General features: G+C 36.6%; 4 protein-coding genes across 4 annotated transcripts; 3 read left to right on the forward strand and 1 right to left on the reverse strand.

Annotated features, from left to right (window-relative positions):
- Nucleotides 1-12071: 12071 nt before the first annotated feature.
- Nucleotides 12072-13731, reverse strand: LOC110793167 (MYB-like transcription factor EOBI). The gene is made up of 3 exons (XM_021998007.2): nucleotides 13390-13731; nucleotides 12959-13088; nucleotides 12072-12832 (listed from the first exon to the last, which is right to left on the reverse strand). Exons 1-3 carry the CDS (start codon nucleotides 13535-13537, stop codon nucleotides 12331-12333), a joined length of 780 nt encoding a protein of 259 aa, XP_021853699.2. The 5' UTR covers nucleotides 13538-13731; the 3' UTR covers nucleotides 12072-12330.
- A 3917-nt stretch (nucleotides 13732-17648) lies between these two features.
- Nucleotides 17649-19200, forward strand: LOC110793172 (uncharacterized). The gene is made up of 2 exons (XM_056834315.1): nucleotides 17649-17947; nucleotides 18006-19200. Exons 1-2 carry the CDS (start codon nucleotides 17649-17651, stop codon nucleotides 19198-19200), a joined length of 1494 nt encoding a protein of 497 aa, XP_056690293.1.
- A 62-nt stretch (nucleotides 19201-19262) lies between these two features.
- Nucleotides 19263-19766, forward strand: LOC110793173 (uncharacterized). The gene has a single exon (XM_021998014.1). It carries the CDS (start codon nucleotides 19263-19265, stop codon nucleotides 19764-19766), a length of 504 nt encoding a protein of 167 aa, XP_021853706.1.
- An 81-nt stretch (nucleotides 19767-19847) lies between these two features.
- LOC110793174 (uncharacterized) lies at nucleotides 19848-21345 on the forward strand. The gene is made up of 2 exons (XM_021998015.1): nucleotides 19848-20715; nucleotides 20780-21345. Exons 1-2 carry the CDS (start codon nucleotides 19848-19850, stop codon nucleotides 21343-21345), a joined length of 1434 nt encoding a protein of 477 aa, XP_021853707.1.
- Nucleotides 21346-72089: the final 50744 nt, after the last annotated feature.

Below are 72089 nucleotides of genomic sequence, written 5' to 3' on the forward strand. Positions count from 1 at the left end.
TTCTTCGTGTGTAAAATTTGGGGGGTTTTTTAAATTTGAAGTTTTAAACTACGAAGAATCCTAATTTCAAAATTTTACAAATTTACCCGCTTAACTATCCGCACCATGCTGATAAATGGGAGAAATTCCCGAATTTTGTTAGCTAATTAAAATCACTTGGAAAATTCAAAGACAAATTGATTAAATTGGGGGAATTTGGGAAAAGATTTTTTAAACAAGCATATACCTAGGTAAGTACATGTTGGCCGAAGAAACCAGAGCCCTTTTAGAAGGAGAGATTTCATCAGTCCACAGAAAGACTCTGTAGTAGCTTTGTACTTCCTTGATCACTTTGTTTGGAAGAACAAAGATCGGACACCAATAAGACTGAAGACTAAGAAGTATAATCTTAACTAACTGCAGTCTTTCAGCATAAATATTTTTAGTAGACTGAGGAACTCCCAAGTACCTAAAAGGGAAAACACCAACAGGGATCCCAAGGCATGTAAGAATCTGAGTCTGAACCACCCCAGGAACACCACTAATATAAATATTGCTCTTGTCTAAGTTAGTTTCGAGGTCTGAAGCTTGGGAAAACAATTGAAATATCTGAAATATCATAGCTGCAAAACCAAAATCAAGGTCATCAGCAAACATCATATGAGTGATGTCCCACCTCTCACACTTTGGATGAAAATTAAAATCATGATCCATTTTCAACTGCTACATATGTCTAGATAAGTACTCCAACCCCAAAGAAAATAAGAAAGGAGAAAGGGATCACACTTCTTCTCAATATTATTAATGATCTATTTTTTCAAAAGGTCTTGTGCGCACAAGGTGTACAATAAATTTATTGTACAACGAGATAACTTTTACCCAATTTTTTGTAACTTTTACCAAGTCTTTTGTACCTTTTAATACATTTTTATTAACTTTTATATTATGAAAATAATTGATGGATAAACATTTTCAAGGGCTAAATGGTTACCTATATACATTATTAGTGATTTTTAAGGATAATTTTTATTAAATGAAAACATTTATATTAAAAAACATACTCCGAATAACTATTACATATATCGGGGTATTAAGTATTTTGAGTTAACTTTTATTCAGGTGTACAATATTGATTGTATACCACTTGTAAATAAGAATTTGTGTTTACTTTTTGCGTAATTAGTGTCATGTAAGTCTCATATATAGCATCCACAATAATTTTATACGGATTTTAATCATCCTAAATAAAGTGAATTGTTAAATCAAGCCCTGTATTTACACAAAAGTGCCATAAAATATTTCTTTTTTTGTATTATACCCTTACTTATCCCCCTCCCTAATTTACCCATTTACCTACCTCTCGCTCCTCTTCCTCCCACCTCTCCCCATGATTCCAGCAACAACTCCAACTGCCGGTCGTTGTCCACTGCAACACCTTAGCTTCCAACCATCACTACAACAAATAAGATCAAAGAGGGCGACATATTTGTCGCCCTCTTTGATTCAAATATCGCCCTCTTAGGCTATAAGGGCGACATAAAATCGCCCTCAAGGTCGCCCTGTTATAGTCGTTGTATTAGCTTTGCAGGGCAATTGTTAAATGTCGCCCTCTTTGGTTGAGATCAAATAGGGCAATTCGTTTCGTCCTCTTTGATTAAATCAAAGAGGGCAATCCATAATTTCCGCCCTCTTTGCTCGAACCCAGACATGGCAACTATACCGCCCTCTTTGTTCAATACCAAACACAACAACAGACTATAGTCGCCCTGCTTGATCAATACCAAGAAGGGCAATATCAAAACATCGCCCTCTTTGTTCTTTTTTTTATTTTTAAAAAAATAACAATTAGGGAACAGGGGTGAGGAGGAGACCAGAAAAACAAATTTACTCTGTTTTTTTGCTCACATACTGTAATTACACTAAAAGTTATTACAAGGGAATAAAGATAAGTACTAATAAATGACCAAAGATAAAATGTGGTTAGCCTAATTTAGTGCAAATCAAGAATCCAAAACTGCTCAAGCTTCATTTTTGGAGTAGAATAATTTCCTGATTGTATCCTTGTTGCTACAAGATGATTAGAAGCTTCAGCTTAATGAACTTCACTCCAAACTACACCCTTTCGTTTATCAGTCGTAGTGTCTGCGTGAAATAAGAAGCAGCAGTGCTTCAGCAAAAGCAAAAAACCATGCAGAACGCATAACAAACAACAAGTCCACAAATAGAAAGAAGCTTACCATTCATTTTTAACAAATAAACTTAAATCTTCTAAATTTCAAGAATCGCAATGTAAAGTTGTCATTTACGCCTAGTGATAACTAAAGAATAAAAATACACAGATATCACATGCAGGAAGTTCTGAGATGCTTTAGAGTGAAAGAAAAAATGAATCACAATAATTGTATTGGAAATACATTTGGATTATCATATATCAGTAGGCAACTACTGTGGTCATACTATTCTACTCATAACCTTAACTCATAATCACTTGGTACTCACAAATATCGTAGGGAAGAAGTGAATTTGTCCTTAGTACATCCACAGTTGAATTTGTCAGCTCAACCAGACAACATAAATTAAAAATGTAAGCATAAATGACCAAACTAGGAGAAGTTTTATCCTAGGCCTGCATGCTTATCCTAAAACAACAAGCAGAATACAAGTTTTATCCACATGCAACACATAGCATCATCCAAAATCATGTTAACTGAGCCAATAGACTACAAAGACAGAAAATGGATCTACTACTATCATGACAACATCTAAATTACTCAATGTTCTCACTGACACGTGTAGCTAGATGTTCATTTAATCCCAATTCATCTTCCACAAACAATAGGTGTTCTGCATATTCTGAAAGTAAAGATCTTTGATTGCACGGAAAACAAACAAAGAATCTGAGCCTATATATAAAGTGGCAGGATGACAATAATATAGGAAAATATTTTATGGTAAGATAGTTAATGTAAACTATGAAACTATCTAACACATGATTTTGACTGCAATTATAAACTTATGGTTTGGTCACATTTGTATGATGGATCTAAACCAGGCTACTACCTAACACTACTTGAGTTCCTCAAACTATCTGATTCATTTCAAGTTTCTAATTCGGTACAAAATGGATAGAAATTTCCAAGTTTAGTAAACATCGTCCACATTGCTTTATAATGATGCAACCGAACGTACAAAACCCAAGTCTCTTGTACTACCCAATTACCAAGTTTGTGAACATCTTCAACATAGCTTGATGATATGACAATATTTCGAAACAATAAGGCGCAATAATCAAAGTACTGGTAGCAGCCTTGAACTAGTAAGCCATACCTTAATCCTACTATACAGTCGATCTATTTAAGTGCTTTGCTTGGACCTCGAAAAGGACCTGAAAACAAAAGAGTATAAACAAAACAAGTAAGGTTGTGTGTAGTATGTATTAGTTATGCCTTGATGTCTTGACGTATTTCTACCTTGTCTTTTTTTCTTTGGTTGTTGAGTGGTAATTAATGTAGCTGTGAAATCAAGTTTTACCAGTTTCTGAGGATAGTCAAGAACAACATCACTAAAATCAGCACCTTGAATAAGAGCACCAGTAAGGTCACTTCGAGTAAGGACTGATCTTACAAGAACAGCATTAGTAAGATTTGCTTCATTTAAGACCTGAAATTTGAGGATAACATGCTTAGCAACAAGCCTTTTCCTTACCAAAACTAATCTCTAATCAATGAAACTGAGAACTGGATGTCCAATAGTTGACAAGATTTGCTTATATAATCAACAATATTTCTGAAACAGAACAATCTGACTAAATAAACTACCACCTGGAAATCATAAGTAAGAGTGTAAAACAGTACCTTACTAGACGATCCATCAGGGTATCACTACAATCAGCACCTGGAAATTGGTAGAGTTACATCAGTTTATCAAAATCCATCAACTAATAATGTAATGAAGTAGTAATGTAGGCATATATACCAGAGAAATCTGATTCCCTCATATCCACTGATGTTAAATTTTCCCTTCTGCAAAGTTAACAGTATAACACCATCTTATGTTACACGAATGATGAAAAGCTCCAATTTTTTCAACATTACATCAACGAAACACATACTATCCATTATAAATAGTAATGATAGATAATAGTGTAATTTGAACTAGTAATGTAATGGTAGTTCATATATACAGAATTTGTGAAACAGTAAGATTAAATTTTTACCTGAAATTTTCATTGACATGAACAGCTTTCCTGCATCCAACCAAAAAGAAGAGAGAAGACCCAAATCAAAATTAAAACAACTCAGAAATTGTTTAATAAACAGTAATTAAACAATGGAAGAAATGAAGACTTAAATCAGCAGAACCATATTGAGCAGCAGAGCCAATCCCGAATTCGCCTCGCATTTCAGCTTCAAACTGATATGAGTTGATTATTTCCTGAAATCTTGCAGTTCAAAGAGCAACCTTTTGGACCCTAGCATATCAAAACAGTCTAATGCCTTAGCCTAAAACAGCTTTCGTGTTTCTCCACTAATCTAACATGTGGTTTGGTAGTATACCACTGTTCCAGTGGCTTCAATCTTTAGATCCTGAACCTAACAATTAGGTAATCTAAAAGTGTAAAGCTATTGTAGCTAGTTGATTATTTTGTAATTTCAAGTGTGTTGTCAAAGTAGTGTGATGTCTGGGATTCATTCACAACAACACTTCCAATCAACCTCCTTTCATGTCATTTGCTATTGACTATCAAGGCTACTATACAGAGTCTTGTTGATCAACTTCAATTACAATCACGAGTAATATCAGCCTTCAATTAAATTTACATGTAACAGCAATCAATACAAATCAGGATGATAATTATGAGCATGCGACAGATCTCTACGCGAAGCAAAGACTGCAAACCAAACTTCTGGTTCTTATTTAAGTTGACTACTTACACAGCAGAAAATGAGTAACTGATTCCCCGAGTACATCAGGAACTAATTAGGGTTTCTTCTCCTCAACATGCTCAAATTAACTTTAACAAATTCAGCATCGGAAGTAACAACAATTAGTAGAAACAAATTTCAGTAATCGCCATAAGAAAATCAAAAACAATATGACATCAGTTACTTGTACATCTCCTAATTCGTCATCAAAATTCAAATACCAGCTCGCAAAAAAAACGCAAAGAGAAAAGAGGCGGAGCAAAAACGATACCAGGCGAACTTCAGGGGAGCTTCAGATATGAGAAAATACGTGCAATTGGACCTAATTCTCAGGCGAACTCAGGCAAATTTCGGCGATTAAGAGAGAAGAGAAGTTTAATTGAAATTTAGGGAGAGAGAAAGCTACATTGAAGATTTGGGGGTTTTTGCATTTTGGGAGTTTGAAAGAGAAATTGGGGACGATGAAGTTTACAACAATATTTGGGCGTTTTTTTCATTTCATTGTTTGGGGATTATACGGATCAAATAGGGCGAAATATGAAAGTTGCCCTCTTTACTAGTATCAAAGAAGGCAACATATAATTTTCGCCCTCTTTGTTATTTTCAAAGGAGGCGCCATATTTTTGCCCTGTTTGATGTGTTCTACTAGGACGATTTTTCAGTTGCCCTTGCTGTTACAAAAAAATCGCCCTCCTTGGTACTTATTCTTGTAGTGCATTCACCTTCCTTTCTCTCACTCCTTTCCCTACCACCTCCCAACATAAACTCCGACAAGGCGACAACCAACCCCAATTGCCCACTCGTCGTCTACGTACTGCACTCACAACCCTCTGACCACCACCCAACATACATCTATCAATGGTCAACCTACCATGTCACCGCCAACCATACATCCATCTCTTCTCTCGGTCCAGAACTTACCACGATCCCATCACAACAACTCCCGCTTGATAGCAACGCCATTTGAGAGTGAATGGATATGATTTACGGGGAGGCTACCCATCTAGTTGAGACTGATCCATGGGGGTGACTACATAATATTGAGTCTAAACCGTAGGGGAGACTACATCAAAATGAGCCTTCCCCATGGGTCGAACTGAATTAAATCTAGATTAGGCCATTAGAGCGGAGACATGTTAGATTAGTTCAAATCCAAAACCAAGCTAATTAGTATTCCCTCCGTTCCTAAATATATGTTCTTCCCATTTCTATTTTTGGCGTTCCTAAATGTTCTTTTCAGTTGGAATCTATACTATTTTTGGCCATATTTTTTCTCCAAAATACCATCATTCTACAATTTAATTTCCTATCATATCTTACCTTTATTACATCCACCTATCCAATTATACCCATTGATTTCCCAACCCACATTATTTAATTCATTCACAACCCCCAATTCATCTCCCACCTTATTTTATGATTATTTTAATAAAATATATCTCTTTCCTTTCTTTCTTTATTATTTTCTATCCCTTTCATTTATTCCAAAAAGTAGAATCTCTTACGTCCAATCATTACTCTTAGACTCAAATATACCAAGATTCCATTTTTCTTAATCCCCTACCGGATTCCAACCGGGAAGAACTTTAAGGAATGAAGGGAGTAATAACTAGCTTTTGAGACCCGTTCAATGAATGGTTAATTGTATAGTGGTTGTTAAACTGTTTATTATGTGCTAATTTTGGGGGTTTGTGATTTTAGTGGGAATATATGATTTATATAGATGTGAAATTTAAAAGTTGACAAAATATATAAATTAGATGGTGAATTAATATTGAGTGTTAAAAAGCGAGATTGAGTGGAGGAGCTTGAATGAATATATGAATTAAATAGTGAATTGATGTTGAATGAGTAAGATGAAGTGGAAGAGAGGTTGAAGCTGTAAATTATACTACCTCCGTTCCTAAATGATCTTTACGGTTACTATTTACACGGTAATTAAGGAATTTTGGTGAACATGTGATGATGGGGTAACAAATGAAAAATGAGTGGCTATAAATTGTCCAACAATGTGAGTGGGTGGAAACTAATATTAAAGTATTGTGAGTTGTAATTTATGGTGGGCCAAATAGGAGTAAAAAAGGAATAAAGTAGGAGTGTAAAGAACTTTCAGGAACGGACTAAAACGGAAAGCGTAAAGAACTTTTAGGAACGGAGGTAGTATATACTTCGTATAGCAAATAACAAAAGAAAAATTGGAAAAAAAAAAACAAAATTGTGGATGAATATGAGTGACACTTGCCACCTAACCATATATGATTTTTCTTTTTAAATACTATATATATATATATTTTTCTTTTTAAATACTATATATGTGTGTGTGTGTGTGTATAGATAGATGATATTATCCTTAAAAAAGGTAATAATGATATTAATTAATTGCTCTATCTTGATATTTAGTTGTGGAGATTAAATAACTACAATACAAAGTACGAAGAATTGAAGTTTCTAATTGAACCGTTTGAATCCAATATGTAGTGGAGTCTTTCGTATGTTCTCTTTTAGTTGTAATACTAGGTTAATACCCGTGCGATGCACGGTTTATAAAGATCACATATTAATCTTACACTAATCTAAATATTAAGAGGGGTGATATTAACTTATCCATCCATAATTTACCTATCATAAAAAAATTATAATAGAGGTGATGATTCAACTTTAACGATTTAATATTGACCTACTCGCCAGTTGTCACAATAATAAATTTGCATCATAAATTTATTTTAATGTTTCGTGTAATTTAAATTGCGGAATTAATTATTACTCTGTAAAACGTATTTATTTTCGTGACATATTGTACACCCTTAGAAGAATGTTATTGCGTATGAATTCAATCTTTGTTTAGTATTTATTATTATACTTCTAATTTGTACTATGGTAATATATATTTTTAACTGTAGAATGAAACAAACTTTTAAAAATGATAAATTTATTATAAAAATATAATTTTTTTTAAAAATTGATAAATTTATTATTAAAATATAAAAAGTAAGCAAAAGTCTTAATATATTGATGTGTCACATGGATTTTTTTAATTCAATGAATTAATTTGATTATAAATATATATATATATATATATATATATATATATATATATATATATATATATATATATATATATATATATAGTTTTACAATATTAACCTTTAACTTAGTGAAATACGTGCCAAGATGATAAATAAGGTTTCTTTTTAACCATTAACTTGATATCTCGGGGTTTCTTTTTTTTGTTTTTGTTCTTCTCAATTTTTATAATTAAAATAGATATAAGAACAATAAAATTGATTATAGACTAGTAAGCGCATAAACATACAAAGAAATACTTAAAATATATATAAGAACAATCATGTTGAATTTTAACCATTAACTTCCTTCATCTTCCTTCCAATCGTTGTAAATCAAATTGATTAGAGCCGAGTAAGCGCATAAAGATACAATCATACAAAGAAATACTTATTTCGTTCGTTTTTATTCGCAATGTTTAGACTTTTTACATTTTTCACATAGTCTACTTGACTATTGTTGGTGATCTATAGGAAAGATAAAACATATACATGTGGGATTTTGTTAGATTCGTCTTATTAATCAACATTTAAATTTCTTTTTTTTATTAAAAAATGAATAAATTGTGTTAGTAAAGTATGTACTACGTATATAAGAAGTATAATGTTATCCCCATCCATCACCATGCACGAGTATAGATGGTAATGAAACCTGAACCATATCTAGATTTGGTGATCTCCAAAATATAATTAGACCCTGCATATATGGATCCAAATCCGGATATGTTTCTAGCAAATAGGATTTGAATTCTGTTTTTGGGATTCATATTCGATTCAGATCCTGCCCATTGATCTATTTGAAAATGACTTTTTAAAAAAAAAATATGTATAAAATAATTTGAATTTGAATTTTTTTCATAATTTTGAAATTTATTTTCTTTATTTCGTTGGAATGTATTTTGCATCATAGGGTGAATGCATAATTTTATTTTATTTATGAAAAAATAGCATAAAAATAATATTTTTGAAGGAAAAAAATTACACGTGGATCTAGATCCTACATACAGATCCGTTGGATCTGGATTCGAATTATTTGGACCCGCGGATCTGGATATGGATCCATGTGTGAAAAACGGAACCTAGAGTATATTAGATGTACACCCTGGTGCACCGTGCACCCTTGTGAGGAGAAAATGTGGTAGGTACCACCAATGGACATAAAAGTACCCTTGAATGCACCAAATAACTTTGACGCTTACCACCCACTTTATTTTGCCTAATATAGTTTTGTATGCTAAATGAAAATCACCATATAGCATCTCAATTTTTTTTTTGTATTTTTTTATTTCCATTGATTTTTTTTATTGAACCTAATTTTATATATCACCTATAACAGCTTGTAGTTAGAGAGTATCTATTTTTACCCCCTTAAATATTGTACCATCCTCTTTACCGCCAATATAACTTTTTTATCCCTAACCCCATCTATCAGGACCATTCAACACCCATCTCCTTATTGTAAAAGAAAATCTCCAACCACCATCATACTCCACTCGATTGGAGCTCGTATTAGCCAATACATGGTCAATTGGTCATGCACCCCCAAACAAATTCATACATGTTGTATATCTTAGCTAGATTATTTTACATGATTAGACAAATAGGTCTATTAATATATGATTAAAGATTTGGCCTAAAATCTTATGAATCGGTTACAATTTTGTCTTAACTTTCATCATCGAGTTTCGGATATTTAAATAAATACTTTATAGATCAAATGATTGTGACTTAACGATTTTCTGATATTTATTGTGCCATAATTGTATCATGAGTAACGACGTATATAATTTTCTTATGATATGTAATGTTACAAATGGTTTTGTATTATTATACGTTAAAAAATCTCCAAAAAAAAACTTTGTAATCCAACAAACATTCAAACTGCCGAATGACTTCTCTAAATATACAATAAAAAGTAGTACTCGTATATGTTAAGACAAATGACTAATTGACTATAGAGAGAGAATATATATAACTTCTTTAAATACCAAATCATTTATGTTAAGAAAAATTATTTGAGCATATATCATATATATGATTCGTTATTGTTACCATAAATACAATAACTTAAATATGATAAATTAAATTATCTATTAATTTATTTATATTAAAAGAGAGGCCAATCAATGAGTGACACTTGTCATCACCACATTGATTTCCTCTCTTTTAGTATATTATATAGATTTTAATTTTACAGTTATTAATGCACATATTTGAGCATTTTTTACCAAACTAGTTATTTTTACTATTTTATTTACCAAAATGAATACTTTTAAAACATATTTCCCAAACTAGATAAAATTTATTTTGTAGCAAAAAATTAAATTGTTTTGGTTTGGTTCATTTTTTTATATACCGAATCGGTGTTTTTTGGGTTTTTTTTAATCTTTTTTTTTGTCTACTTAATTTATACGCCGATCGAATTGATTTTCCTTTTGAAATTTCCAACATATAATTTAAAATGTTGCTCATGATGTTGTAATTTCGACACTTACATGATACACCATAATAATTATTTTAGTTCGTTTATTTACCCAATTTAATATTTTAATTACGTTTAGTTTTTGGCAACCTAAACTTCAATGGTGGAAACATTTGTATATTATGCTTGTTATGACACATCATATTCTCAAGTTACACAATCGCTAGGTATTTTTTGCTCCTATGATAAGCTAATTATTAATTAATTATTTTAACTAATTTTTATTTTATTCTTATTTCATACTTACTTGATAATGAGAAATTAGAGTAATTTAGAAAAAAAAATACAACTGACTGTAGTAAGATAGTGGTTTCACACACTAAGTTTTAGAGTATGTTAAATTCTTGGTTGATCGAGTTTGCCGAGCAAATTCGTTTAACACAACGATTCGCTTATCTAAGCGAATTAACAATATCCGCAGATCTAGTTTGTATTATTAATAGAGGCGTATGCCCACAAATAATGAGATAACACAATACAACAAAACACAACATTATATTTCCCCATCAATAATATTTTATCATGGTATCAAGAGCAGGCTAGATCTTGGGATTGTTTACACAAATTTACCCCCTGCCGGTGGGTTAGAAAATTAAGCTCACCGGCGGGATTTACAAAACGTTTGTCGATTTTTCTTTCTCTTTCAATTATCTCTGTTGCGCAATTTCTTTATTTTATTTTTTCTCTTGTTGCTCTTTGAGATTATTACTCGTTTTGATGTTCGTGGCTGGAGTGGTTTGCTCGATTGTTGGTTATGTTCGTCCAATTATGCCTAACAATTTGGCTAGTGGATGATTTGGGTATTAGTAAGGTTTTTGCCTTCATGTTTGAATACTACTAAAACTCCACGAAAGTTGTCATGATTCATCGGTTCTCCATGTGTCGTAAGACATGGACGGTTAAGCTAATTTCTTTATATTTGTAATATTTGCGAGCAAGTCTCTGTAAAATTTTTTGAAGTTGCGGCTAAGGGGCTAAAAGTATAAGCAGATCGCCAAATGGTTCACTATTAAAAAAATTCAAACCGGTTCACTATTTAAAAAAAAAATTAAACCGGTTCATTGTTTTAAAAAAACAAAACTCAAAATGGTTCATTGGTTTTAAATTTAAAGTCAAAAGAGTAGCTACTTTGGGAAATACAATTTAAAAATAGTCATTTTGGTAATTTTTTTTTGAAAAGTAGCTAGTTTGGTATAAGATCTCATATTTGAACACTAGCTAATTTCTCTATTTTCCGATAGGTAAAAATTATAAAATTATTGTTAAATTATACATTAAGAAAAATCTAAAAAATATTACGCATGACTATGTTTTAACTTACGAATAAATCATAAGGTAGGTAGTTAAAATTGTCGAGGGCCTTAGTAAAAACCTTGCAGTAGCGAATTTTCTATGGCCTCAGTATATCCTAATAACTTAACAATGGGCAGTAACATAACAATAAACATAAAACTAATTATGTAATCAAGAACATGCAATTTGAAGCTAATTACTACATAGTTACACACTACTCCGTACCTATTAGCTAAGAAAATGAATTACTACGTACGTACTGATTATAAAAATACTACTCTAGCTAAAAATACTACTCTAAGATTAAGATTAATAAGAACAAGTACATTACAACTTTCGATAATTAGATATAATTATTACATGTATAGCAGTGCAAAGCCAAAGTGAAGCCTGAATAACCAACATCATATATACAGCGCAAACCCTTTGTTTTGCTTTATTATCAAACATTAACCAATAATCATCATATATTCATATACGTGCATTGCAACGATTGGTGGAAAAAGGAAAAAAAATATAGTACAAAACCAATAATATACTAAATTACTAATGATGAAGAAAAATATTACTTCGTATATGATAATGCTCTCTAAAAAATGTAGCCTCCGTAAAAAAGATTGTTTAGATCCCCTTCCCAAGATAATCCATTATTATTAGTAGGATTGTTAGAACTATTAGATTGGTTTTGTAGCGATGATAGTGCCATCTTGCTACAATAATATTGATTATTAGTATTATCAGCTTGTTCACCGAAATTCCCCCACCACGGACCGTCTTGATCGTTACACGTGTTGTCCATCCAAGATGACGTCGCCGGGATCATCATCAGGCTCGGTTCATCTATTGTGGTGGTGGTGTTTGGGTTCATGATTATTGGTTCATTTTTGGTTCCTGGAATAAGTTGTTGACTTTGGACTAGTTGTTGCGGTTGTGGCTGTGGTCGCAATACTGGCTTTGGTTTAAGGTTTTGGTTGGATTTTTGTCTTTCGGATGCTTTACGAGATCTTTCCTTCTTCTTGAAATGGGTTCGCCAATAATTCTTGATCTCGTTGTCTGTTCTTCCTGGTAGATATCTTGCAATTGTCGACCATCTGTGTATACAAATACGTAATAATAATTATGACAAATAGCTAAGGTTTAAATTAATTTCTTGCTAATTAATTTAAATTTTATTTACATACTATAAATACGATCGAACAAGTATAAGTATATCTTACTTGTTACCCCAAATGGAATGTAACTCAATAATGATGGCTTCTTCTTGAGGGGTAATTTGACCTCTCTTCAGTCCTGGCCTTAGGTAGTTCACCCACCTTAGCCTGCAACTCTTGCCACTCCTATTCAATCCTGTAAAAACCCCTCGAGTGTTAAATATCATTAATCAAATGGAACATTAATTTCTGAGAACAATATGTAATTTTTTTGTTACGTGCTGGTTAGAGGTAAGATTGCATATATCTGAACTGACCAATCTAGTTCTACCTTTAATTTCTGAGAACAATATGTAATTTTTTTGTTACGTGCTGGTTAGAGGTAAGATTGCATATATCTGAACTGGTTAGAGTACTTGATAACATGAAAATATGTTTGTTATGCGAACAATAAATTGAAGAATGTGCATTGGATAAGATAGATTATTAAGCTTTACCTGCAGAACGGGAAACGGAACTCCATCTTCCTTCGCCGTGCAAGTTGACATATTCAATGAGAAGTTTATCTTCTTCAGGTGTCCAAGGACCTTTCCTCCAACCTTGGTGTTGAACACACGACCAAGCTGCCATGAAGCCGCCTACCATCTTTATACTTTGACTCAAATGATTACTTAAGTTTGAGAGATACACTCGATCACAATTAAGCTCACGTTACTCGATCTAAGGCCTTCCAAACACTAGTCCATATTTATAGGTGTACAGATAAACACTTTGCTACTCATTTCAAGCCTATGAATGAAAATATGAATAAATCTTAATTGTGTGGCACTCAATATGGTGACCTCATAGATCACTTATTCTTAAACTATAATACAAGTATGATATTTGTTATGTTGTACTCCCTTCAATTTATCCATTCTCTTATTATAGTATTATTTGTCTATGACACTTTTTTTTTTGAGATTAAAGTTAGGCCGGTATAATGTTTGTTTCTGACGAATTGTGGTCAGTTTAATTTCTAATAACAAATTATAATTTAAATGAAGCCCTTTCTTGTACTCATATAACAAATTCTTGTAGTAGATCGATATTCTGATACTATAGAGATCGGAACCAACAATCATACTAAAAGTTGCCACAAAAAATATACATGGATAAACTTTCTCCATTTTGAAATAGTTGCACCATTTTAACTTTTACGTTTTCAACGCATAACTTTGACCATTAATACTATTTGTGTATTTAATAACAATTATAAAAAATAATATATTTTGAAAAATGATTGGTTGAAATCTTAATAATATGATTGATTACGTGTGATGAATCGTATTGCTAGATATTTAAAGCATGGAGGGGGCATGTGCTTTGCCATAATTAATGAAACTTAAAAAGTTATAAACTTAATTATGCTGAGTTTATGTTAACCACATTCTCTTATAACCTTAACCAACGAACGAACTAGAGCCACCAACATATGACTCACTTCCTATAAAGTTGTAGATACAAAGCTATCACTTTCTAGAAAGGGAAGGCTTATTATTTAAAGAATAGAAGGGCATATATACGTAGCACTTGATACTCAAGGTAAAAATAATCCACCTTATAAGAATAAGGACGGGTTCTTTTTAAACCCATATGAGTATATATATATGAAGATAAAAGGATTAAACCTTCAGCTTTATAATTGTAAGATACTTACATGTGATTTTTCACATAGGATAAACGAGTTTTAACATCAATAATGTCTTGGCCTAGTGATTAAGACTGAGGGTCTGTGTACGATTGTAATTTGTATTGCTCTTGTGGCTCATTCAAAATAAAATAAAATTAATTAACAAGCTTTAACGATTTATATCCCGTACAATATGAGTGCAATTATGCAAATATGATCACTAATTCACTATATTAACATATCTAAAATTCCAATGCATACTAAGCTAGCAAGGGCCAGCTAGCATAGCCGTAAATCAGATCACAAATTTGATACACCCGGGACAAAAGGCTAAGTGGGTTGTTGGTGTTTCCTACGAAAGGGGCTTCTTATCCTATAGTTTCCTCACATTTGTTCACCTCATTAACCTAAATTATATGCTTTGGAATTTAATAATTCCCCCAATAATCTTACTTATAAATGGCATACGATTGATACGAACTATAAAGAAGTTTCTAGGATACCATATGTAATCCATGAGTTTCATTTGGACACGTGGTCGGCGATATATGAGTCATCAGATTGACACATGGCGCCATATGACTAGTATATAATTCAGGAAAGTATATCATTGTTTAATTGAGGTAAAGTACTAAAGTGATTAAATTAATCACATAATAATGCCATTAATAGGTAATGACATTGAAGAATGAAGATTTAAGGATTCTAAAAGACAAAATTTAGTAGTTTAGTACTATAAATTTAGAAAGATTATACGGAGTGCTACGTAATACGTACAAAGTATTATGTAGTGTAAAAATGATACGGATTATGATGTTATTAAGCATTCATTCTTGTTCCAATCCTTTTGAATTATTATATTCAAAGAAAATCTATGGTAGATCTAGAGCCAACCAAGTGTACATTAAGCTTCTTAGTGACCTTACTATTATTGAGTTATTGATGATTTGATGATAGTGATGGATCATGGCTGGTTCGATTCAACCTATTTTAAATGAGATAAAATAGGTTCAAGTCAGATAAAATAAATTTTTTTAACAATAAGCTTTTTTTCAAACAATTTTAGAGAAAATAAGTTTATTTTAGGCGATTTAACAGTGGAGTAAGACAATTATCTATACAACCTAAATTTTTTAGACAAAAACGTTTAAGTAAGATAAGTTTAAACAAATTAAGTTGAACATACATTTGGTCTTTGAAATGAATATGAGAACACTTGAGAAATTAAAGATGGATTTGTAACAAATTACAAAAGGCTTCTAAATGGAGTTAGTTAAATCCAAGGGAAATTTTCACTTTAGGCTAGGGTTAAGAGACAAGAATGAGATTTGAGATCCTCTGTGAATGTTAACTAGCTTAGTTGGTAAAGTCTTGAAATATCCAATACCTGAGATCAAATCACGTTTACAATTTTGTTTTTTTTGGGATAGGACGTTTACAAAATTTGTAACCTTGCACTTTGTGCCTCTCTCTATCAATTTTTTTTTTTTATTGAAATCCTTTTTGTTACTTAATATCCCGAGGGGTTTAAAAGTTGGATATTTGTAAAGTTAGATAATCTAAATCAGATTCTAAATTCACATCTTGTCATCTTAGGGCGTATGTATCTAAACTATAAAATCAATTTAGTCTACGTACGTATGATACAAATAATATACTTCCTCCTTTTTTTTAGTCCATTTACGTTCCAATTAAAAAAAGGGGGGAGGGGGTTTAACAATCTAAGTACTTGTCAGGAAAATCTTTCCCACTCGCCACAATATAAAAATATCGTCTTACTTAATTATATTGTTGAGTTCAACCACAATCAACATGTACTTACAATTAAGTGTACCTTACTTCTTTGGGAACTGGAAGTTACACCGTGCTTTAGCGCAAAACTATCACTAATGATTGAAAGTAGAAAGTAAATGTTATTTTGGAACGACACATTTTAATTAACTCATCAACTAGTGTGTGTGGTTCTCGGCATAACTACTTTTCTCAATATCCTAAAGTTCAATAAAGCTGAGAGACTTTCTCCCCAAGTTTTCTCTCGGTGCACGTTAGCTTAACGTGCACCGTAGCCATGGCAAGGAAATCTGGTTCGAAATCTCAAAGCAGCAAGCATGGAAATGGCAAAGGCAAACCTCGAGGACCATCATCGGATTCTCAAGCTTTGAAAACACGCAGTATTGAGGAGGTTAAATTATGGGGGTAGAAGCATTGGATTTTGGAGTAGAAAATGAAATTTTCACGCCAAAATCAGGGTTGCATCATCTTCAAGCTCGCTCAGAAATGAGGCATTCGTTTAATGAGTTTATGGAGGTGATTCATGACTCGGCAAATCAGATGAAACAAGGTAATGCTCGATCTAATATGGCAGTGGGTACGATTTCAATTCCTATATTGCATCAATTTGATGAAGCTGCTGACACTGATATTGCACCTATTATTGATAATAATGTTGAAATACCTATGTATCCAGAACAGTCTGATTCAGATAATATTGATGTTAGTGAATTTCACAATGATGAGAGTAACCCTGTTGAAATTGATTTTGATGATATTCAAGAGGAGATTGATTTTTGGAGTTCAGCTGTGGTGTGCTACATTGTGGGGGCTAATCCTCCTATCAATGTCATGGAAGGTTTCATTCGAAGGATATGGAAACAGCTGAATGTTGACAAGGTTGTAATGGTGAGAAAGGGGGTTTTTCTGGTGAGATTTCTTACTATGGATTCGAGAGATAAGGTGTTGAAAGGACATTATTTCTTTGATAGCAAACCCCTTATTCTGAAACCTTGGAACCCTGATATGAACATGGATAAACCAGAGCTTCAATCTGTGCCAATATGGGTGCAATTGAAGTTAAAATTTAAATATTGGGGGGGAAAGGCACTGTTTAAGATTGTGGCACAATTAGGCAAGCCACTTAGGAGAGACCAGGCCACAATCTGTTAGAGATAAATTGCAGTTTGCTAGGGTCATGGTGGATGTGCCATTGTCTCAAGAATTACATGATTTTATCTCTTTTAGAGATGAGAATGGAATTATGGTGAGAGTTTCTCTATTCTATGAGTGGAGGCCAACAAGGTGCACTAAATGCAAGATGTTTGGTCATCTACGACTGAATGTAGACAAGGTCAGAAGAGAGTTTGGGTTAGAAAGGCTCCACAACCTGTAACAGTTCCAATTCAAACAACTGCACATGGTGACAATGTGGTTAGCCCTATTGTGGATCAAGAAGGGTTTCAGAGATCTTTGAGGCCAATCAGGGTGAGAGTTGGTCTAGAGACTCCAGTTATAACATCTAATGCTTTTCAGGTGTTGGAGGCTCCATTAATTGATAATGAAGGATTGGTAGGAGGACAATGTCAGGGGGATGAACAAAGGATAGTGATGTCTGGAGGAGGGAACTCTTCCAATTCTAATGGATAGAGTGTTAGCTTGGAATGTCAGGGGTCTAAACTCAGTACAGAAACAGAATGAGGTTAAGCACTTCATTCAGAAGTATGCAGTGGGTTTGGTGGGACTCCTGGAGCATAAGGTGAAGATCTCTAATATAGGGAAGCTTTACCAGAATGTCTTTGCAAACTGGTGTTTTACTAGAAATTCTAGCTATCACTCTGGTGGTAGAATTGTTGTAGGTTGGAAGGCTGGACGCTTCACAGTTAATATTGCTGCTGCATCTAGTCAGTTTGTTCACTTCCATGTTACTCCTGTAAGTGGTAGGCAAGCTTTCTGCACTTTTGTTTATGCTTTTAATGATGCTGGTATGAGAAAAGATCTATGGAGGGATTTGTTGCTGCTTAATACTCAAGATCCTTGGATTGTGTGTGGGGATCTCAACTGTGTTATGGCTTTAGATAATAGAATTGGAGCCCCTGTAAGACATAGTGATATTGTAGATGTGAGCAATTGTATGCATGCTTGTGGTATGGAAGACATTAAATGTGTGGGTAATCTTTTTACCTGGAACAACAAGCAGCAAGGTAATAACAGGGTTTTTTCAAAAATTGATAGATTTATGGCTAATCATGCTTGGCAATCTTGTTTTCTAGTTGCTGAAGTGTGTTTTATGCCAGAAGGTCATTTTGATCACTCTCCTGGGCTTTTTTCTGTGTACCCCAGAGATGATGGAGGGAAGAAACCCTTTAAATACTTTACTATGTGGAAGTCTTCAACTGTGTTTTCAGATACTGTTAAGCAGGCTTGGAACACACAGATAATTGGGACTAAAATGTTCATCTTGATTAATAAGCTGAAAAGAGTAAAACAGGCTCTTAAGGAGTTGAATAAAGTAGGTTTTATTGATATCCATGGTGCGGATTTAAGAGCCTATCAGAATATGGTGAATGCACAAAGTGCAATGCATAATAATCTTACTGATCAAGGTGTTGCAGATGCAGAGTTGACTGCAATTCAAGAATATAAGGAGAAACATAAAGCTTATCTGGCTTTTCTCAGTCAGAAAGCAAAGTTGTCATGGCTTAAAGATGGGGATGAAAATACTTCCTTTTTTCCTCAGAGTATCAAGACCAGGAAGATGCAGAACCAAGTTTATAGCATCTATGATATGAAAGGAGAATGGAAAGATACAGCTGATGGGGTGTCTCAAGCTTTCCTGGAATATTATAAATTAAAGTGCTACTAGGTAGTACTTCTGATAATAGACCTCAAGTAAACAGGGAGGTGGTTCAGCAGGGACCAGTTTGTATGGATCATCATAAAGCTATTCTAAATGCTCCTTATACAACAGATGAAGTTAAGAAGGCTCTTTTCTCTATTCTAGGTATTAAAGCTCCTGGTCCAGATGGCATTGGTCCCTATTTTTATAAAGATGCTTGGCATATTGTTGGGGATGAAGTCATTGCAGCTATCCTTGATATGTTGCAGCAAGGCAAAATCTTGAAAGAGGTGAATCACACTGTGATTACTCTCATTCCTAAGACTAAATGTCCAAAAGATGTGAGTGAGTTCAAGCCAATCTCTTGCTGCAATACCATTTATAAGTGCATAACAAAAGTCTTGTTTGGGAGATTAAGACAAGTTCTTCCTGATCTTATTTTGGAGAATCAAGGAGGATTTGTTCATGGAAGGTACATAGTGCATAATATTATGGTTGTTCAAGATTTAGTCAGGCATTATGGGAGGAAAGGAGTTAAGCCTAGTTGCCTTATGAAGACTGATCTTCAAAAAGCCTATGATACTGTTGATTGACAATTCTTATAAGAGATGCTGGAATTGTTGGATTTCCCTAAGCAATTTGTAGACATGGTCATGTAATGTGTTTCTACTCCCATGTTCTCCCTGATGCTGAATGGTTCTATGCATGGCTTATTTAAATCCCAGAGAGGTTTGAGGCAAGGAGACCCTATCTCTCCTTTGTTGTTTGTCATCTGCATGGAATATCTGTCTAGAATCCTGAATAGAGTGAGTGCTATGCCTCAGTTTCAGTTTCACCCAAGATGTAAGGGGATTGGTCTTACCCATTTATGTTTTGCTGATGATCTGATCATCTGTAGCAGGGGTGATTATCATTCTATCTATCTACTGCTTCAAGCTTTCAAACTGTTTTCTTATTCATCTGGTTTAAAGGCAAATCAACAAAAATCCTCTATCTATTGTCATGGTATGCAGGAAGCTGATATTCAGAGGGTAGTGGATGTTTCTGGATTTTCTAGAAGTATTCTGCCTTTTAGATACTTGGGAGTTCCTATCTGTTCTAAGAAGATTTCTGTGGCTCAGTGTGCTCATCTGGTGGACAAAATGATAACCAAAATCAAAGTTTGGAGTTCTAGGAACTTATCCTACACAACAAGAATGCAACTTGTTAATTCAGTGTTGTTAAGTTTGCATATGTATTGGGCTCAGATTTATGTGCTTCTAAAAAGTGTTCTACAGGATATAGTGAAGATATGCAGAGCTTTCCTATGGAGTGGTCATGCTTTCAGTCATAAACCAAGCAAAATAGCTTGGGATAAGGTCTGTAATGACAAGCAAAATGGAGGTCTGGGTTTTAGAGATGTTCAGATATGGAATACTGCCTTTATGGGAAAATATGTATGGGCTTTAGTCAAGAAGCAGGATAATGTCTGGATCAGGTGGATCAACTCAGTTTACTTAAAGGATGGGGATTGGTGGGAGTATCAGGCTGGCTCTTTTGCTAGTTGGTACTGGAAGCAAGTTTGTAATACAAAGGAGAAGCTAAAACAATTTTTTTACTCTTGCAGAGTTTGAGAACATGCCTCAGTATTCAGTAAAACAAGTGTATGAGAAATTAGTTGGGAATAAGCCAAGGGTGCATTGGGATAAAATGGTGTGGAATAGACTGAATGTTCCTAAGCATAGATTCATTTGTTGGTTAGCTGTTCGATCCAGACTTCAGACTACAGACAATCTAGCAAAGATAGGCATTAGTCAATCGGCTAAATGCTTGATTTGTGGGCTGGATGATGAGACTCATCAGCACTTATTCTTTCAGTGCCAGTATAGTAGGCAAATTATTATAGCAGTTCATCAATGGGTTGGATTCTCTATCAATGGCAATTTGGTTCAGTTACTTAGGAAAGCTGGACAAAGTAGAGCTTCTAGGTTCAGGAAGCAAGTATATTTTGCAGCTATTGGTGCTGCTGTCTATCTGATCTGGAAATGTAGAAACACTAGTTTTTGGGATAGTACCCTTCCCACTGTCAGTCATAGTGTGAAGACTTTGAAGCAGATGGTAAAGAGCAGAATTCAAGTAGTTTTTCCAAAACATGTAAGCAAGAGGGATAGTGACTGGTTTACAACTTTGTAATAGCCTTTCAGGCAATCTGGCTGTTTTTTTAGAGCTTGTTCTAACTGTGTTTTCTGCTGAGTCCAAGGGCATAGAGTCCAACCTAGTTGGTTTGTATGGCTTGGATTTGGCTTAAGTTGTAATTGTTGATTCAATTAATATTATTACTCTCTTGCTTAGCAAAAAAAAAAAAAACTAGTGTGTGGCCCGGGCGATGCCCCGGTTGTTACATTGAATAATTAAAATTTTTGATTTTTCTTTAGCTCAATATTGCCAAAATACTTGTATTCTATAGAATGAAAAACATCCGTTAAGTTCGTCAACTACATATACACGCTACGTCATTTATCATGGCAAATAATTTTTCAATCATATCATCTTACAATTTGTATAATTTGTTATCTCATGGAACTAAGTGTGCTAAATTAATTAATAAACACCAAATTAGATATATATGCAGCTATGTAGGGCAATCCTATAGTTAATTCTTATATATAAGACTTGTGACAGCATGTTTCTTCATGGTTGTCATAATGCTTTAATTTTTTCCCCCAAGATAGTCCATAGAAATCAAAAAGTCACATAAAAATTTAGTTGTTTTAGAATTCATGTCAACATTTATTTATAAATTAATGTGAAGAGATAAATCACAATTGGTGGTTGGTTAAGATGGTAATGAGAGTTATCATCCATACTTGAGGTCTAGTGTTCAAACCTCATTGTATTGATTTTTGGTTGTCCATTACATAACACTTGGTGAGTGGATGATTTGGCGTAATGAGGAGAGTATTATGTGACACATATACATTTTTCACAACGCCTTTTAATATATTAGTATAGATTTTTCAGTTTTGAATTAAAGGTTTACTATGTTATTTTTGATTTTAAATGAATTAAAATCTTTAACCATGCATTTACATTAAATAAATCAATTTTAAAGCATTTAGATATTTAAAGCAATAGATAAATTGTGAACCTAATTAATATGGCCTCTAGACTTCATTTGAAGTTTCGAACTTCAAAGTCCGTCTTGAAATACCATCATTTTCGTCTTCAAACATTAAGGGAGTCGCCATTTTCATCAAATAGAAGCAACTTTTACATAATGAAATAACTAATCTAATTATTATTAAAAGAAACACTAACGCTATGTTGACCTTATTTTAAAAATTGATAGCCAAAATAATGATATGCATACCATAATTTCTATCATATTTGAGTCATACTAGTCACCGCCTGAAAACATTTAAAGAATTTTTATATTCTATATACCATCACCCGTTCATTCAACCAATATGTATGGCCTAAACAAATTCAGATAAACATGATTTAAAGTCATAAAAACTCAAATCACCAAAGCACCAATCTAATTAAGTACTACTACAAAAACACCTTTATAAGTCGCCCTTTTAGAGTAGCCTCAAATTTATGCGCGACGCCTAAACATTTGGAGTCCCATTTTACAAAACATGCGACACATAAAGTGGCTAGTTAGCAGATATTTCAAAGAGATTAGTGTGTCACCTTAGATATAAAATTGGACTTTTAAAAGTTTTGGTGTCGCACATTATTAATAGGCGACACCTATATATTTTTAAGAAAAATTAAATTAAATACTTTCATTATTGCCTGTGTTAAAACATGAGACTCTAAAATTTTTGGTGTCCCACATTGATAACATGCGACACCTTTTTAAAAAAAAATAAAAAATCAAATGAAACACTTTTAGTAGCGTCTGTGAAATAAAATGAGACTCTAAAAGTTTTGGAGTCGCACATTAAAGCAGGCGACACATATTGTTAGGTTATGATTCATATGACAGTTCATAAATCATGCGGAAAAACCATAAAGCCAGGAAACATATTATTTACACATAATCATTTAGCATAGTTTAGATGCATACTCTTTGTTGCGTGCCTTCCCTAGCTGCGCCCGAACCGAACAAGAACAAGTCTTTAGGACTCCAAGTGTCGTCCCTCCGTAGATAGTCCACAGCACGTCCGAATCCGCCTTAAGATTGACCAACTAGAATCGCCCTTAAGGTTCTAATATTTTCGGTTAGGTAGGCAAGAATATTGGCTGATTTTTCTGCTTAAAAATCTTAGTTTTGAATACTTAAAACTTGTGTATAAATAATGACCCCTAGGCCTTTATTTATAGAGTTATGGAAAAGGAATCGTAATCCTAGTAGGATACGAATTAATTGAAATTAGAATCCTACATGAATTCTATTTAATTAATTTATCCAATTAGGAATAGGAATTTAATCATACACTAACTCTTGTAGATTTAGGAATCACGTATGAGCACAAACTCACACACACACGGCAGCCACAAGGGCTGCCCATGCGCGTGCGAGCAGCAGCCCACGCAGCGCGGGCCACGCATCCGTGGCCTTGGCGCGCGCTGGGCCTGCCTTGCGGTAGGCCTGGGCGCTGCCTTGGCTGGGCTTGTGGCGCGCGTGCTTGCTGGGCGATGGCCCGGCTTCGTGCTGGGCCTTCGTCCGGCAGGCCTCGTCCGATGCTAATTCGTACGATACGCTTCCGATTAAATTTCCAGTTCCGGAATTTATTTCCGATACGAACAATATTTAATATTTCCGATTCCGGAATTAATTTCCGTTTCGAACAAATATTTAATATTTCCGTTTCCGGAATTATTTTCCGATTCCGGTAATATTTCCGATTCTGACAATATTTCCGTTTCCGGCAATATTTCCGATTCTGGTAATATTTCCATTTCCAATAATATTTTCCGATACGTACCATGTTTCCGTTTCCGGCAACATCTACGACTTGGATAATATTCATATTTCCGATACGATCCATATTTCCGTTTCCGGCAATATCATCGTTTCCGGAGTATTCATTTCTTGCCTGTGACGATCTTAGCTCCCACTGAAACCAAGATCCGTCGGTTCCGAATATTCATAGATGGAGTATTTAATGCCATTAAATACTTGATCCGTTTACGTACTATTTGTGTGACCCTACGGGTTCAGTCAAGAGTAAGCTGTGGATTAATATCATTAATTCCACTTGAACTGAAGCGGCCTCTAGCTAGGCATTCAGCTCACTTGATCTCACTGAATTATTAACTTGTTAATTAATACTGAACCGCATTTATTAGACTTAACATAGAATGCATACTTGGACCAAGGGCATTATTTCCTTCAGTCTCCCACTTGTCCTTAGGGACAAGTGTGCATTTCCTAATTCCTTTGTCGCTCGATGCTTGCTCTTGAACATAAGGTAAGAGTTGTCATCCTTATTATGTCCAGAGGTGTTCCTCGGTTTCAGAGTTCAACTGATCAAATAAACAGATAATCATAGCCTATGATTCATCCGAGCACGGCCATGCATTTCACAGTTTCTAGCTCTCCGAGTGGCCTTGTACAACTTTTAAGCATCTCATCCCGATTTATGGGAGGACAATCCCAATCTTGCGATCTTGAGATTAGACTTCGTTTGATAGGTGATTACCTGAGCGTTGCCTTTATAGCCTCCTTTTACGGTGCGACGGTTGGTCAACGTCAAAGCAACCAGTTCTCAAACAAGTAATCTCAAATCACTCAGGTATTGAGGATTTAGTGTCTAATAATTTAATGAAATTTACTTATGACAGATTTTCATCTCTTACAGTAAAGTTTCATAGGTCTTGTCCGATACTAGTCTTCCCAAAGTAAGTATCTATGCAAATGATTATGACATTGCCATGTCCACATAGTTCAAGAAACAGAACTACTAGTCATCTTGCATTCTAATCGTCTAACGTTTTCTATGCGTCCAATTTTATAGAAAACTTCGACTAGGGACCATTTTCAACCTTTGACATTCAAGTTCACTTGATAGACATTTCTTAGTCACAGGACTGGTCCTGACAGTCTATCTTGAATATATCGTCAAATTTGAAGGGACTCATCATTTAATACTAAACCAAGATTAAATGGAATATGAAAATACATTTCATATATGATAAATGTTCAACCCCAATGTTTTATAACCATGGGCCTCAAACCCATCTTCTAAAACAATTCATGGAATTCAAAGCTATGCTTGATTTCCAGTGCTACAATGTGAGTGTTGCTTCTCACTTGTTGCATGGGTTTAGTTATCATGCTTTGCCAATCTTAACATCCTTTTCATCGAATGTTCTTTGAGATATGATGATAAGATCTTTTCGAGTTTGTTTATTATGTGATCTAGTCTTTCTTACTACATTAGTGGTTCTACGCATTTTGCAATGAAGAACCATTAAGTTAGCAGACGTTTTTCTTGCTTCAAGAGTGGTTCCACGCATTTTTCAATGAAGAACCATCAAGCCAGCAGATAGGTGATCTACCCAAGTTCAGTGAAGAACTTTAAACAACCCTGTTTTATTGCTTCTTAGGCAATAATTACTTTTACTTCAACTGCATAGGTTGCTAGTGATGCTTTATTTGGATTTACCTATCCAAGCAGTTCATAGATATGTGGAAGACTCTCCAACTATATCTTAGAACATAGAAATTAATATTTTAATTTCCCACGCAACAACTCATGGTCTCCAATCCATGTTGCCATTTCAAAACACGATGCTCTATAGCTCGTCCTTATCAATGGTTAACTCCAAAGGGTCTTGCTTGATCCTTTGCCAGTGTTTATGCGTGTAGCATCAATATTTAGCGTATCTTTATTTCCTTGAATCAAGAACTATTCCTATGTACCTTTTCAAGTACCATAAGTATTCTTGGTCTCAATCTAGTTGATCTTCACTTAGATCAATAGAGATTGGTATATGTTCGTCATGCCTAAAGTCATACGATACGTTTTTGGCGATCCTCATATTATATCATACATGATAAATTCTTTTGCAGAATAATTCCCAATTGAATTCTATTCATGTAACTTTAGCTCATTCAATTTTAGTAGATACTGAATCCAGCTAAATTCTTTGACATATAATATAGGTTAAGAATCTCATTTAGACTCTTTGATGTTTAACTTAGTAAATGCTTATACATAGTTCAAACATTCTTTACTTAGATTTATTCACATGGGTCGAATATCTCCAATGGAGACTTTCGTGTTTGATTTAGTAAATGCCATTACTTAATCCAAAATAATATCATAAGATCTTTGTAAATAGATCTTAATACCCAGTATGTACTAAGTTTCGCCATGGTCCATTATTGATGAATAATTTCAAATCTAAGTAATTAGCATTTGAATGTTATTTCACAATAGAGAGATATGTGTGTGATACACATAGGACCAAATAAGTTTTTATGTACTCCCACTAAACTTCTTATATATCTATAAGAATCATGTACATTTTTATGAAACTAAAATACTTATTAGCTTCATTAAAATACATTTCTAATTCCCAATTGCTTGCTTAAATCTGTACTTAGATTTCATAAGCTAGCTTTCCTTTTTAAGCATTTATTTGGATCCACAAATTCTATGACATACCATGTACATATTATATTCCAACATTTGATTGAGGAATACGTTTTGTCATCCAATTGCCATATGTACCAATATGCAATCATTGCTTGAATTATAGACTTAAGCATTACGATTTTGCATGAGGTTTCAACACAATCCACGCCGTGAATTTGCTTGTAACCTTTAGCAACTAATCTAGCTTTGTGTGTGAACACAATTTCATGTTTGATGGTTTTTATCCTTAAAACAAAAAACTTGCAACCAATAGGTGTGAAACTATTCTTGCAAATCAACAAAATTTCAATTTTGTCATCAAAACATTGAGTATGTTTTATGGCCTTTAACCAATTAAACATATAGTCTATATATGGCCTCTAACCATTTTAGGAAATCTGGGTTTCGTCATAGCTTTCTTACAAGTCACTTCTTTTAGTTTGACTGCAAGTTGTAGGTTTCTTTACTATTTAATAGAAGAATCTCATAGTTTCATTGACCTGATCTCTTATGTTTCTTCACTATCTAATAGAAGAATCTCATAGTTTCAGTGACTTGAATTCTATGCCTACTTGGGTATAGAACATCAAACAATAGAATATCAATAGCCACTTGAAGGTCCTTTGAATATTCTGTTCTCTTTGAAGCACTTGTAAAGTCTTCTAAGAGATGTCTATTCTTTAAAGCCACTTCTAAAGTCCTTAAAGAATAAGTTCGGATTTTCTGAAGCACTTCGAAAAGCCTCCGGAATGTCCGTTTATGTTTGTTGTTCGCCTCGAAAACTTTCGAGGTCTATTTTCTCCCACTTGTCATTTTGGAAACGAATCTCCAAAAGGACATCATTTCGAGCAAACAAACATTATGTTCTCAAAAATTCGTGGTAGAAACAATACCCTTGTGTCTCATTTGAATAAATCACAATGAAATATATATCTATACTTGGGCCTTAGTTTGTCGAATGACAAACACTAAGCTCCCACTGAGTTTTGCAACTCTCTAGATATATTTTATGAAAAGTTATTCTGAATTTACTTTTCAATAGCTTTGACGAATTTTGGTTTAGTTTGGTGGTAGTTGAGCATTTTGTTTTAGAAATTATAGGAAAAGTCTTTATGATTCATCATTAATCGAATCAAGTACTAATTGACTTCGATTATTCCAACTAAGATATGCCATATCTTATGGACCTAGATTGTGAAATTACACCACACAATCATTGATGATCATATTTGGTCTCAAGTAATCATCAACATGATCTAACCTAGATCTTTATGATTTCTTGCCAAGTGGATTTTATACTTCTGAATCTTTGAACTAGCCAAACAGATTCAACTTATATCACATTTGAGTAAATAAACCTATATTCACTCAAATCCATGTGAAATAATAAAGTCATAAAACCTTTCTTTAGCTTTGAACTCTATCGTCTAGGCGTTCTAACAATAGTTCATATTCTTTGTTACTTTCAACAAGTAAGACTAGCTTGTCTTAAGTTGATCTAGAAATCAACCAACTTTCAAAAATCCATTTAAAATAGAGCTTGTGAATGTTAACTTGTTGATATGGTCTAAGCAACAATGCCAAAGATTAGTGGAACTCAAATCAAGGGTTTGATTTGAACCTAGTAAACTTCTTTAAAGAGTTGTTTGTTTTAATCAAGCATATTGACTCAACCTGTAATTGACCATTTCATTCAAATAAACAAATAAACTGTTTTTGTTTTTCTTGAATGTGAGTCTTTCTGTGTTTGAAGCAGAAAATTTAGGTATGCTGATTATGGAACAAAATAGCCATTAAGTTCCAGCCTTTGAAAGGACTTAAAACAAACTTAGATGACCCTACAATTAATGTAGCATTGCCATGCTTCATTTCCCACTTGTAGGTCATTAGTGTATCCTAGCTTCCATTGTTTGAGTTATTACCGAAGTAAGAATCTCAAGCGGTATATGATACCAAGGAAGTTTGAATGCTAGGTCACTTCTCTTTAAACATAAACTTATAGGTAGAAACGGAATCGTAAATTCCTTTCATTTGTTCCTCGTTTTCCTATTTCTTGTACCCTTTCTTATAGTCTTAAGAATTGAATTCTTCAGTGTTGACTTTTATACTTTGTTAGACATGTCGAATGTCACCCCAACAAGGTTCTTAACATTTAATTTATGTTGAATATTAAGTTTCAACTAGATGATCTTACCAGAAGCTTCTAAAGTTCTCTAAGCATCGATCTATTCGAATGTCTAGTGACTAGACTCATTCGAGAATTAAATGGACAAAGATATTAGGTTGTTAACCATTGGTAAAGCTGAGCGTTTAAGCTCAATACTTTATGATCTCAAAACTACAGTGTATTTTGAATTCACAAGCACCAATTGGTTTGCCATTCGATTTTGATATTCGAAAACAACCATAAAAGTCGCTATAAGAAACGTACATTTTAAATTGCTCACTTTCTCTCTTTTCCGTGAATCGTTCTTGGATTCACTACCAATCGAGGAAATTTACTGTTACCTTTCTAAAAGGATTTATTGCAGTGCAAGATATTTAATTATAAACAATAATTAAAACATACATTGAAGCATGCAAAGTCTAAACATTTATCATGAATAATAACTTGAAATTAAAGCAATCATGAAATTTCAACAAGTTATTAGCATTTTATTTGAATTTATTGTTCCGGCAGGTGTGAATAAAATGATTCCAAGATCCTAAAATCATTGAAGAACTAAGCACAGTTTGTCGACTTAATCCTAAAACATCTTAGGTAAGCAAAAGCCTTTTGCTAATAGTCTAGAAACTATTCTTGGTTGATAGGTACGTCTAAGAACTTATTAGGTAAACCTATCGATTTTGCCACGACATAAAAGGACTCCTTACTTATATCGTTGAGTTTCACCAAAACTAACATGTACTCACAATTATTTGTGTACCTTGCCCCTTTAGGACCAATAAGTAACACCTCGCTGAGCGAAAACTATTACTAGATTGATGTAAAGGATATCCAAGCATGTGTATATTTTGGCATGGCACCTTTTAACTCAATTTTTAAGTTTGGAACTTAAGGCTCTTACTATGTTGGTTAGATTTTAAGTGAACTAAAATCCTTAATCATGCAACATAATCAAGCTTTTGATCTCATGCATTTTAAGACATATTTAAAACAATAAATAACTTAAAACATGCATAAGATATTTGTGATCTAGTATGGCCCGACTTCATCTTGAAGCTTTGACTTCAAAGTCCGTCTTGAAAATCTCCGTGGGAGGCACCATTTTCTTCAAATAGGATAAGCTATAACTAATTACAACTATTTGATGGTTCGCAGACCATATTTGAATTGAAAAATAACTTTGGTACTTTAAACCAATTACATTCAAATTAATGGTACGCAGACCATATTTTCTATCCTATTTGGGCCATACTAGTCACTTCATAACCTGCAAAACAGTACATATACAATATATACCATTCACCCATTCATTATCATGAATGGCCCACATAGCTGGTTAGTAAAACACATTATGCATCACGTAAACATTTGCAGCAATTAATCAAGGGCACCAATAATCTACCAATTATTCAGTCCTTATTAATTCTAATCAAGTTGTTTTAACCTTAAGGATTTGTAGACCTAATCAAGAGTTTATGACTAAAAAGCGCTCCCACTTAAACCAATAAATTCATATGCTTTACCAATTTTAAACATAAAAATGTATTTCTAGTCCAACCGGAAACATACAAATTTAATTAAAATTTAAAGCTCATATCAATTTATAATTGAATCCAAAAATTTAATTTAATTTCAGTCGTATTTAAATTAATTCATGATTTTAATTTTAGTAAAATAATTAGAATAAATAACATTTATTATAATTATAATATTCAAAATTAAAATCCAAGAAAATAATTCAAATTATTAATTTTAAAATTAATTAAAATTACGTGAACTGAAATTTTCAAATTAAACATTCAAAACGATCTAATCGTAACACAAACACCCTACGCGTTGCATGCCCATGGGCCGTACGCACACAGCCATTGCTGGCCATGTGCGCGCAGCCCATGCGCTCGTCGCATAGCTGCTGCTTCCCTATCGCAAGCCTCCGCACGCATTGGTGCTCGCTGCGCGCGCCAGCGCTCATCGCACGCGAGCTATCGCTCGCAGTGCGCGCGCGCGACATCGCTCGCTGGGCGCGCGACATCGCTCGCTGGGCGCGCGAGCCATCGCTCGCTGGGCGCGCGACATCGCTCGCTGGGCGCGCGACATCGCTCGCTGTGCGCGCGAGCCATCGCTCGCTGGGGCGCGACATCGCTCGCTGGGGCGCGACATCGCTCGCTGGGCGGGCAACATCGCGCGCTGTGCGCGCGAGTAATGCTGGGCGCAGCGCTCGTGGCACGCGAGCTTGCGCTCGCTGCGCGCGAGGCTGCGCGCTCTTGTGCGAGGCAGCGCGCGTTGTGGCGCAGCTCGCTTGCTGCCCACACGCGACTGCCTTGGCTCGCCCTTCGCCCATGCCCATTCGTTCATTGCTCGTGGCACACGACACAAGGCAGGGCTGCTGCCTTGTGCTCGTGCACTACGCCCTTGCTCATTGCATTCGTGCCGCACGGGCGACGAGCTCCCTTGCTCGTCGTCGCATGCCCGCATTATACAACACCCCTTAAGGGTAACACGAAGCGTCCATTGCTTCGTGCGTGCAAGTTTTATGAACGAATCGCATAAAAATTTAAAATTTATATTTAAAATTAATGACAAATTAATAAATAATATTAATTTCATAATTTTAGGGCGAAAAATCGAAAATTTATTATCCAATTGATTTCCGATTGTTATGGATTCAAGTCTAGGTCATAAAAATTTAAAATTTATCGTAAATTTACAATTTTTATGGTGGTTTTTAATCATAGGTTTCTAATTAAATTACAATTAATTATGAAAATCAAATTAATTCTAAATTATTCTAATTTTCAACAAATTAATCATAATTAATAATTAGATTGCATAATTAACAAGACTAGGCATTCAAACTTGTTAAACATATGCAGTAGGTCAATCAAAAATTCAAGATTTATCAACAAGAATCGCAAATATTTAATTTAACATCTTAAATTTACGAAATTTTGCATTCGAAAAACTAAAACCTTCGAAAAGTCATAGTTAGGCTTCGAATTTGAGAATTCTGGGTTCGGCAGAAAAATACTGTTTTTGTCAAAATTTTTAGAATGCCTTTTACATGCGGAATTGACACAAAAATCACTCAATTCGGATGAGTAACGAAGAAACTGCCGAAAAACTGCGTACTTATAATTAAATAAACGCAATTTGCAATTAATTAACAATTACGAAAATTAATCACCCCTTTTAATTCTTGCAAATTTGTAATATTTAACCATGTTCATGCAATTTAGATTATGAAAATAATAAGGGGCTCGTGATACCACTGTTAGGTTATGATTCATATGACAGTTCATAAATCATGCGGAAAAACCATAAAGCCAGGAAACATATTATTTACACATAATCATTTAGCATAGTTTAGATGCATACTCTTTGTTGCGTGCTCTCCCTAGCTGCGCCCGAACCGAACAAGAACAAGTCTTTAGGACTCCAAGTGTCGTCCCTCCGTAGATAGTCCACAGCACGTCCGAATCCGCCTTAAGATTGACCAACTAGAATCGCCCTTAAGGTTCTAATATTTTCGGTTAGGTAGGCAAGAATATTGGCTGATTTTTCTGCTTAAAAATCTTAGTTTTGAATACTTAAAACTTGTGTATAAATAATGACCCCTAGGCCTTTATTTATAGAGTTATGGAAAAGGAATCGTAATCCTAGTAGGATACGAATTAATTGAAATTAGAATCCTACACGAATTCTATTTAATTAATTTATCCAATTAGGAATAGGAATTTAATCATACACTAACTCTTGTAGATTTAGGAATCACGTATGAGCACAAACTCACACACACACGGCAGCCACAAGGGCTGCCCATGCGCGTGCGAGCAGCAGCCCACGCAGCGCGGCCCACGCATCCGTGGCCTTGGCGCGCGCTGGGCCTGCCTTGCGGTAGGCCTGGGCGCTGCCTTGGCTGGGCTTGTGGCGCGCGTGCTTGCTGGGCGATGGCCCGGCTTCGTGCTGGGCCTTCGTCCGGCAGGCCTCGTCCGATGCTAATTCGTACGATACGCTTCCGATTAAATTTCCAGTTCCGGAATTTATTTCCGATACGAACAATATTTAATATTTCCGATTCCGGAATTAATTTCCGTTTCGAACAAATATTTAATATTTCCGTTTCCGGAATTATTTTCCGATTCCGGTAATATTTCCGATTCTGACAATATTTCCGTTTCCGGCAATATTTCCGATTCTGGTAATATTTCCATTTTCAATAATATTTTCCGATACGTACCATGTTTCCGTTTCCGGCAACATCTACGACTTGGATAATATTCATATTTCCGATACGATCCATATTTCCGTTTCCGACAATATCATCGTTTCCGGAGTATTCATTTCTTGCCTGTGACGATCTTAGCTCCCACTGAAACCAAGATCCGTCGGTTCCGAATATTCATAGATGGAGTATTTAATGCCATTAAATACTTGATCCGTTTACGTACTATTTGTGTGACCCTACGGGTTCAGTCAAGAGTAAGCTGTGGATTAATATCATTAATTCCACTTGAACTGAAGCGGCCTCTAGCTAGGCATTCAGCTCACTTGATCTCACTGAATTATTAACTTGTTAATTAATACTGAACCGCATTTATTAGACTTAACATAGAATGCATACTTGGACCAAGGGCATTATTTCCTTCACATATCCCTCATTTTTTTTCTTAAAATCATGAAATAGTTTAAGTGTCGCCTGTTAATTATTTTACGAAATAATAAGCGACACTATATTAGAATTACTAGCATACATTACATCAGAAAAATCAATTACAAAATAAAATTACGGGATTAAACCCGGAAAACTAATTAAAAAATAAAATTTGCGGGACGAATATTTCCTAAAGTTTTTCCCATCAAAAAAACTAAAAAATTTCCTAATGATTTCAAAGGAATTGAACCCGGTCTTAACCTACTATCAATCTCTCAAGCCTCTCGCAATCCCGCGGTTCTCGCACTACCCCAGTCATCATCTTCCTCCCCCCAACAATCTTCCTCTCGTGATTCATCATCTCACAACAATTTTCCTCCCCCAAAACCTCTCGCAAACTCGAGGTTCTCACAAGTCACAACCAGTCCTCCTCTCTCAAGATCAATTCGAGCAGTACATTCATCATCTCTAGCAATTCATCATCTCACAAGGCGCAATAACTGTTGGTTTTCTATGCAAAGCGAAAACAACAAAAAGGTAAGAGATTTCTTTGATTTTTGAAACTTTTGCAAAATTAAAGTACTCATCTTAATTTTTTGTATTTATATTATTATTATTTTTATCTCTTATCATATTAGGCGTTTTTTATGTAAATGTTTTTGAATTGATATGATTGAATTGGGCATTTTTTTCATCAAAAAATTATTGAGTTGATATAACTAAATTTGGCGTTTTTTTCATTAAAGAATTATTGAATTGATGTTATTATTTTGTAGTGTTTTAAATTGTGAATTTTTTTTCATAAAAACATTGTTGAATTGGAGTATTTTCAATTTGCCTCTGTTTTTGTTTAATTCATAAAGTCAAGAATCAGTCTATCTAGTACACGTTCTTAGTGTGTGTGTGTGTGGGGGGGGGGGGGGGGGGGGGTGGGGGTGGGGGGGGGGGGGGGGGCGTTTATGGGACATCAAGACCTCTGTTGGCTCTTGTTGGATGCTTAGTTTTGGGTGGGTTACTGTAGCTTTAGGGGAATAGTGGGGTTTCCAGCAAGGTTAGGGGTGGAACTAGCATAGACTAAGGGTATGGACCTGCATACCCTGATTGCCCGAGGTTGGTTCTAGACTGTTGTAGTTTCTCGATGATGTTACTAAGCCATCTGCTGATTCTATCTATCATGTTGAAGTTTTCTTAGTTGTGTGTTATTTTCTAGCTGAGCTATGAGCTTCTCTAGTGAGCTTATAGAATATAATTCTCCAATTTCCAATTATTTGACCTTAATTAATTCTAATCAAGATATCAGTTAAACTTAATTAGTGGTCTAGTGCATACTAAATGAAATTAACCTAATCATGTAGAAATAAACTCCCGCTTGAAACTACATCGTGTGCTTTACAAATAAATATTAATTATTGCACCTTTCATGTCTGATAGAAACTATGGAAATTCAAATAAAATTTAAAGCTCATACATGTTTTTAATTTTAAACTCTTAATTAAGTCAAAACGTGCATTTACATAAATTATATTAATATTAGAATCATCGTAAACGATAAATCGCAGCATGATTTATTTGTACTCCCTTTAGAAAATTAAATTATACGTGGATTATACTACTACGGAGATTCGTTTATTAACGCAAGACCACAAATAAAAATTTAGTCGTTGAACCAACTTAATATATACGAGGCATCGCAGTACTCCCCGAAGCCACCACATTGCCCGCACCATTGCTGGAGCACATCAACATCCCTCGAGGCCACCGCACTACTCGAACACACGCACATGCCACATCTCATGGGTGTTGACGTCGTTGCTTGCCCATTGCTTTCCATCAAAAGTGTCCTTCTAGCTTGTGCGCACATGCACAACGCTCCAATGGGCGTGTTGGCACGTTGGGTTGCGTAGCAGCCTGCTCGCTCGCACTCCCGCGCTAACCCTTCTCCCCCACTCTCCTTGTCTTGCACATGCTTATACTACAAGTCATGAGGCTTGGTGTCTCGTCCTCGTCTATCACACAACACTCGGAATTTCTCTCACTCTCACTCACTCGCACTCACTCGCACGCTTCCTTGCATGCTAGCTGGCTCGACGTTCGCTCTTAATATCTCTCTCGCTGATATATGCATTATTTATAGTACATTTTACCCCCATCCCTTGGTACTATTCTGTGTTAAATGATCTCTTAGGAGCCATTTTTAGTACGAATATGTGTTGTGTAGTGTGCCTTGAGTTTTCAAGTGGTTTGAAGATAAATTAGCCTTTTTAGGCTCGTTTCGTGATATTACGGGCCACTACACGATCCCGAGTAGGTTCTGGATGATCATTGTCAACTCTTGGGAGCCTAGGATATTCATATTTGAGCCTTAAGAATTAGACTCGGTGTTTAAGATTAAGAATGACGCATCGAGCCGGTCGCCCTACAATCTGTGGGCGAAGGGAGACTAACCAGGCGAGCAAAGAAGAGAAATATTCAATTTAGCACACCGCTGATCGGGCCTAGGCTCGTTAACGTTTCCAAGGGCAGTTGTTCACCCGTCGGGCGAGAATTAATGTTTTGGCACGCACCCGATCGAGCGCCCGTCGCCCGGTGCCCATCGGGCGCCTGCGCTGCTGCGTACAAGGAAGAATTTCTATCGAGTTGTTCGCCCGATTGGGCGACCCATTGCCCGATTTGGTGACGAGAACCCCTGGGCCGCGGATTTTAGTTTATTTTCGGTTTTTTCTTTGTTTTTGACTATAAATACCAAGCCCTTATTATTTATTTTCTTATCTAATTTCAGCATACTTAGTTTATTTGCACTGATTTATTCTCGTAAACTTATTCAAAACACTTTTATTATTTCAATCGAAAATAGAAACTTTCATTCAATCTTCCGTTCTTCAATTAGGTATTAATTCATTCCTTATTTTTTTATTCTAGTTTATTCATGTTGCCTTTAGATATTTGTGCTTTGTTTATTTCAATTATGCGTGAGTAGTATTAATCTAGGGTTTTGAGAATCCATGAACTAATATGAAGGGATGATTGGTTATTGTTAATTGTTGGCATTGTTGGTTAATTTCCTATTGATTGATTTCGTTACTATGCAATTAGATTTGCGCAGGTTTAGTTGTATTAGTCCAGTAATATCAAGTTAAAATTCGAGAGATGCAATTTGATGTTTAGGCTTATTTCAATAGGTAGAATTGGAGTTAATAAATTGCGAGAGCCTGTAAATCCCAAGTCTATGATTAGTATCGATTGGAGAGATCATGTTAGTCTGATTGATTGCTTAATTGACAATTAGCGATTGTTTATCATCCAAAATTATGGTTCATTAATGAACCTATACCCTAGGCCGTTATTATTGATTTGTCCCATTGTTTAATTATTGTTGTAGTTTAATTACTCAACCCAAACTAATTCCTTGTTACCAATAGTCTAGACATGTCGATTAATAGTGGAAAGAACATTGTTTCCCTATGGATACGATCCCTACTTCCCTTGCTATATTTTTAGTTGGTGAACGTTCGATTTATCTTTGATATGAGTGAGATTTAGCCTATCAAATTTTGGCGCCGTTGCCGGGGAAACAGCTTTATTTTCTGTTATTAATTTCCCGTTCTAGATTATTTTTTACATCGCAAGGGACTCTCGTTCCTTGAGATCGGATCTCACAACTGTTTGTTAGTTTTGGTTGTATATTCCCAGGACCATAAATACTAGTGATCTTACTCCATTTGATCCTGAACTTGAACGGATTTTCCGTAGACGTCACAACTTTTTCTAACAGTTGGGAGACTATTCTGACTCTGAACCTGATCATCTTGTTGGCGATTTTTTTCATACACATTCAGAGATGGATGACGAAACAGACCCGAGGCTTACGGACTACTCCAAGCCAAGTCTGTATGTGCTACCTAAGGCAATCATGCCTACTATTGCTGCTTGTAGTTTCAAAATTGAGCCTTCTTTGATAAATATAATTGAGAGGCATCTGTTCGTTGGGGAGAAGCGTGAAGAACCTAATCTCCATATTCAGTCTTTCATAGAAATACAATATTGTTCTACTACCAAGCAGAAGAATGTGATTGCGGAGCAGAATATGGAGATGCTTTTCCCACTTTCTCTAAATGGAAAAGAAAAGTTGTGGATTAATGGGCTCAATCGAGCAGCAATGAAAATAATTGACTGGGAATCTTTGGCTCTTGCTTTTTATGGAAAGTACTACCCACCTGAGAAGACAACCCGTTTGAGGAGTCAAATTATTTCCATCACACAATTGGCAGACGATAGCTTATTTGAAGTCTAGGAAAGGTTCAAGGATCTGCAGCGAGAGTGCCCACAATATGGGCTACAACTGTGGTTCTTGATTCAATTGTTTTTATAACGGTCCAGGTAACAATTATAGGCTAATTCTGGATTCTGCTGCTAATGGGAGGTTCATGCAACTTGTTGTGTCTAAAGCTATGGAGGTGATAGAGGAGATGGCCATCCATAATGCCAAGTATGGAAATCCTATGGGCCTTCCCAACAAGGGTGGTAAGCATGAGATAAATTCTATTGAACAACTTACTTCTCAAATGACTGCTTTACATTACAAGTTTGATAATATGCAAGCAACATCATCTCCATCTGCCCAACCTGTTAGTGTAGCTGCAATGAATTCCCAAACTATGAATTCTGTGATAGTTGTGGGGTGTCTAACCATTATGAACATGAATGTAGAAGCTCCATCAAGTAAGGTAATGCATTTAAGGCCTACAAGCAGAACAACCCATACTCTAATTCCTATAATCATGGTTACAAAAATAACCCCCTACTGTCCTACAGGAGTACTAATGTTCAAAACCCACACCAGATTCAACTTCCTCCACCACCACAACAACAATACCAGTCTAGGGGCAACTATAACCAACAACAGTCTGGGGACCACCTAAGTTCTCTAGATCATCTTATACCCCTACACAGACACAGACCAGGCCCCTCAGCCTGACCCTATGTTAGTGGAGATGCGTAATATGATGCTCCAAATACAGAAGTCTCTCAACAAAAAGGATGCAAAAATTGATGCTCTTGCTGCTCACAACAAGATCATTGATATTAGTTGGCACATATGGCCACTAGTCTTGCAGGGAGAAACTAAGGGAAACTATTTTCACAGCCTGACCATAAAGAGACTGCAAATGATATTATCTTGCGGAGTGGCCATGGGTATGAAGGCCCTTTTATGGCTGTTGATGTTAATTCTAGAGTGTCTACAAGTGGTTCGGTTTGGAAAGTAGCTGAAAAGGTAGTCACAAGAAGATAGATGTTGAAAAGGTAGTCTGTGAGAAAGAGGCTACACCTGAGGTTAAGAAGGGGACTGATATTCAAGTACCACCTACTGTACTCCCTTTCCCAAACCGTCAACTTAAGAATAAGCTAGACAAACAGCTTGGTAAGTTCTTGTATGTGGTCAAAAATTTGCACGTAACTGTTCCTTTTACTAAGTTAATTTTACAAGTTCTTGCTTATGCAAAATTTGTGAAAGATATTTTGACCAGGAAACGTGCTTTTTGTGAGGTAGAGATTGTGTCTTTTACTGAAGAGTGTAGTTCCTTATTGCAAAATAAGTCTACACCTAAGCTCAAGGAGCCCGGAGTTTCTCTATCCCATGTAACATTGGCACTGTGTTTATTGATAAAGCCTATGTGATCTAGGTGCTAGTGTGTCTGTTATGCCTTTGTCTGTCTGCACTAAATTGAACATGGGTGATTTGAAGGTTACTAATATTACCTTGTAAATGGATGACCTTTCTATAAAATACCCATTAGGTGTTTTAGAAGATGTTCCCGTTAGAGTAGGTAAATTTTACATACCCGTGGACGTTTTTGTACTGGACATGCAAGAGGATACTCAAATTCCCATTATTGTAGGTAGACCCTTCCTTCGTACGACGGGAGAAATTATTGATGTGAAAAGTGGGAAATTGACTTTGTCTGTGGGGAATGATAAGGTGACTTTTAATCTGAATAGTGCCTTAAAAATTCCCATGCTAGAAGAACAATGTCGTCGAATTGATGTAGTTGATCTTATTATGCGAGATAACATCTCCCAAGTCCTTGAAAGGGATCCTTTGGAGGCAGTGCTTTGTTGTGAATCTTCTGCAGATGATTGTAGTTCTTGGAGCGCTGAGGTAGATGCTCTAGAGTTGGCTCTTGAAAGTGTAGAGATTGAACCCAAAGAGGGCACCAAGGTGAAGAGGTTAGTTCGACCCGTTTGTTCTGTGAAAGAGGTAAAGAAACCCAAAATTAAACCCCTTCCCTCTAATCTGAAATATGCATATCTGGATGATGAGGAGCTTTGCCGTGTGATTGTTAGTACTGCACTCAACTATGGCCAATTATCTCAGCTTCTAACTGTGTTGAAAAAACACAAGAAGGCCATTGGGTATAGTATTGATGATCTAAAGGGTATTAGCCCGGACTTTTGCATGCATAGGACACATTTAGATGAAAATAAAAAACCATGCATTCAACCCCAACGTCGTCTGAACCCCATTATGAAAGATGTTGTAAAAGCTGAAGTTATGAAATTGCTTGATGCGGGTATTGTGTATGTTGTGTCTGACTCTAAGTGGGTGAGTCCTGTTCAGGTAGTCCCAAAGAAATGGGGGACAACTGTGATGAGAAATTATAAAAATGAGTTGATCCCAACTAGGGTAGTTACAGGATGGTGTATGTGTATTGACTATAGACGTCTGAATGTTGATACTAAGAAAGACCATTTCCCCCTCCCTTTTATTGATCAAATGTTAGAAAGAATGGCCTACCAAAAGTATTTTTGCTATCTGGATGGTTATTCCGTCCTTTTCCAAATCCCCAAACATCCAGATGATCAAGAGAAGACCACCTTTACTTGTACCTATGGTACTTTTGTTAGGTTATGATACATATGACAAAACATAAATCATGCGGAAAAATTTAATGTCAGGAAACATATTATTTACACATAATCATTTATCATAATTCAGATGCATACACTTTGTAGCGTGCCCTCCCTAGCTGCGCCCGAACCGAACAAGAACAAGTCTTTAGGACTCCAAGTGTCGTCCCTCCGTAGATAGTCCACAGCACGTCCGGATCCGCCTTAAGCTTGACCAACTAGAATCGCCCTTAAGGTTCTAATAATTTCGGCTAAATAGGTTGCAAGTGTTTGGCTGATTTTTGCTTCAAAATCTTACCTTTGAATACTTCAATGTTGTATATAAATTTGTGACCCTAGGCCCCTATTTATAGAGTTATGGAAAAGGACTTATAATCCTATTAGAATACTAATTTAGTTTAATTAGAATCCTGCTAGGACTCTATTAAATAAATTTTATCTATTAGGATTAGAATTTAATCATATGTCGAATCCCGATAGCTTTAGGATTCGTATAGCTTGCACACGAGCATCGCACGAGAACCGTACACCCGCGCGCAGGCCTTGCGGCCCACGCTGAGCGCACATCGCCTCGGCCCAGCTCGATGCCTATGATCCGCGCGCATGCCAAGGCCTTGGCTGGGCCTGGCCTTGCGCTGGGCCTGGTCGAGGCTTGGCGTGTGGTTTGTTGCGTGGGGCTTGCTGAGCGACGGCCTGGATTCGTGCTGGGCCTTCGTCTAGCGAGCCTCGTCCGATGCTAATTCGTACGATACGCTTCCGATTAAATTCACGATCCCGGAATTCATTTCCGATACGAACAATATTTAATATTTCCGATTCCGGAATTAATTTCCGTTTCGAACATATATTTAATATTTCCGTTTCCTGAATTATTTTCCGATTTCGATAATATTTCCGATTCTGACAATATTTCCGTTTCCGGCAATATTTCCGATTCCGGCAATATTTCCATTTCCAATAATATTTTCCGATACGTACCATGTTTCCGTTTCCGGGAGCATCTACGACTTGGATAATATTTATATTTCCGATACGATCCATATTTCCGTTTCCGGCAATATCATCGTTTCCGGAGTATTCATTTCTTGCCTTTGACGATCTCAGCTCCCACTGAAACCAAGATCCGTCGATTCCGAATATCCATAGATGGAGTATTTAATGCCATTAAGTACTTGATCCGTTTACGTACTATTTGTGTGACCCTACGGGTTCAGTCAAGAGTAAGCCGTGGATTAATACCATTAATTCCACTTGAACTGAAGCGGCCTCTAGCTAGGCATTCAGCTCACTTGATCTCACTAAATTATTAACTTGTCAATTAATACTGAACCGCATTTATTAGACTTATCAATAAATGCATACCTGGACCAAGGGAATTCTTTACTTCAACTTTTGCATATCGTAGGATGCCCTTTGGTCTTTGCAATGCACCTGCTACATTTTATCGTTGCATGATGAGCATCTTTTCTGAGTTTTTATAGTCTATCATGGAAGTGTTTATGGATGATTTTAGTGTATGGTACTTCATTTGATTCTTGTTTGGTTAATTTGACTAAATTTCTGAAAAGATGTGAAGAATGTAATCTGGTCTTGAATTGGGAAAAATGTCATTTAATGGTTACCGAGTGGGTAGTCTTGGGGCATTTAATTTCTGAAAATGACATTCAAGTGGATCGAACTAAGGTCCAAGTGATTGAACAATTACCCCCTCTAGTTAATGTCAAGGGTGTTAGAAGTTTTCATGGTCATGCGGGGTTTTATCGCCGCTTTAGGATTTTTTTTCTAAAATTGTTATACCACTGACCCAGTTTCTCCTCAAGTATGCTCCATTTGTGTTTGCTGATGCTTTTGAGGTTTTTGACGGGATTAAACAGGCATTGTTCTCTGCTCCTATCATCCGTTCTCCCGAGTGGGATCTCCCGTTCGAGATTATGTGTGATGCAAGTGATTATACGGTTGGGGCAGTTTTGGGTCAACGAAAAGACAAGGTCTTGCACGCTATTTACTATACTAGTAAGACCTTGGATGAAGCTCAGGTCTATTATTCCACTATTGAGAAGGAGCTTCTGGCTATAGTCTATGCCTTGGACAAGTTTCGTACTTATCTAATTGGTTCCAAGGTGATAGTCTACACAGACCATGCACCCTTAAGTATATGCTCTCTAAGACGGAATCCAAGCCTAGGCTTATTCAACGGATACTATTGCTACAGGAACCTGATCTAGAGATCCGTGATAAGAAAGGGGCTGAGAATGTGGTTGCAGACCAACTGTCTAGATTGAGGTATGATGATGGTAAAGCTTGTAATGCCTCGTATTTTTCGTAATTTATAATTTTTTTTATTATATTTATAAAGATTTTTATGAATTTAATTGCATTTAATGCGATTTAAATGTATTGTATTTTTAAATAATTTAATTATTAATTATTTACAAAAACCGGATTTTTATTAAATAAATGAAACGAATTTATTTATTCGGGAATTGTTGGGTCATATTTCGAAAACTATTTTAATTATAATCCAAGCCCAATCCAAGGTAAGAGTTGTCATCCTTATTACGTCCAGAGGTGTTTCTCGGTTTCAGAGTTTAACTGATCAAATAAATAGATAATCATAGCCAATGATTCATCTGAGCACGGCCATGCATTTTACAGTTTCTAGCTCTCCGAGTGGCCTTGTACAACTTTCAGCATCTCATCCCGATTTATGGGAGGACAATCCCTATCTTGCGATCTTGAGATTATACTTCGTTTGATAGGTGATTACCTGAGCGTTGCTTTTATAGCCTCCTTTTACGGTGCGACGGTTGGTCAACGTCAAAATAAACAGTTCTCAAACAAGTAATCTCAAATCACTCAGGTATTGAGGATTTAGTGTCTAATAATTTTAATGAAACTTACTTATGACAGATTTTCATCTCTTACAGTAAAGTTTCTTAGGTCTGTCCGATACTAGTCTTCCCAAAGTAAGTATCTATGCAAATGATTACGACATTGCCATGTCCACATAGTTCAAGAAACAGAACTACTAGTCATCTTGCATTCTAGTCGTCTAACGTTTTCTATGCGTCCATCTTTATAGAAAACTCCGACCAGGGACCATTTTCAACTTTTGACATTCAAGTTCACTTGAAAGACATTTCTTAGTCACAGGACTGGTCCTGACAGTCTATCTTGAATATATCGTCAAATTGAAGGGACTCATCATTTAATACTAAACCAAGATTAAATGGAATATGAAAATACATTTCATATATGATAAATGTTCAACCCCTAATGTTTTACAACCATGGGCCTCGAACCCATCTTTAAAACAACTAGTGGAATTCAAAACTATGCTTTGATTTCCAGTGCTACAATGTGAGTGTTGCTTCTCACTTGTTGCATAGGTTTAGTTATCATGCTTTGCCAATCTTAATATCCTTTTCATCGAATGTTCTTCGAGATAGATGATAAGATCTTTTGAGTATGTTTATTTTGTGATCTAGTCTTTTCTTGCTTCAAGAGTGGTTCTACGCATTTTTCAATGAAGAACTATCAAGCCAGCAGACATGTGATCTACCCAAGTTCATTGAAGAACTCTTTAACATAAACAACCATGTTTTATTGCTTCTTAGGAAATAAGTACTTTTACTTCAACTTTATAGGTTGCTAGTGATGCTTTGTTTGGAATTACTTATCCAAGCAGTTCACAGATATGTGGAATACTTTCCAGCTGTATCTTAGAACATAGAAATTAATATTTTAATTTCCCACGCAACAACTCATGGTCTCTAATCCATGTTGCCATTTCAAAAAACGATACTCTATAGCTCGTCCTTGCAAATGGTTAACTCCAAAGGGTCTTGCTTGATCCTTTGCCAGTGTTTATGCGTGTAGCATCAATATTTAGCATATATTTATTTCCTTGAATCAAGAACTATTCTTATGTACCTTTTCAAGTACCATAAGTTTTTCTTGATCTCAATCTAGTTGATCTTCAGTTAGATCAATAGAGATTGGTATATGTTCGTTATGCCTAAAATCATACGATACGTTTTTGGCGATCCTCATATTATATCATACATGATAAATTCTTTGCAGAATAATTCCTAATTGAATTTTATATATGTAGCTTTAGCTCATCTAGTTTCAGTAGATACTAAATCCAGCTAAATTCTTTGACATATAATATAGGTTAAGAATCTTACTTAGATCCTTTGATGTTTAACTTAGTAAATGCTTATACTGAAGGAAATAATGCCCTTGGTCCAAGTATGCATTCTATGTTAAGTCTAATAAATGCGGTTCAGTATTAATTAACAAGTTAATAATTCAGTGAGATCAAGTGAGCTGAATGCCTAGCTAGAGGCCGCTTCAGTTCAAGTGGAATTAATGATATTAATCCACAGCTTACTCTTGACTGAACCCGTAGGGTCACACAAATAGTACGTAAACGGATCAAGTATTTAATGGCATTAAATACTCCATCTATGAATATTCGGAACCGACGGATCTTGGTTTCAGTGGGAGCTAAGATCGTCACAGGCAAGAAATGAATACTCCGGAAACGATGATATTGCCGGAAACGGAAATATGGATCGTATCGGAAATATGAATATTATCCAAGTCGTAGATGTTGCCGGAAACGGAAACATGGTACGTATCGGGAAATATTATTGGAAATGGAAATATTACCAGAATCGGAAATATTACCGGAAACGGAAATATTGTCAGAATCGGAAATATTGCCGGAATCGGAAAATAATTCCGGAAACGGAAATATTAAATATTTGTTCGAAACGGAAATTAATTCCGGAATCGGAAATGTTAAATATTGTTCGTATCGGAAATAGATTCCGGAAATGGAAATTTAATCGGAAGCGTATCGTACGAATTAGCATCGGACGAGGCTTGCCGGACGAAGGCCCAGCACGAAGCCGGGGCCATCGCCCAGCAAGCGTGCGCGCCACAAGCCCAGCCAAGGCAGCGCCCAGGCCTACCGCAAGGCAGGCCCAGCGCGCGCCAAGGGCCACGGCTGCGTGGGCCGTGCTGCGCGGGCTGCTGCTCGCACGCATGGGCAGCCCTTGTGGCTGCCGTGTGTGTGTGAGTTTGTGCTCATGCATGATTCCTGAATCTGCAAGAGTCAGTGTATGATTAAATGTCTATTCCTAATTGGATAAATTAATTAAATAGAATTCATGTAGGATTCTAATTCCAATTAATTCGCATCCTACTAGGATTACGATTCCTTTTCCATAACTCTATAAATAAAGGCCTAGGGGTCATAATTTATACACAAGTTTCAAAGTATTCAAAAGTGAGTTTTTGAGAGAAAATTAAAACACATCTTGCTCATAAAAGTGCCGAATTTTCTAGTACCTTAAGGGCGGTTCTAGTTGGTCAATCTTAAGGCGGATCCGGACGTGCTGTGGACTATCTACGGAGGGACGACATTTGGAGTCCTAAAAGACTTGTTCTTGTTCGGTTCGGGCGCAGCTAGGGAAGGCACGCAACAAAGAGTATGCATCTAATTATGCTATATGATTATGTGTAAATAATATGTTTCCTGGGTTAATGGTTGTTTCCGCATGATCTATGTAAATGTCATATGTATCATAACCTAACAGTGGTATCACGAGCCCCTTATTATTTTCATAATCTAAATTGCATGAACATGGTTAAATATTACAAAATTTGCAAGAATTAAAAGGGGTGATTAATTTTCGTAATTGTTAATTAATTGCAAATTGCGTTTATTTAATTATATGTACGCAGTTTTTCGGCAGTTTCTTCATTACTCATCCGAATTGAGTGATTTTTGTGTCAATTCCGCATGTAAAAGGCATTCTAAAATTTTGACAAAAATAGTATTTTTCTGCCGAACCCAGAATTCTCAAATTCGAAGCCTAACTATGACTTTTCGAAGGTTTTAGTTTTTCGGATGCAAAATTTCGTAAATTTAAGATGTTAAATTAAATATTTGCGATTCCTGTTGATAAATCTTGAATTTTTGATTGACCTACTGCATATGTTTAACAAGTTTGAATGCCTAGTCTTGTTAATTATGCAATCTAATTTGTAATTATGATTAATTTGTTGAAAATTAGAATAATTTAGAATTAATTTGATTTTCATAATTAATTGTAATTTAATTAGAAACCTATGATTAAAAACCACCATAAAAATTGTAAATTTACGATAAATTTTAAATTTTTATGACCTAGACTTGAATCCATAACAATCGGAAATCAATTGGTTAATAAATTTTCGATTTTTCGCCCTAAAATTATGAAATTAATAATATTTATTAATTTGTCATTAATTTTAAATATAAATTTTAAAATTTTATGCGATTCGTTCAAATAACTTGCACGCACGAAGCAATGGACGCTTCGTGTTACCCTTAAGGGGTGTTGTATAATGCGGGCATGCGACGACGAGCAAGGGAGCTCGTCGCCCGTGCGGCACGAATGCAATGAGCAAGGGCGTAGTGCACGAGCACAAGGCAGCAGCCCTGCCTTGTGTCGTGTGCCACGAGCAATGAACGAATGGGCATGGGCGAAGGGCGAGCCAAGGCAGTCGCGTGTGGGCAGCAAGCGAGCTGCGCCACAACGCGCGCTGCCTCGCACAAGTGCGCGCAGCCTCGCGCGCAGCGAGCGCAAGCTCGCGTGCCACGAGCGCTGCGCCCAGCACTGCTCGCGCGCGCAGCGCGCGATGTCGCTCGCCCAGCGAGCGATGTCGCGCACCAGCGAGCGATGGCTCGCGCCAGCGAGCGATGGCTCGCGCGCGCAGCGCGCGATGTCGCTCGCCCAGCGAGCGATGTCGCGCCCCAGCGAGCGATGGCTCGCGCGCGCAGCGAGCGAGCCAGCGCGCCCAGCGAGCGATCTCGCGCGCGCACTGCGAGCGATAGCTCGCGTGCGATGGGGCGCTGTGCGGAGGCTTGCGATGAGACAGCAGCAGCTATGCGACGAGCGCATGGGCTGCGCGCACATGGCCAGCAATGGCTGTGTGCGTACGGCCCATGGGCGTGCAACGCGTAGGGTGTTTGCGTTACGATTAGATCGTTTTGAATGTTTAATTTGAAAATTTCAGTTCACGTAATTTTAATTAATTTTAAAATTAATAATTTGAATTAATTTCTTGGATTTTAATTTTGAATATTATAATTATAATAAATGGAATTTATTCTAATTATTTTACTAAAATTAAAATCATGAATTAATTTAAATGCGACTGAAATTAAATTAAATTTTTGGATTCAATTATAAATTTATATGAGCTTTAAATTTTAATTAAATTTGTATGTTTCCGGTTAGACTAGAAATACAATTTTATGTTTAAAATTAGTAAAGCATATGAATTTATTGGTTTGAGTGGGAGCGCTTTTTAGTCATAAACTCTTGATTAGGTCTACAAATCCTTAAGGTTAAAACAACTCGATTAGAATTAATAAGGACTGAATAATTGGTAGATTATTGGTGCCCTTGATTAATTGCTGCAAATGTTTACGTGATGCATAATGTGTTTTACTAACCAGCTATGTGGGCCATTCATGATAATGAATGGGTGAATGGTATATATTGTATATGTACTGTTTTGCAGGTTATGAAGTGACTAGTATGGCCCAAATAGGATAGAAAATATGGTCTGCGTACCATTAATTTGAATGTAATTGGTCTAAAGCACCAAAGTTATTTTTTAATTCAAAATGGTCTGCGAACCATCAAATAGTTGTAATTAGTTATAGCTTATCCTATTTGAAGAAAATGGTGCCTCCCACGGAGATTTTCAAGACGGACTTTGAAGTCAAAGCTTCAAGATGAAGTCGGGCCATACTAGATCACAAATATCTTATGCATGTTTTAAGTTATTTATTGCTTTAAATATGTCTTAAAATGCATGAGATCAAAAGCTTGATTATGTTGCATGATTAAGGATTTTAGTTCACTTAAAATCTAACCAACATAGTAAGAGCCTTAAGTTCCAAACTTAAAAAAAAATTGAGTTAAAAGGTGCCATGCCAAAATATACACTTGCTTGGATATCCTTTACATCAATCTAGTAATAGTTTTCGCTCAGCGAGGTGTTACTTATTGGTCCTAAAGGGGCAAGGTACACAAATAATTGTGAGTACATGTTAGTTTTGGTGAAACTCAACGATATAAGTAAGGAGTCCTTTTATGTCGTGGCAAATTCGATAGGTTTACCTAATAAGTTCTTAGACGTACCTATCAACCAAGAATAGTTTCTAGACTATTAGCAAAAGGCTTTTGCTTACCTAAGATGTTCTAGGATTAAGTCGACAAACTGTGCTTAGTTCTTCAATGATTTTAGGATCTTGGAATCATTTTATTCACACCTGCCGGAACACATAACTTGAATAAAATGCTTAATAAACATTGAATTATGCATGTATGCTAGAATTTAAGTTTATTAAGAGAAACTGTGAATGGTTATTTATTTGTTTATTCTTTTCAATTGTAGTTTTAATATGGCAAACAACAATTCATTCAACATTCGATCAATTCTCGAAAAGGAGAAGTTGAACGGGAAAAACTTCCTTGACTGGCAAAGGAACTTGCAAATAGTTCTTATGCAGGAAGAAAAGGAGTATGTCCTAGATGAGGCGATGCCCGAAGCTCCAGGCGACGGGATCACTCAGGCAGCCCTCAATCGTTGGATTGATGCCAACAAGGATGTGAAATGTCTAATGCTCGCCACTATGAGTGCGGATCTGCAGAAAACGTTCATCAACTCAGATGCTTTCACAATCATCAGTGAGTTGAAGAACATGTTCCAAGATCTGGCTCGAGTCGAAAGATTCGAGACTCATAGGCAAATTCTTGAGACCAAGCTTAAGAAAGGCGAGCCCGTAAGTCCACATGTTCTCAAAATGATTGGACTCATTGAGAATATGAGTCGGCTGGATCAGCAATTTTCTAAGGAAATGGCTATAGACACCATCCTCCATTCTCTTCATAGCGGGTATGATCAGTTCAAACTGAACTACAGTATGAATAGTCTGGACAAAACGCTCACTGAGCTTCACGGTATGCTGAAGACCGCTGAAAAGACGCTCAAAAGTGATAAGCAGGATGTGCTTATGGTGCGTGGGGGCAAGTTCAAGAAATCTGGAAAGAAGAGGAATGCTAAGAAAGGTGGCAACAAGGCCAGCCCAACTAAGCAAACTGGCGCCAAATCTGCAAAGAGGAAGGTCAGTCAACCCACTTCTGAATCCGAATGCTTCTACTGCAAAAAGAAGGGGCATTGGAAGAGAGATTGCTTGAAGCTAAAGGAAGATCAGAAGAACGGAACAGTCGTTCCATCTTCAGGTATTTTCGTTATAGACTGTATACTTGCTAATTCAACTTCTTGGGTATTAGATACAGGTTGTGGCTCACACTTATGTTCCAATCCACAGGGACTAAGAAGAAGTAGAAAGTTAAGCAAGGGAGAAGTCGACCTACGAGTGGGAAATGGAGCACGGATTGCTGCATTAGCCGTAGGAACTTACTATTTGTCGTTGCCCTCCGGGCTAGTTTTGGAACTGGAAGAATGTTTCCATGTTCCAAGTCTTACTAAAAACATCATTTCAGTTTCTTGCTTAGATGCTAAGGGATTTTCCTTTATAATAAAAGACAATAGTTGTTCGTTTTATTTTAAAGAGATGTTTTATGGATCTGCTAGATTAGTCAATGGACTTTATTTATTAGATCACGACAAACAAGTATATAACATAAATACCAAAAAGGCCAAAAAGGATGATTCAGATCTCACCTATCTGTGGCATTGTCGATTAGGCCATATAAACTTGAAACGCTTAGAAAGACTTCAAAGAGAAGGAATTCTAGAACCATTTGACTTAGAGGATTATGGTAAATGCGAATCATGTTTACTTGGCAAAATGACAAAGCAACCTTTCTCTAAAGTCGGAGAAAGAGCAAATGAACTATTGGGTTTAATCCATACAGATGTATGTGGACCAATGAGTACAAATGCTAGAGGTGGTTTCAGCTACTTTATCACTTTCACTGATGACTTCAGTAGGTATGGTTATGTCTACCTAATGAAGCATAAGTCTGAATCCTTTGACAAATTCAAGGAATTTCAGAGTGAAGTAGAGAATCAATTAGGCAAGAAGATTAAGGCACTGCGGTCTGATAGAGGCGGTGAATATCTGAGCTATGAATTTGATGACCATCTGAAAGAATGTGGAATTCTATCAGAATTAACTCCTCCTGGAACACCACAATGGAACGGTGTGTCAGAACGGAGGAACAGAACCTTGCTAGACATGGTCAGGTCAATGATGGGTCAGGCCGAACTTCCATTAGAATTTTGGGGACATGCACTAAATACAGCTGCACTCACTATAAATAGAGCTCCGTCTAAAGCTGTCGAAAAGACTCCATACGAATTATGGTTTGGAAAGCCTCCAAATGTGTCTTTTCTTAAGATTTGGGGATGTGAAGTATACGTCAAACGATTAATTTCAGACAAACTTCATCCAAAATCTGACAAATGTATCCTTGTGGGCTATCCAAAGGAAACAAAGGGGTATTACTTCTACAATACATCTGAGAACAAAGTGTTTGTTGCTCGAGATGGTGTCTTTTTGGAGAAGGATCACATTTCCAAAATGACAAGTGGGAGAAAAGTAGACCTCGAAGAAATTCGAGTCGAACAAACAAACTCTAGAGAATGCTCAAGATGACATTCAGGATGAAACTCAGAGATCTTTAGAAGAATCTGGTGAGAATCATGGTCAATCTAGAAATGTTACCCCGCGTAGATCGCAAAGATATAGATCTCAACCGGAAAGGTACTTAGGTATTTTGACGAACGAGAGCTATGACGTTCTATTACTTGAAAGTGATGAACCTGCGACTTACAAGCAAGCTATGACGAGCCCTAGCTCCAAGCGATGGCAAGAAGCCATGCAATCTGAATTAGACTCCATGTCTGAAAACCAAGTATGGGATTTGGTCGATTTGCCAGATGGCTACCAAGCCATTGGAAGCAAATGGGTTTTCAAACTGAAAAAGGACAAGGATGGGAAACTTGAAGTTTTCAAAGCTAGATTGGTTGCAAAAGGTTACAGGCAAGTCCACGGTGTGGATTACGATGAAACCTTTTCACCAGTTGCAATGCTAAAGTCTATTCGAATAATGTTAGCAATCGCTGCATATTACGATTACGAAATATGGCAGATGGATGTCAAAACTGCTTTCTTAAACGGCGTTTTAACAGAAACTGTGTTTATGACACAGCCTGAAGGTTTTGAGGATCCAAAGAATGCTAAAAAGGTATGCAAGCTAAAGAAGTCAATCTACGGATTGAAGCAGGCATCCAGGAGCTGGAATATACGTTTTGATGAAGCAGTCAGTGACTTTGGTTTCATCAAGAACGCGGACGAATCTTGTGTATACAAGAAGGTCAGTGGGAGCAAAATTGCTTTCCTAGTATTATATGTCGACGACATATTGCTTATCGGAAATGACATTCCTATGTTGAACTCTGTCAAGATTTGGCTTGGGAAATGTTTTTCGATGAAGGATCTAGGAGAAGCACAGTACATATTGGGCATCAAGATTTACAGAGATAGATCTAAAAAGATGATTGGACTTAGTCAAAGCACTTATATCAATAAGGTGCTTGATAGGTTCAAGATGGCGGACTCCAAGCGAGGCTACCTACCCATGTCTCATGGAATGACTCTAAGCAAGACTCAGTGCCCAAAAACACTTGATGAGCGTAGACGAATGAATGGGATTCCATATGCATCATTGATTGGTTCAATAATGTATGCTATGATATGTACACGCCCGGATGTTGCGTACGCACTCAGTGCTACGAGCAGATACCAGTCAGACCCAGGAGAGGCGCATTGGACTGCTGCCAAGAACATTCTGAAGTACCTGAAAAGGCACAAAGATGACTTCCTGGTCTATGGTGGAGATGATGAATTAATTGTTAAAGGCTATACGGACGCAAGTTTCCAAACCGACAAAGATGATTTCAGATCACAGTCTGGGTTTGTCTTCTGCCTCAACGGAGGAGCAGTAAGCTGGAAAAGTGCTAAGCAAAGCACCATTGCGGATTCTACAACTGAAGCGGAGTACATTGCTGCACATGAAGCAGCAAAGGAAGCTATATGGCTAAGGAAGTTCATAGGAGAACTTGGTGTAGTCCCCTCCATTAAAGGACCAATAGCCCTGTATTGTGATAATAACGGAGCTATTGCACAGGCAAAAGAGCCTAGACACCACCAGAGAGTCAAGCATGTACTTCGTAGATTTCACCTTCTACGAGAGTTCGTTGAAAGAAAAGAAGTCGAGATAAGAAAAATTGGAACTGATGACAACATATCAGATCCATTAACTAAACCTCTGCCGCAAGCGAAGCACAACTCGCACACTGCAGCTATGGGAATCAAGCATATTGGAGAATGGCTTTGATGTCTCTGTTTAATGTTTTAAAGTTTTAGAGTTTAAATCTTTGTAAAACATTATTGGTTAATCATTCACAATAAATGAAAGGAATTCATTTTTCCATTTAATTCGTGGTTTATTAAATGATGAGTCCCTTCAACTTGACGATATATTCAAGATAGACTGTCAGGACCAGTCCTGTGACTAAGAAATGTCTATCAAGTGAACTTGAATGTCAAAGGTTGAAAATGGTCCCTAATCGGAGTTTTCTATAAAATTGGACGCATAGAAAACGTTAGACGATTAGAGTGCAAGATGACTAGTAGTTCTGTTTCTTGAACTATGTGGACATGGCAATGTCATAATCATTTGCATAGATACTTACTTTGGGAAGACTAGTATCGGACAAGACCTATGAAACTTTACTGTAAGAGATGAAAGTCTGTCATAAGTAAATTTCATTAAATTATTAGACACTAAATCCTCAATACCTGAGTGATTTGAGATTACTTGTTTGAGAACTGGTTGCTTTGACGTTGACCAACCGTCGCACCGTAAAAGGAGGCTATAAAGGCAACGCTCAGGTAATCACCTATCAAACGAAGTCTAATCTCAAGATCGCAAGATTGGGATTGTCCTCCCATAAATCGGGATGAGATGCTTAAAAGTTGTACAAGGCCACTCGGAGAGCTAGAAACTGTGAAATGCATGGCCGTGCTCGGATGAATCATAGGCTATGATTATCTGTTTATTTGATCAGTTGAACTCTGAAACCGAGGAACACCTCTGGACATAATAAGGATGACAACTCTTACCTTATGTTCAAGAGCAAGCATCGAGCGACAAAGGAATTAGGAAATGCACACTTGTCCCTAAGGACAAGTGGGAGACTGAAGGAAATAATGCCCTTGGTCCAAGTATGCATTCTATGTTAAGTCTAATAAATGCGGTTCAGTATTAATTAACAAGTTAATAATTCAGTGAGATCAAGTGAGCTGAATGCCTAGCTAGAGGCCGCTTCAGTTCAAGTGGAATTAATGATATTAATCCACAGCTTACTCTTGACTGAACCCGTAGGGTCACACAAATAGTACGTAAACGGATCAAGTATTTAATGGCATTAAATACTCCATCTATGAATATTCGGAACCGACGGATCTTGGTTTCAGTGGGAGCTAAGATCGTCACAGGCAAGAAATGAATACTCCGGAAACGATGATATTGCCGGAAACGGAAATATGGATCGTATCGGAAATATGAATATTATCCAAGTCGTAGATGTTGCCGGAAACGGAAACATGGTACGTATCGGGAAATATTATTGGAAATGGAAATATTACCAGAATCGGAAATATTACCGGAAACGGAAATATTGTCAGAATCGGAAATATTGCCGGAATCGGAAAATAATTCCGGAAACGGAAATATTAAATATTTGTTCGAAACGGAAATTAATTCCGGAATCGGAAATGTTAAATATTGTTCGTATCGGAAATAGATTCCGGAAATGGAAATTTAATCGGAAGCGTATCGTACGAATTAGCATCGGACGAGGCTTGCCGGACGAAGGCCCAGCACGAAGCCGGGGCCATCGCCCAGCAAGCGTGCGCGCCACAAGCCCAGCCAAGGCAGCGCCCAGGCCTACCGCAAGGCAGGCCCAGCGCGCGCCAAGGGCCACGGCTGCGTGGGCCGTGCTGCGCGGGCTGCTGCTCGCACGCATGGGCAGCCCTTGTGGCTGCCGTGTGTGTGTGAGTTTGTGCTCATGCATGATTCCTGAATCTGCAAGAGTCAGTGTATGATTAAATGTCTATTCCTAATTGGATAAATTAATTAAATAGAATTCATGTAGGATTCTAATTCCAATTAATTCGCATCCTACTAGGATTACGATTCCTTTTCCATAACTCTATAAATAAAGGCCTAGGGGTCATAATTTATACACAAGTTTCAAAGTATTCAAAAGTGAGTTTTTGAGAGAAAATTAAAACACATCTTGCTCATAAAAGTGCCGAATTTTCTAGTACCTTAAGGGCGGTTCTAGTTGGTCAATCTTAAGGCGGATCCGGACGTGCTGTGGACTATCTACGGAGGGACGACATTTGGAGTCCTAAAAGACTTGTTCTTGTTCGGTTCGGGCGCAGCTAGGGAAGGCACGCAACAAAGAGTATGCATCTAATTATGCTATATGATTATGTGTAAATAATATGTTTCCTGGGTTAATGGTTGTTTCCGCATGATCTATGTAAATGTCATATGTATCATAACCTAACATATACATAGTTCAAACATCTTTTACTTAGATTTATTCATATGGGTCGAATGGAGTCTTTCGTGTTTTATTTTGTAAATGCCATTACTTAATCTAAAACAATATCATAAGATCTTTGTAAATAGATCTTAATACCCAGTATGCACTAAGTTTCGCCTTGGCCCGTCATTGATGAATAGTTTCAAATCTAAGTCATTAGCATTTGAATGTTATTTCACAATAGAGAGATATGTGTGTGATACACATAGGACCAATTAAGTTTTATGTACTCCCACTAAACTTCTTATACATCTATAAGATTTATGTATATTTTATGAAACAAAAATATTTATTAGCTTCACTAAAATACAGTTCCAATTCCCAATTCCTTGCTTAAATCTGTACATAGATTTTAGCTTTCCTTTTCAAGCATTTATTTGGATCCACAAATCCTATGACATACCATGTACATAGTTTCTTCCAACATTTGATTGAGGAAGAACTTTTGTCATCCAATTGCCATATGTACCAATATGCAATTATTGCTTGAATTATAGACTTGAGCATTATGATTATGCATGAGGTTTCAACACAATCCACGCCATGAATTTGCTTGTAACCTTTAGCTACTAATCTAGATTTGTGTGTGAACACAATTCCATGTTTGATGGTTTTTATCCTTAAAACAAACTTGCGAACAATAGGTGTGAAACTATTCTTGCAAATCAACAAAAAATCAATTTTGTCATCAAAACATTGAGTATGTTTTATGGCCTTTAACCAATTAAACATTAAGTCTATACATGGCCTCTAACCATTTTAGGGAATCTAAGTTTCGTCATATCTTTCTTACAAGTCACAAACTCATTAATCTACATAATAATAGTCTGACTGCAAGTTGTAGGTTTCTTCACTATCTAATAGAAGAATCTCATAGTTTCATTGACCTGAACTCTATGCCTACTTGGGTATAGAACATCAAACAATAGAATATCAATAGCCACTTGAAACTCCTTTGATTATACCGTTCTCCTTGAAGAACTTGTAAAGTCTTCTAAGAGATGTCTATTCTTTAAAGCCACTTCTAAAGTCTTTAAAGAATACGTGTTCGGATTTTCTAAAGAACTTCGAAAAGCCTCCGGAATGTTCGATTATGTTTGTTGTTCGCCTCTAAGAGTTTCGAGGTCTATTTTCTCCCACTTGTCATTTTGGAAACGAATCTCCAAAAGGACATTATTTCGAGCAAACAAACATTATGTTCTCAAAATTCGTGGTAGAAACAATGCCCTTGTTGTCTCATTTGAATAAATCACAATGAAACATATATCTATACTTGGGCCTTAGTTTGTTGAATAACAGACACTAAGCTCCCACTGAGTTTAGGAACTCTTTAGATACATTATGAAAAGATATTCTGAAATTACTTTTCAATAGCTTTGACGAATTTGGTTTAGTTTGGTGGTAGTTGAGCATTTTGTTTTTAGAAATTATAGGAAAAATCTTTATGATTCATCATTGATCGAATCAAGTACTAATTGACTTCGATTATTCCAACTTAGATATGCCATATCTTATGGAGCTAGATCGTGAGGTTACAACACACAATCATTGATGATCATTTTTTTTTGGTCTCAAGTAATCATCAACATGATCTAACCTAGATCTTTATGATTTCTTGCCAAGTGGGTTTTATACTTCTGAATCTTTGAACTAGCCAAACAGATTCAAACTTATATCACAATGAGTAAATGAACCAGTATTCACTCAAATCCAGGTGATATAATAAAGTCATAAAATATTTCTTTAGCTTTGAACTCTATTGTCTAGGCGTTCTAACAATAGTTCATATCTTTTGTTACTTTCAACAAGTAAGACTAGCTTGTCTTGAATTGATATAGAAATCAATCAACTTTCAAAAGTCCATCGAAATAGAGCTTATGAATGTTAACTTGTTGATATGGTCTAAGCAACAATGCCAAAGATTAGTGGAACTAAAATCAAGGCGTTGATTTGAACCTAGTAAAGTTTTTATTGTTAAAGAGTTGTTTGTTTTTAATCAAGCATATTGACTCAAACCGTAAGTGACCGTTTCATTCAAATAAACAAACAAACAAGCATTGTTTTCGTTCTTCTAAATGTGATTCTTTCTGTGTTTGAAGCAAAAATTTAGGTATGCTGATTATGGAACAAAATATCCATTACGTTCCAGCCTTTGAAAGGACTTAAAACAAACTAGATGACCCTACAACTAATGTAGCATTGCCATGCTTCATTTCCCACTTGTAGGTCATTAGTGTATCCTAGCGTCCATTGTTTGAGTTATTACCGAAGTAAGATCCTCAAGCGGTATATGATACCAAGGAAGTTTGATTGCTAGGTCACTGCTCTTTAAACATAAACTTATAGGTAGAAACGGAATTGTAAATTCCTTTCATTTGTTCCTTTGTTTTCCTATTTCTTGTACCCTTTCTAATAGCCTTAAGAATTGAATTCTCTAGTGTTGACTTTTATACTTTGTTTAGACATGTCCAATGTCACTCCAACAAAGTTCTTACCATTTTATTTATGTTGAATATTTTGTTTCAACTAGATGATCTTACCAGAAGCTTCTAAAGTTCTATAAGCATCGATCTATTCGAATGTCTAGGGACTAGACTCATTCGAGAATTAAATGGAAAAAGATATTAGGTTGTTAACCATTGGTAAAGCTGACCGTTTAAACTCAATACTTTATGATCTCAAAACTACATTGTATTTTGAATTCACAAGCACCAATCGGTTTGCCATTCGACTTTGATACTCAAAAACAACCATAAAAGTCGCTATAAGAAACGTACATTTTAAATCGCTCATTTTCTCATTTCCGTGAATTGTTCTTGGATTCACTACCAATCGAGGAAATTTACTGTTACCTTTCTAAAAGGATTTACTACAGTGCAAGATATTTAATTATAAACAATAATTAAAACATACATTGAAGCATGCAAAGTCTAAACATTTATCATGAATAATAACTTGAAATTAAAGCAATCATGCAATTTAAACAAGTTATTGGCATTTTATTCAAATTTATTGTTCCTGCAGGTGTGAATAAAATGATTCCAAGACCCTAAAACACATTGAAGAATTAAGCACATTATGTATTTAGACTCAATTCTAAAATATTTTAGGTAAGCAAAAGCCTTTTGCTAATAGTCTAGAAACTACTCTTGGTTGATAGGTACGTCTAAGAACTTATTAGGAAAACCTATCGATTTTGCCACGACATAAAAGGACTCCTTACTTATATCGTTGAGTTTCACCAAAACTAACATGTACTCACAATTATTTGTGTACCTTACCCCTTTAGGATCAATAAGTAACACCTCGCTGAGCGTAAAACTATTACTAGATTGATGTAAAGGTTATCCAAGTAAGTGTTATTTTGGCATGGCACCTTTTAACTCAATTTTTAAGTTTGGAACTTAAGGCTCTTACTATGTTGGTTAGATTTTAAGTGAACTAAAATCCTTAATCATGCAACATAATCAAGCCACAATCTCATGCATATTTAAGACATATTTAAAAGCAATAAATAACTTAAAGCATGCATAAGATAAATGTGATCTAGTATGGCCCGACTTCATCTTGAAGCTTCAACTTCAAAGTCCGTCTTGAAAATGGATTGGAAACTCCGTCTTGAATTTCATCGTGGGAGGCGCCATTTTCTTCAAATAGGATCAGCTATAATTAAACTAATTACAACTATTTGATGGTACGCAGACCATATTTGAATGGAAAAACAAATTTGGTGCATTAGACCAATTACATTCAAATTAATGGTACGCAGACTATATTTTCTATCTTCTTTGGGCCATACTAGTCACTTCATAACCTGCAAAACAGTACATATACAATATATACCATTCACCCATTCATTATCATGAATGGCCCACATAGATGGTTAGTAAAACATATTGTATGCATCACATAAATATTTGCTGCAATTAATCAAGGGCACCAATAATCTACCAATTATTCAGTCCTTATTAATTCTAATCGAGTTGTTTAACCTTAAAGGATTTGTAGACCTAATCAAGATTTTATGACTAAAATTGCTCCCACTTAAACCAATAATTTTACATGCTTTACTAATTTTAAACATAAAATTGTATTTCTAGTCTAACCGGAAACATACTAGTTTAATTAAAATTTAAAGCTCATATAAAATTATAATCGAATCCATTTATTTAATTTATTTTTCAGTTGAATTAAATAAATTTAAATTAATTCAAGGTTTAATTTTAGTAAAATAATTAGTATAAATTAAAATTTATAATAATTATAGTATTCAAAATTAAAATCCGAGAAAACAATTTAAATTATTAATTTTAAAATTAATTAAAATTATTTCCGAACTGAAAATTTAAAATTAACACGAAACGCATCAATAGTATGCAAGACGAGGCACTTGGGCTTGCGCCCAAGCCCCATCGAGCTACGAGGCCTATTGCCCCGTGCCATTGATAGTTGCCCATGGCTCGCACAGCAACATCACACACACGCCCCATCGCCACGCACACACGCAGCCTTGAGGGCTACGCTGCGAGCAGCTTGGTGCTGTGTCGTGGCTGCCTACCCTTCGGCAGGCTTGGTGCGTCATGGCGCAGCGCACTGCTGCCCACACGCATCATGCTTAGCGCTGTGTGCCCACTGCCCTCGCCCATCACCTAGCATGCACGATTAGGCCTAGAGCCTTGCGTGCCGCATAGCTCGCTGCTCGCTGCATTCGTACCGCACGGGCGACTAGCTCCCTTGCTCGTCGTCGCGTGCCCGCACTATACAACACCCCTTAAGGGTAACACGTAACTTCCTTTGCTTTGTGCGTGCAACATTTATGAGCGTTTTCATAAAAAATTAAAATTTTTAATTTAAAATTAACAACAAATTAATAAATCATATTAATTTCATAATTTTAGGGCGAAAAATCGAAAATTTATTAATCAATTAATTTCCGATTAACATGGATTCAAATCTAGGTCATAAAAATTTAAAATTTAACATAAATTAAATTTTTTATGGTGGATTTTAATCATGGATACCTAATTAAATTATTAATTAATTATGAAAAACAAATCAATTCTAAATTATTCGAATTTCAACCAATTAATCATAATTACAAATTAGGTTGTATAATTAACAAGTCTAGGCATTCAAATTTGTTAAACATATACTGTAGGTCAATAAAAAACTCAAGATTTATCAACAAGAATCGCAAATATTAATTTTAACATCTTAAATTTACAAACTTTTGCGTTCGAAAAACTAAAATCTCCGAAAAGTCATAGTTAGGCTTCGAATTTGTCAAAATTTTAGAATGCCTTTTACATGCGGAATTGACACATAAATCACTCGATTTGGATGAGTAACGAAGAAACTGCCGAAAAACTGCGTACATATAATTAAATAAACGCAATTTGCAATTAATTAACAATTACGAAAATTAATCACCCCTTTTAATTCTTTTTAAATTTGTAAAATTTAACCATGTCATGCAATTTAGCTTATGTAAATAATAAGAGGCTCTGATACCACTGTTAGGTTATGATACATATGACAAAACATAAATCATGCGAAAAAACTTAACGCCAGGAAACATATTACTTACACATAATCATTTAGCATAATTCAGATGCATACACTTTGTAGCGTGCCCTCCCTAGCTGCGCCTGAACCGAACAAGAACAAGTCTTTAGGACTCCAAGTGTCGTCCCTCCGTAGATAGTCCACAGCACGTCCGAATCCGCCTTAAGCTTGACCAACTAGAATCGCCCTTAAGGTTCTAAGAATTTCGGCTAAATAGGTTGCAATTGTTTGGCTGATTTTTGCTTCAAAATCTTATCTTTGATTATTTCAATGTTGTATATAAATTTGTGACACTAGGCCCCTATTTATAGAGTTATGGAAAAGGACTTATAATCATATTAGAATACTAATTTAGTTTAATTAGAATCCTGCTAGGACTCTATTAAATAAACTTTATCTATTAGGACTAGAATTTAATCATATGTCGAATCCCGTTAGCTTTAGGATTCGTATAGCACGCACACGAGCATCGCACGAGCACCGTACACCCGCGCGCAGGCCTTGCGGCCCACGCTGAGCGCACAGCGCCTCGGCCCAACTCGCTGCCTATGATCCGCGCGCGCCCAAGGCCTTGGCTGGGCCTGGCCTTGCGCTGGCCCTGGTCGAGCCTTGGCGTGTGGTTTGTTGCGTGTGGCTTGCTGGGCGACGGCCTGGATTCGTGCTGGGCCTTCGTCTAGCGAGCCTCGTCCGATGCTAATTCGTACGATACGCTTCCGATTAAATTCCCGATTCCGGAATTCATTTCCGATACGAACAATATTTAATATTTCCGATTCCGGAATTAATTTCCGTTTCGAACAAATATTTAATATTTCCGTTTCCGGAATTATTTTCCGATTTCGATAATATTTCCGATTCTGACAATATTTCCGTTTCCGGCAATATTTCCGATTCCGGCAATATTTCCATTTCCAATAATATTTTCCGATACGTACCATGTTTCCGTTTCCGGCAACATCTACGACTTGGATAATATTTATATTTCCGATACGATCCATATTTCCGTTTCCGGCAATATCGGCGTTTCCGGAGTTTTCATTTCTTGCCTTTGACGATCTCAGCTCCCACTGAAACCAAGATCCGTCGATTCCGAATATCCATAGATGGAGTATTTAATGTCATTAAATACTTGATCCGTTTACGTACTATTTGTGTGATCCTACGGGTTCAGTCAAGAGTAAGCTGTGGATTAATATCATTAATTCCACTTGAACTGAAGCGGCCTCTAGCTAGGCATTCAGGTCACTTGATCTCACTGAATTATTAACTTATCAATTAATACTGAACCGCATTTATTAGACATATCATTAAATGCATACTTGGACCAAGGACATTATTTCCTTCAACTTTTGCATATCGTAGGATGCCCTTTAGTCTGTGCAATGCACCTGCTACATTTTAACGTTGCATGATGAGCATCTTTTTTGAGTTTTTATAGTCTATCATGGAAGTGTTTATGGATGATTTTAGTGTATGGTACTTCATTTGATTCTTGTTTGGTTAGTTTGACTAAATTTCTGAAAAGATGTGAAGAATGTAATCTGGTCTTGAATTGGGAAAAATTTCATTTCATGGTTACCAAATGGGTAGTCTTGGGGCATTTAATTTCTGAAAATGGCATTCAAGTGGATCGAACTAAGGTCCAAGTGATTGAACAATTACCCCCTCTAGTTAATGTCAAGGGTATTAGAAGTTTTCATGGTCATGCGGGGTTTTATCGCCGCTTTAAGATTTTTTTCTAAAATTGTTATACCACTGAACCAGTTTCTCCTCAAGTATGCTCCATTTGTGTTTACTGATGCTTTTCTTGAGGCTTTTGACAGGATTAAACAGGCATTGTTCTCTGCTCCTATCATCCGTTCTCCCGAGTGGGATCTCCCGTTCGAGATTATGTGTGATGCAAGTGATTATACGGTTGGGGCAATTTTGGGTCAACGAAAAGACAAGGTCTTGCATGCTATTTACTATACTAGTAAGACCTTGGATGAAGCTCAGGTCTATTATTCCACTATTGAGAAGGAGCTTCTGGCTATAGTCTATGCCTTGGACAAGTTTCGTACTTATCTAATTGGTTCCAAGGTGATAGTCTACACAGGCCATGCACCCTTAAGTATATTCTCTCTAAGACGGAAGCCAAGCCTAGGCTTATTCAACGGATACTATTGCTACAGGAACTTGATCTAGTGATCTGTGATAAGAAAGGGGCTGAGAATGTGGTTGCAGACCAACTGTCTAGATTGAGGTATGATGATGGTAAATCTTGTAATGCCTCGTATTTTTCGTAATTTATAAATATTTTTTTATTATATTTATAAAGATTTTTATGAATTTAATTGCATTTAATGCGATTTAAATGTATTGTATTTTTAAATAATTTAATTATTAATTATTTACAAAAACCGGATTTTTATTAAATAAATTAAACGAATTTATTTATTCGGGAATTGTTGGGTCATATTTCGAAAACTATTTTAATTATAATCCAAGCCCAATCCAATTTCGTTGGCAAACCCAACAAGGCTTGCAAGAAACTAATTTTAATTAAACCCTTAGCAAGCCCAACTCAAAACCCTAAAACCTAAGCTCACAAGGGATGGGAAAGCTATAAATACAACCCTTCCTCACATTAATCCCCACATTAAAATTCTGAAATCTCCTCTCTTCTCTCTCTTTTCTTTCGGTTATCTCTCTCTCCTCTTGCCCGTTTCCTTCGTCCGCAAGCAAGCACAGCCGTGCCTTGCTCGTTGCTCGCCCAACCCGCACACACCTCGTGCACCCTTGCCCTCGCCTTCGTGCACGCAGCCGAGCTTGCTGTTGCCTTCCTCTCAAGCCCCATCGCGCACCTCACCTCGTACCTCTCTTGCTCTCCCTCTCTCTCGCTCACCCTCGCACACGCACGGCACATCGTTGTGCGCTATTGCTGTTGTTGCGTCTAGCAAAGCCCGACGCCCTGCTCGCCCATCGCTGCCCGTGTGGTTGAGTGCTCGTTGCGAGCCCTGCCACATCCCAGTGCCTTAGCTGTTGCTCGTGCTCGCTGCCCACACGCAACACAAGGTTGTGTTGTGTGTTGTTGTTGTTGCTTTCCAAAAAAAAAAATCCGTATACTTTTGACTCTTGTCTAAATTCTATTTTAAATTATTATTATTGTTTTGGATTTTTTAAACTGCTGGGAACGGTTATGAACACTATATTTTAATGTTTTCATATTTGAATTGATGAGATTGATTTTAATTATACGAACTATTATTTTCAGATTTAATAAACGATTGAAGTGTCAATTTTGATGGTCAAAACATGGTTTTATGATAACCTATTGTTAGGATTTTAATTCCAACTGTTTAGGCAATTGATTTACATAATTAATGATGATTTAAATTATGGGAATCAAACTTAATTTTCAGATTTAATATAAGGCCGTAAAGTGTTGATTTTTAATGATTTTAAAGGTCAAAAGTCAATGTTTTTGTACTAGGACTTTAATTGACCAATTGAGGCTATTAAATTGTTAAAGAGCGAATAATTTCTAATTAAAACAAAGGTTTTAAAATCTTAAATAGTTGCTGGAAATTTAGTAAACATGGATAATAATTAAGTTTCTCTATTGTATTTATAGGAGGTGATTTCTAGCTTTGAGTCGTGATTCGCACAGTGGCCCCCGTACTTAGGTATTCCAGGTACGTACATAACTAGGGTGACCACCTATTCCATGAGGATTATATGATGTGTATTGATTGTGAATCATGTGAACTTAAAGTGTTGAGAATTCATGTTTGATGTATGAACAAGCATGTTGTGAATTACTATTGAATCTATGAATTCTATGTGAACAATCATGTTATGGAATTTTATAATCGTTGAATCATGTCAAGCATGTTGTTCAATTTGGTATGTGTAGGGGTTTTTTTTTTCGTACTTTCCTTTTTTCGTATTTTCCCTATGAGGCTTGGTATGTTTTTGGATTTCGAAGGAGTCTCCACCAAACAATTTTAAGGGTCCCGTTTGGAAAGACCAAAGTTGACTCTTTAGTGGATAAGGCATTGAATCTTAGAAACGGATGGGTGAGATCCGAGCAAGGGAACGAAGTGCTTATTCCGCGAGCTTTAACAATTGTATTCGAGCACATGACAAGAAGAATTTTCGAATAACCCTAGTCATGACACTATGTGGGTTTGAACTTTGAATTTAGAACATAGAATTTCTACTTGTATCTTGACCACTTCTCTTTAAAGTTAATTTGAAGGAACCTAAGGCCGGTTTGTCCAAGAAATTATCTTTGATAAGCGTGATGTAACTTTGCATTTTGTTGGATTTAGTATGTTAGGATATGAAAGAAATAAACACATAAAGCATCATCACAATAAGTAAAGGAATTATTGAAAGTGCGTACAAAACCACATCATCTCAAAGTGAGATGAGTAAAGAATGCGGAATTGAAATGGCAATAATAAAGGTGCGAAATTGAAATGCAATATTGAAAGGCGTAATTGAAATTGAGGTATTGAAGTGGATTATTGAAAAGGTGCGATATTGAAATTGAACTATTGTATTTGAGATCCGAACGCCAAACTACTACTTAATAATAAGTGTGTCCGACACAGATTCAAGTCTAAAAATCTCAACTTTAGGACAAGTTGCTCATCCAAAAGTGTCTTAGATTTTGGGCATTGAAATTGAACTTTGAATATTGAATCTTGAATATTGAACTTGAATATTGAAATTTGGAGTCTTGAATCTCAAAGATTAGACCTTTTAATGTTAAAAAGGTTTCACCTTTAATGTACTCCATCACATGAAATTGATTCTAGTTTAAGGAAGTGATTACAAACAACTTTAAACATCATAGAATCTAGAAAATGAGACTTGTATTTGAACATTGAAATAAGGAGTCTTGAATCTCAAAGATTAGACCTTTTAATGTTAAAAAGGCCTCACCTTTAATTTGCCCCATAACTTGAAAATGATTCTAGTTTAAGGAAGCGATTACAAACAACCTTAAACGTCATGGAATCCATAACTTTGTACTTGAATCATAAAAAGTGTTGATTTTGTAAAAATATGTGATTGTTGTAAGTAACACTTTTGAGAGCAAAAGTGTCAACTTTACTAATCATTTTGGAAGAAAAATTGAATCTTGTATGGCATAATGAAATGGTGTTTAGGACAATCATTTGGAGAGGGTTTCAAGTATGAAACTTCCCCAAAGATGACACCTTTGTATGATTTTCCTAGTTACCAAAAGGCATGAACCCTAAGTGGTAACATCATTGGATGTTGTATTAGAAATGTAGAAGAATATAACACATTGTAGATTTAAGTAGGGATTCGGAATTACCTAGTTAGGGTTAGGTTGGATTTTCGATTAGTGCTCCCAATTGCTTTAATATTAAAACTTATATAGGAATTTTGTAGATTGAAAATTGATTTTTGTGTTTTGATTTTGAGATTGGATTTCGAAATTACGACATTTTGTTTCTGATTTGCTTCCTTAAAATGCTTGGAAATGAGGGTTTAAATAGAAGATTAGACGGCTAAATTCCAAAAGCCAGCTGCGCCAAATACAGGGCCCTGCGTCTAGCGCAGGTGACGTGGCTCAGGAAACGCCAAAGCAAGGACGATGACGTCGTCCTTGCATTTGTCTTTTGTGGATGTACCTTTGTACGAATTGTGCGAAGTTAGCACGTAGTGAATGCCTAATGATTAAGGATTTCATTTTGCGACTAAAAACAAGCCGTTTTGGGGTTTGTGAATTCGATTTTACGGGACGGGGCCCGGCTTGCTCGGTTTTGTGGGTCGGCTCCCGAATTTGCATTACTTAGTGTCATTTCGACTGAAAAAGGCCTTGTAAAGCCAATAGAGAGGTCCATTGGGTTAGATTGTGTTTGGATTTTGAAATTGATTTTTGGAAATTGCATTTTGTACCGAGTTCCGTAATGGGAACGGGCTCGGGAATTGGACTTTGGATCTTGGGCTTTGGAATATAATATATTTTAGCAATCGAGACTTCCGCACGGAGTTGCGCCAACCACCTAACAAGGATAATAGTATCGTCATCATCCCATAGGGGAAACACGATTTTGGTGTCTACAGAAGCCCCCACTTTGACTGAGCGTTCGGTTAGGAAAGCGATAGTCAAAGTTTTCGAATAGGGATGGAGAACGGTCAAGATGTTCTGCAATCAAGACCATTGTTTGTACACCGATACCTGCACAAGACAAGCGTTAGGAAAAAGGATAGAGTCTACCTCCGTGCGGTTGTGATAACTTTGATTTGTACTTGTACTGCTTTCCCGCCTTTGGTTTAGAACGGAACTTGGCTTCGAAAATTTTGAATTTTCGCATTTTTGAATTTTGAATTTTGATTTTTGAATACCTGGAGTTGATCCGCTGGGGATATGTCCACTGAGGGAAGATTTTTTTATTGACTCTTAAGATCTTGAAATTTCGGCTGACTTTCCTGGAGCTTGGGTCCCCGTTTGGAGTCGAACGACTGAATTCTTGTATTTTTTGGACTTTGCATTCTTGAAATATTTATCTGTTGATGTTGGAGAAACAGATGTATACCTGTATTTTCAGAAGGCAGCATGATTTGATGTTTGATGCCTGGTGCAGAAAATCGTAGCAGCAAAGTACGTGCAATCAGCACGGAGGACTGCTCGGAGAATATTTCGCGCATGTGCAGAGGCGCTACGTCCGGCGCAGGGGCCCGCGTCCAACGCAGGGCTGGGTTATAAATACCACCTTGCCGTGCCCTTAGAAGAGAACCTTTCATTTGCTTTTCTTTCTTACTCTCTCAAAGGTCGAAAGCCTTGATCTTGTTGCTCTTGCCTTGTCCATGTAAGTATTTCATGTTTTGTTTATGAAATAACTGCTAGGATTGTATGTAGTTTCGATTTTTGTACTTGAAATGTTTGTTGATATGATGCTTGTATGGAAGTAGGCTTCTTGTATTTTGTAGGAAGAAAATTGTTTGGTAGCCACTTGAACTGTTGGAACTTCGTAGAATTTTGAACTTTTCTTTGAATCTTGTACTAGGCATTTGTTGAGAGTGACCCCATTGATGATTTTGTTGGGTCTCTTGTAAGAGAGTAGGCTAGGACATCCTAGACGTTGTTGTAGAATTTTGAATACTGGCTTCGGCATGGATAGCCTAGGCGTTGGTGTAGAACTTGAATACCTGCTTCAGCACGGATAGCCTAGGAGTTGGTGTAGAACTTGAATACCTACTTTGGCGTGGATAGCCTAGGCGTTGGTGTAGAATTCTCTGTTGACGTAGAGGTCCCTGGCTAAACTTGTATTGCCACTGGAGATTTTTTGCATCTTGATTTTTGTACGGGCTAGTATAAGATAGCCCCCATGCTTGAATGTTGATCTTTTGTATTTCGAATGCTTTAGCATGCCTCCTCATACTCGGAGGATGCTCGCTGAATGCTCGACAGTTTGAGCGGCTATGGAGGATGCTTTGGATAATGAAGCGGCGGCGAAGGACGTGCTAGTGTCGGGCATGGTACCACGGGCAGTACCTACCTTTGAGGGCACCGGCTGGAAGCCCTCAGATCTCGCATTTCGAACAGAGTTTCATCTGTCCCAGCGGCCACGCACTGGCTTGGTAAGTTTATTTGTCTCCCTTGGGAGAGATTTGTAGATAGGAGGGGCCGCTATGATGACCTCCTGTTGAGGCTTGCTCCACCTGTACGCTTCATACTGCCGGTGAGCTTTGGATTTTGTATTTTGTATTCTTGTATAATCGGATCATTGTATGAGTGTTTGTAGGAGGCGGAGATCGACCCAAAGGATGTTCTTTATGCTCACAGGGTTATCCGCTATGTCGACTTAGATGGAGAGCAGGTGGAGGTTACTGTTCCGGTGGCTTCTCCTCCAGATCGGATGGCGTACGATGCTGTACCGGAGTATTATGTAGCTGTAAGTACCTTTGTACTTTCTTGAAATTGATTGTAGTTTTGAATCTGGAAATTGATCTTGAATTTTGTATGCAGACGCCTCGGGTGAGAGTGCGTCGCTGAATGCTTGTGATTGATTCCCTGAAGAGGCATTACGTCAATCTGACCAAGAAGCTTACTGGCCGGGATAGAGAGGTGCATTTATTGACTGTGAGGGTTTTGTATTCTTGAAACTTGTACATGGATATCTGATGCTTGAATTTTGAATTTTGTATAGGAGCGCCGTCGAGGTCGCAGGGATTCCGTGGATAGGGGTCCCCCGGTGGATACTTCGAGAGAGCAGACCGGGCAGAGCTTAGGTCAGGGCCCGGGTCCTAGTACTGGTGCCCGTAAGAGGCATTATGATGTCGGTAGGGGAGATGTCCCCTATACTTATGTTAAGCCTATCAGGCATTCTGTTGGAAGTATGGGCAGCCATATGCCTTTTACGCCTCCCCCTGGTGCTTATTTCGGAGCGAGTAGCTCCCAGCCTTGGGCTTATTGGCATGAGATGGAGCGAAGGTGCCATGCCTATGATTTCGAGATGCAGCGCCAGTTTATGGCGATTCCGCAGCCTTATCAATATTCTCCCTATCAGCAGGCAACTCAGCGGCCTTCCGGTACCCTTCGCATTTCGGAGCAGGAGCCAGCTACCCCCAGGACGGAGCTAGACCAGGATCTAGAGCGGTATATGAGCCGGAGCAGGAACAAGGAGCCTGTGATTGACATTGCGGCTGATGATGACTCGGACTGATCCTGCATGGTAGCGAGTTCCAGCTTTTCTTTGATTGGGTTTTTGTATGAGGCTGTTTGTATGGATTTTCGTAGCTTGTATTTGCATTTGGATTTTTATGGTTCGAGTTTGAATTTTGTATGGTTCGAATTTGGATTTTGTATGGTTTGAATTTTGTATGTGTTGTGTGTGCTTTTGAAATTTGTGGCTATATGTATGCATGCAAAATGAAAAAAAAAATTCCATTCTTTCGGGTGTACATACCCACTATAAGCCCCCACTTTGACTGAGGATTTCTGGTTAGAAAAAAGCGCAAGTCAATGTATATTCAACTTTTTCTCATGCACATGCTGACTCTAAAAAAAATTTGCCCATTTTTTTGGGTGTACATACCCACTATAAGCCCCCACTTTGACTGAGGTTTTTTGGTTAGAAAAAGCTCAAGTGAAAGTATATTCAACTTTTTCTTATGCACATGCGGACCTGACTTAGGACGCCGATCTAGAACTAGAATGTTTGAATTTTGAACGGATTGACTCGAGATTGACCCGAAGTGCTGATTCGGATTACTTGAATTTGCGCGGCTTGCGGCTTTCTGGAATCTTCTGCATGAATTATTGGGGCTTCTCTAGCTTGCGGCTTTTTGGAATCTTCTGCATGAATCATAAAGGGAACATTGAGCTCGTCCTTGTTGCAGGTCCTACGCCTGGCGCAGGCCATGACGCACCAGCACAGGTGGTCCTTGAAGGAAATAATGCCCTTGGTCCAAGTATGCATTTAATGTTAAGTCTAATAAATGCGGTTCAGTATTAATTAACAAGTTAATAATTCAGTGAGATCAAGTGAGCTGAATGCCTAGCTAGAGGCCGCTTTAGTTCAAGTGGAATTAATCATATCAATCCACAGCTTACTCTTGACTGAACCCGTAGGGTCACACAAATAGTACGTAAACGGATCAAGTATTTAATGGCCTTAAATACTCCATCTATGGATATTCGGAATCGACGGATCTTGGTTTTAGTGGGAGCTGAGATCGTCAAAGGCAAGAAATGAATACTCCGGAAACGCCGATATTGCCGGAAACGGAAATATGGATCGTATCGGAAATATAAATATTATCCAAGTCGTAGATGTTGCCGGAAACGAAAACATGGTACGTATAGGAAAATATTATCGGAAATGGAAATATTGCCGGAATCGGAAATATTCCTGGAAACGGAAATATTGTAAGAATCGGAAATATTATCGAAATCGGAAAATAATTCCGGAAACGGAAATATTAAATATTTGTTCGAAACGGAAATTAATTCCGAAAAAGGAAATATTAAATATTGTTCGTATCGGAAATGAATTTCGGAATCGGGAATTTAATCGGAAAGCGTATCGTACGAATTAGCATCAGACGAGGCTTGCTAGACGAAGGCCCAGCACGAAGCCAGGCCATTGCCCAGCAAGCCAAAGCGCAACAAACCACACGCCAAGCTCGACCAGGCCCAGCCAAGCCTTGGCGCGTGCGAGCTCAGCGATGGGCTGCGAGCAAGTGGGCCTCAGCGCTGTGCGCTGTGCGTGGGCCGCAAGGCTTGCGCATGGGCGTGCGGTGCTTGTGCGCTGCTCGTGTGCGTATTACACGAATTCTAAAGCTATCGGGATTCGTCATATGATTAAATCCTAATCCTAATAGATAAAGTTTATTTAATAGAGTCCTAGCAGGATTCTAATTAAGCTAAATTAGTATTCTAATAGGATTATAAGTCCTTTTCCATAAACTCTATAAATAGGTGCCTAGGGTCACAATACAACATTGAAGTATTCAAAGGTAAGATTTTGAAGCAAAAATCAGCCAAACACTTGCAACCATTTTAGCCGAAAATCCTAGGAACCTTAAGGGCGATTCTAGTTGGTCAAGCTTAAGGCGGATCCGGGCGTGTTGTGGACTATCTACGGAGGGACGACACTTGGAGTCCTAAAGACTTGTTCTTGTTCGGTTCGGGCGCAGCTAGGGAGGGCACGCTACAAAGTGTATGCATCTAAATTATGCTATATGATTATTTGTAAATAATATGTTTCCTGGCATTAACGTTTTGCGCATGATTTATGTTTTATCATATCCCAACAGTGGTACCAGAGCCTCTTATTATTTTCATAATCTAAATTGCATGACATGGTTAAATTTTACAAATTTGCAAAGAATTAAAAGGGGTGATTAATTTTCGTAATTGTTAATTAATTGCAAATTGCGTTTATTTATTTATATGTACGCAGTTTTTCGGCAGTTTATTCGTTACTCAACCAAATCGAGTGATTTTTGTGTCAATTCCGCATGTAAAAGGCATTCTAAAATTTTGTCAAAAAAGTACGTTTCGGCCGAACCCAGAATTCCCAAATTTGAAGCCTAACTATGACTTTTCGGAGGTTTTAGTTTTTCGAACGCAAAAGTTTGTAAATTTAAAATGTTAAATTGAATATTTGCGATTCTTGTTGATAAGTCTTGAGTTTTTATTGACCTACAGTATATGTTTAACAATTTTGAATGCCTAGACTTGTTAATTATACAAACTAATTTGTAATTATGATTAATTTGTTGAAATTCGAATAATTTAGAATTGATTTGATTTTCATAATTAATTAATAATTTAATTAGGTATCCATGATTAAAAACCACC

The sequence above is a fragment of the Spinacia oleracea genome, chromosome 1, assembly GCF_020520425.1.
Source record: "Spinacia oleracea cultivar Varoflay chromosome 1, BTI_SOV_V1, whole genome shotgun sequence".
NCBI lineage: Eukaryota > Viridiplantae > Streptophyta > Magnoliopsida > Caryophyllales > Amaranthaceae > Spinacia > Spinacia oleracea.

What these genes read in the sequence shown, in the direction of transcription:
- LOC110793167 (XM_021998007.2), bottom strand. Translation starts at nt 13,537, where the DNA reads ATGGTAGGCGGCTTCATGGCAGCTTGGTCGTGTGTTCAACACCAAGGT. An exon ending in TTCCGTTTCCCGTTCTGCAG is followed by an intron (nt 13,089 to 13,389) that starts GTAAAGCTTAAT and finishes GGGTTTTTACAG; the next exon opens with GATTGAATAGGAGTGGCAAG. An exon ending in CATTCCATTTGGGGTAACAA is followed by an intron (nt 12,833 to 12,958) that starts GTAAGATATACT and finishes TTGTATACACAG; the next exon opens with ATGGTCGACAATTGCAAGAT.
- LOC110793172 (XM_056834315.1), top strand. Translation starts at nt 17,649, where the DNA reads ATGCAAGATGTTTGGTCATCTACGACTGAATGTAGACAAGGTCAGAAG. An exon ending in GATGAACAAAGGATAGTGAT is followed by an intron (nt 17,948 to 18,005) that starts GTCTGGAGGAGG and finishes TTGGAATGTCAG; the next exon opens with GGGTCTAAACTCAGTACAGA.
- LOC110793173 (XM_021998014.1), top strand. Translation starts at nt 19,263, where the DNA reads ATGGATCATCATAAAGCTATTCTAAATGCTCCTTATACAACAGATGAA.
- LOC110793174 (XM_021998015.1), top strand. Translation starts at nt 19,848, where the DNA reads ATGTTCTCCCTGATGCTGAATGGTTCTATGCATGGCTTATTTAAATCC. An exon ending in TCAGGCTGGCTCTTTTGCTA is followed by an intron (nt 20,716 to 20,779) that starts GTTGGTACTGGA and finishes TTACTCTTGCAG; the next exon opens with AGTTTGAGAACATGCCTCAG.